Here is a 72,089-nt window from a genome sequence, read left to right as displayed (position 1 = left end):
CACTCACACTCACACTCGAACAAAATAGAGCCTTGAAGCACAATTATGAGTGGTGTCCATATACTTTTGGCCATTAGTAGCTGCCCCCATATGCATTTAAATTGCACATTACAGATGCATTTATCCAGAGCAGCTTACAATTGTGACTGATACAGTGTCTCAGGGGCCCAACATTGGCAGATTAGTCGTGGTGGGGCTTGAACCAGCAACCTGCTGATCACTAGTCCTGTAGATAGGCAACCACTGCCTGAGTGTATTACACAAGCAGAAGAACCAGTGTAGACTAACATGGATGAGTAGATGAAACACCGATACACCGATCAGCCATAACATTAAAACCACCGCCTTGTTTCTGTCCATTTTATCTGCTCTATCAGTTCTACAATTACTGACTGTAGTCCATCTGTTTCCCTACATGCTTTGTTACCCCCCTTTCACCCTGTTCTTCAATGGTCAGGACCCCCACAGGACCCCCACAGAGCAGGTATTATTTAGGTGGTGGATGATTCTCAGCACTGCAGTGACACTGACATGGTGCTGGTGTGTTAGTGTGTGTTGCGCTGGTATGAGTGGATCAGACACAGCAGCGCTGCTGGAGTTTTTAAACACCGTGTCCACTCACTGTCCACTCTATTAGACGCTCCTACCTAGTCGGTCCACCTTGTAGATGTAAAGTCAGAGACGATCGCTCATCTATTGCTGCTGTTTGAGTCGCTCATCTTCTAGACCTTCATCAGTGGTCACAGGACGCTGCCCACGGGGCGCTGTCGGCTGGATATTTTTGGTTGGTGGACTATTCTCAGTCCAGCAGTGACAGTGAGGTGTTTAAAAACTCCAGCAGCGCTGCTGTGTCTGATCCACTCATACCAGCACAACACACACTAACACACCACCACCATGTCAGTGTCACTGCAGTGCTGAGAATCATCCACCACCTAAATAATAGCTGCTCTGTGGGGGTCCTGTGGGGGTCCTGACCATTGAAGAACAGCATGAAAGGGGGTAACAAAGCATGTAGAGAAACAGATGGACTACAGTCAGTAATTGTAGAACTGATAGAGCTGATAAAATGGACAGTGAGTGGAGAAACAAGGAGGTGGTTTTAATGTTATGGCTGATCGGTGCATGCTAAAGGGATAAATGGATGAACGGACAGATTGATTCATCCCGGTCAGGGTCGCAGTGTGAGTGGTCCCAACCGTAAACACTGGGCAAGACGGGAACACTCGGTTTCCATAGCAACCTCCCCTAGAGATAAACAATCACTGTGTTTGTGCAGCACTGAAATATAACACACGATATAAATAAACTAATGTATACAATGACTGAATGTTCCGGTACGTTAGAGGGCGTGTGTTTGCGTCCCTGACTTATTTGGAAAGGATCCCCCCCCATCCCCCCCCCCCCCAGGTGAGGCGTGTTCACATGTGACCCGTCAGACCCAAAAAAGGTGAAGCGAGCGGACTTCCCCAATCCGTTTATGGACAGGGTGGAGGCAGTCGGAGGAATTAAAGACGTGCAGGAGAGGTGAAGAAGCCGAGCTGAACGCTGGAGCTCGACCCAGAGAACCATGCTGGTCCTGAACGCAGTGCTGCTGGCCCCCCTGCTGCTGTTGGACGCCCTGCCGCTCGCCTCTTCCTCGCACAGTAAGTTCCTCTACTGACCGCCTCTCGGCTCTGTGGCGTCTCGCTCCGGGTCCTTCACCTCTGTAAGGAGCTGCTCTGTCCTTTGTTTTGCGTTCTGAAGGTAGTCCTCGTCCTCCTTTACCTCCTGAGGGCCTGGCGCCGGTCCAGGTGGAATTCCACTCGCTCAACTTCAGGAACGTTCTGCACTGGAAAGCTCGTCCCAGCGGCCCGGACCACCTGCGCTACTCTGTACAGTATAAAGTGTGAGTAAACGTTCATTCATTCATTCATGGTCTGGTTTACGTGGTCAGGGTCGCAGTGGGTCCAATTCATGGGGCGACAGGCGGGAAACACCTCAAGCAGTCGCCATTTGATCAACCTAACACACTTAGGTTAAATTCTTGTAGCTCTAGTCGGCCTGACTGCATGTATTTGGATTTTATTTATTTATTCATTCATTCATTCAGTCAGTCATCCATTCATTGTCTGTTTTACCTGGTCAGGGTTGCAGTGGGTCCAGTTCACTGGGTGAAAGATAGGAAACACCTCAAACAGTCGCCAGTCCATCACAAGAACATTGAGGTGAAACTCCTGTAGCTCCATTCGGCCTGACTGCACGTATTTAGACTTAATTAATGAATTAATTAATTAATTCATTCATTTACTGTCTGGTTTACCTGGTCAGGGTTGCAGGGGGTGCAGTTCACTGGACTGTTCGCCATTCAATCACACACACTTAAATTCTTGTAGCTCTAGTCAGCCTGACTGCATGTATTTGGATCTTATTTATTTATTCATTCATTCATTGACTGGTTTACCTGGTCATGGTCGCGGTGGGTCCAGTTCACTGGACAACAGGCAGAACACATCTCAAACAGTCGCCAGTTCATCTCTCACACACACACACACACACACACACACACACACACACACACACACACACACACACACACACACACACACACACACACACACACACACACACACACACACACACACACACACACACACACACACACACACACACACACACACACACACACACACACACACACACACACACACACACACACACACACACACACACACACACACACACACACACACACACACACACACACACACACACACTTGGGTTAAATTCTAGTAGCACCACTTGGCCTGACTGCATGTGTTCATTTATTAATTCATTTATTTAATCATGTATATATTCACTGTATGTTTTACCTGGTCAGGGTCACAGTGTGTCCGATTCACTGGACAGGTCGCCATTCCATCACACACACACACAAATTATTTCTGCAATTTCCTTCGGGATCAATAAAGTGTTATCTTATCTTATCTTAAATTCTAGTAGCTCTAGTCGGCTTGACTGCATGTATTTAGACTTAATTCATTCATTCATTCATTGTCTGTTTTACCTGGTCAGGGTCGCAGTGGGTCCAATTCACTGGGCGAAAGATAGGAAACACCCCGGACAGTCGCCAGTTCATCAACCTAACACACTTAGGTTCAATTCCAGTAGCTCCAGTTGGCCTGACTGCACGTATTTAGACTTAATTCATTCATTGTCTGGTTTACCTGGTCAGGGTTGTGGTGGGTCCAGTTCACTGGACAGGTCGCCATTCCATCACACACACACACTTAGGGTAAATTCTAGTAGCTCACCACTGCATGTATTCATTGTTTCATTCATTCATTCATTTATTCATTGTCTAGTTTACATGATCAGGGTCACAGTGGGTCCAGTTCACTAGGCGAAAGATAGGAAACACCCCGGACAGTAGCTTCTTTATTACACACACACTTAGGTTACATTCTGGTAGATCTAGTTGACCTGACTGCATGTATTTAGACATTAATTAATCCATTCATTGTCTGGTTTACCTGGTCAGGGTCACAGTGGGTCCAGTTCACAGGGTGAAAGATAGGAAACACCTCGAACAGTCCATCACACACACACACACACATACACACACACACACACACACTTAGGTTAAATTCTAGTAGCTCCATTCGGCCTGTCTGCATGAATTTGGATTTAATTAATTCATTCATTCATTTATGTATTGTCTGGTTTACCTGGTCAGGGTCACAGTGGGTCCAATTCAGTCGCCAGACCATTACAGAAAAACACTTAGGTGAAACTCCTGTAGCTCCAGTTGGCCTGACTGCATGTATTTGGATTTCATTCATTCATTCATTTATTTATAGTCTGTTTTACCATCACTTAATCCTGGTCAGGGTTGCTGTGGTCCCTGGACAGGTCGCCAGTCCCTCACAGGACAAGCACACACACTCAATTAGTATCTCCAATTATTCCTGACTGCACGTCTTTGTACTGTGGGAGGAAACCCACACAGACATGGGGAGAACATGCAAAACTCCACACAGAAAGGACCTAGGACCGCTCCACCTGGGAATCGAACCCAGGACCTTCTTGCTATGAAGTGACAAAAACAAATCACGGTGCTCTATACAGGTCAAATGTGCTGCTTAGGGAATGCTGTGGGAATTTGTGCCCGTTTAGTAAAATGAGTATTTGTAAGGTCAGGCTTTGGATATAACCACCTCCCCATAGATTAACCCATTAGTGTCTGTGTGGACGCACGGCCGGCCGATAGCATCACTGAGATTCGAACCCGGATCTTGACTATAGTGGGCTCCTGAGCGCCCGGTTAATGATAATTATTGGTGCCCTGTTCAGGACGTCTTCCTGCCCTGCGCCCGGTATTTTCAGGTGGCGCCAAATTCACTGCAACCTTGACCAGGATGACGCTCGTATGCTGGTTTCAGGTACGGAGAGGCGCAGTGGAGCACGTGTAAGCACTGCCAGGACATCCAGAAACTAGAGTGCGACCTGAGCCAGGAGACGTCCGACCCGCGGCAGTGGTACTACGCCAGGGTCCACGCTCAGTCCACCACAGGACCGTCGGCGTGGGCGGTCAGCTCCAGGTTTTATCCTCAGTGGGACAGTAAGTACCAAAATCAGAGCTTCATCCTCACCTACACACCTGATCCACTGATGATTAATGATTAAACATTAATGGCCAAAAGTATCTGGACGCCTGAGCGTGAGCTTGTCGGACGTCCGGTTTGATCTTCTCAGCCAGAACAACAGCCGCTCTTCTGAGAAGTTCCTACAAGGCTTTGATGCACGAAGAGTGTCTGTGTGTGGGAATTTGTGCCCGTTAGTCGGTGTTCCGGTTCATCCCAGAGCTGTTGAGTAAGGCTGAGGTCAGGACTCTGTGCAGGACACTGAAGTTTCTTGGTAGCTCAGGGTTAAGATACTGGACTAATGAGCAGAAGGTTGCAGGTTCAAGCCCCACATCTGCTCGCTCTGTGCACAGGTGTGCAAGATTATGTTCAAATGCAGTCACAACAGTTTGGGGAAGGACCCCTTCTTATTCAAGGTCCATAAAGACGTGGTTTGATGTGGAGACACTTCAAACACGGCACAGAGACTTGACCTCAACCCCTACTGAATACACATTTGGGATGAATCGGAATCACGGTTCCGATCCAGGCGTTTACGCCCAACGTTCCTACAGACACAGTGCTCAGGTGTCCAGATACTTTTGGCCATATAGCGTCACCCCCAGCGTGGACTGAATCCGATCTTCTGTGTCGCAGCCGTCTTCAGTCCACCGCAGATCAGACTGAACGTGACGGAGCGAGGCATCGTGGTGCAGATCCGCCCCCCACGGACCCCCTTACAGGGGAAGAGGAGCGGCAGGGTCTCCGTCACCAAACTACAGCGGCTGAAATTCAGGATCTACCTCACGACCGGAGAGGAGGAGGTACGGTGCACGTCATCCCTCATAACTCTGCTGGTGATCGATGGTACTGCACATAGTGAGACATGGTGACTCTCCGTGCGCGATACGGATCTCCGTATGAACCCCGGTGCAGGGGAAAAGAAGCGGTCCGTGCTGCACACGTGTCGGAGGGGGCGTGTGCTAGTCAGGACTGGAGGTGTGCAGCGGTAGAGAGGAAGCGAAACGCCATCAGGGAATCGGATATGACAAAATTGTGAGAGTGGCAGCTCAGGGGTCAAGGTACTTGACCAGTTCTAGCCCCAGCACTGCCAGGATGCCATTGATGGGCCCCTGAGCAAGGCCCTTAACCCTTAATTGCTTGGACAGTATAATGTTACAGTACTGTAAGTCACTTTGGATAAAAGTTGAATAAAAGGGGCAGATGTAGCCTGGCGGTTAAGGTACCGGACTAGTAATCGAAAGGTCACAGGTTCATGTCCCAGCACTGCCAGGTCACCAATGTTGGGCCCCTGAGCAAGGCCCTTAACCCCTATTATTGTAATACAAATTGTATTCTGTCACTTTGGATAAAAGAGGCAGGTGTAGTCTAGAGGTTAAGGTACTGGACTAGTAATCATAAAGGTCGCTGGTTCAAGCCCCAGCACTGCCAGGTCACCAATGTTGGGCCCTTGAGCAAGGCCCTTAACCCTTAATTGCTTAGACTGTGTACTGTTACAGTACTGTAAGTCACTCTGGATAAAAGTTGGATAAAAGAGGCAGGTGTATCCCAGCAGTTAAGGTGCTGGACTAGTAATCGAATGGTTGCAGGTTTAAGTCCCAGCATGAATTGTATTCAGTCACTTTGGATAATAGTTGGATAAAAGGGGCAGGTTTAGTCTAGCGGTTAAGGTACTGGAGTAGTAATCAAAAGGTTGCAGGCTCAAGCCGTAGCACTGCCAGGTCGCCAACGTTGGGCCCCTGAGCAAGGCCCTTAACCCTCAATTGCTTAGACAGCATACTGTTAAAGTACTTTTTGGATAAAAGCGTCTGATAAATGCTGCAAATGTAAACGTAAATCGTACCGGGCAGTGATAGCTCAGTGGTTAAGGTACTGGACTAGTAAACAGAAGGTTGCCGGTTCAAGCCCTCGCCACCACCAAGTAGCCACTGTTGGGCCCCTGAGCGAGGCCCTTAACCCTGTGTAGTGATAAAGCATCGCTCACGACTCTCTACAGTCTGAAGTTCCCTTCATACTCAACGACTTCACTCCCTACAGGACAGGGAACTCCTGGGGCGACTGGAACGCACCCTTGGTCTCTGTGGAACTCTCCACCCACGGAGACCCACCCGTGCTGGCGTCTGTGTTCTGATTGGTTCTTTTTCAAGTGCAGTTTTTGTCATTTAATCCCCCGTCCGATTTTGCAGACGATCCACGAGGCCGCGGGCTGCAGCAAGAAGCTGGTGATCGAGCCTTTAGAGTCCGGAACCACCTACTGCGCCCAGGCCGCCACCGTGGTCCCTCTGTCGGGCGTGGCCAGCTCGAGGAGTCCCAGATCCTGCATCAGCACGTCGTAGATCCTCACACAAGGTACTCATCACATATCAAACCACAGACACAATTTGTTCAGCTCATATTGGTTTGAAGGTTGTATGAGGCAGAGATGTTCACAAGTCACAAAATACGAGTCACGGTTCAATATAATCTACACAAAACATATATTATAAATGTAGAGTAGAAATAAAGAAATAATCTGTAAGTTCAGATAAAAACAACAACAGATTAGCGAGTGTATTTAGCCATTTTACTTCGTGTCTTTACTTTCCTCCTCATCGTGTAAATGAATGTAATTTCTGTAACAAGAAGGTTCCAGTTAAAAGCTTCAACTGATACGTTTTGTTTTCATTACAGAACAAAAGCGCTCGATAAATCACGGCACGGCGGCCAAAATTCCAAACACAGCAAAAACAATCATAACCGCTGCTTACCTTAGCTTCTGTTCTTCCAGATGCTATTACATTTATAAGCGTGCGTCCCATTAGGAACAGAATCCGTTATTTTGTAAATGTGCTTATAATTAAAAACCTCCAAACCCGGTGGTGAAGTAAAACAGGAAGTCGTTAGAAAGCCGATCGAGCGTTTCATTACCACGTCATCTGTGTGACGCAAACTGAATAAATGCAAATAACAGCATTTCTTACTAACAATTACAATCAGAAGCTCTGATTGGTTCAGAAAGCGTCTTTCAACCATCAGCACCGATTCTGTGGGAGCGTTCCATTCACCCCGGTTGTTCCTGTGAAGTGCACTACGTAGGGTATTCCACCATTTTAAGTGAGATTCTGATCCAAAGGTAACGAGAATGTTCAAATGAAGTGAACTTCAGACTGTGTAGGGAGTAGGGAGCGACGCTTCATCACTACACCGGAAGCTGCTGGAACATTTACACATTGTGTGTGTTGTGGGTTATTATTATTAGAGAGCAGAATATTTATAATAATAATAATTTAATTATATACAGTATATATATATATACAGTGTATCACAAAAGTGAGTACACCCCTCACATTTCTGCAAATATTTAAGTATATCTTTTCATGGGACAACACTGACAAAATGACACTTTGACACAATGAAAAGTAGTCTGTGTGCAGCTTATATAACAGTGTAAATTTATTCTTCCCTCAAAATAACTCAATATACAGCCATTAATGTCTAAACCACCGGCAACAAAAGTGAGTACACCCCTTAGTGAAAGTTCCTGAAGTGTCAATATTTTGTGTGGCCACCATTATTTCCCAGAACTTCCTTAACTCTCCTGGGCATGGAGTTTACCAGAGCTTCACAGGTTGCCACTGGAATGCTTTTCCACTCCTCCATGACGACATCACGGAGCTGGCGGATATTCGAGACTTTGCGCTCCTCCACCTTCCGCTTGAGGATGCCCCAAAGATGTTCTATTGGGTTTAGGTCTGGAGACATGCTTGGCCAGTCCATCACCTTTACCCTCAGCCTCTTCAATAAAGCAGTGGTCGTGTTAGAGGTGTGTTTGGGGTCATTATCATGCTGGAACACTGCCCTGTGACCCAGTTTCCAGAGGGAGGGGATCATGCTCTGCTTCAGTATTTCACAGTGCATATTAAAGTTCATGTGTCCCTCAATGAAATGTAACTCCCCAACACCTGCTGCACTCATGCAGCCCCAGACCATGGCATTCCCACCACCATGCTTGACTGTAGGCATGACACACTTATCTTTGTACTCCTCACCTGATTGCCGCCACACATGCTTGAGACCATCTGAACCAAACAAATGAATCTTGGTCTCATCAGACCATAGGACATGGTTCCAGTAATCCATGTCCTTTGTTGACATGTCTTCAGCAAACTGTTTGCAGGCTTTCTTGTGTAGAGACTTCAGAAGAGGCTTCCTTCTGGGGTGACAGCCATGCAGACCAATTTGATGTAGTGTGCGGCGTATGGTCTGAGCACTGACAGGCTGACCCCCTACCTTTTCAATCTCTGCAGCAATGCTGACAGCACTCCTGTGCCTATCTTTCAAAGACAGCAGTTGGATGTGACGCTGAGCACGTGCACTCAGCTTCTTTGGACGACCAATGCGAGGTCTGTTCTGAGTGGACCCTGCTCTTTTAAAATGCTGGATGATCTTGGCCACTGTGCTGCAGCTCAGTTTCAGGGTGTTGGCAATCTTCTTGTAGCCTTGGCCATCTTCATGTAGCGCAACAATTCGTCTTTTAAGATCCTTAGAGAGTTCTTTGCCATGAGGTGCCATGTTGGAACTTTCAGTGACCAGTATGAGAGAGTGTGAGAGCTGTACTACTAAATTGAACACACCTGCTCCCTATGCACACCTGAGACCTAGTAACACTAACAAATCACATGACATTTTGGAGGGAAAATGACAAGCAGTGCTCAATTTGGACATTTAGGGGTGTAGTCTCTTAGGGGTGTACTCACTTTTGTTGCCGGTGGTTTAGACATTAATGGCTGTATATTGAGTTATTTTGAGGGAAAAATAAATTTACACTGTTATATAAGCTGCACACAGAGTACTTTTCATTGTGTCAAAGTGTCATTTTGTCAGTGTTGTCCCATGAAAAGATATACTTAAATATCTGCAGAAATGTGAGGGGTGTACTCACTTTTGTGATACACTGTATAATTATCACACGTAACTAATGTTAACACGTGCTGACACTAGAGACTCTTGTTGTGCACGAGTCATTTTTTGCGAGTCACGAGTCGAGTCAGAGTCATTTGAAACGAGTCCGAGTCGAGTCTGAAGTGGCTGTGTGTGCGGACTCGAGTCCTCATCTCTGGTATGAGGTTGTGTGAGACCTGAGATCTGCGGGATGTAAAATTCTTAAATGATGTTGATGAAATAAAACACAGAAATAGAAGATGTACAGAAGTATTCACACCCTGAGCTAAATACCTGGTTGATGCACCTTTGGCAGCAGTTACAGCTTCAAGGCGTCTTGGGACAGAAGCTCTGAGCTTGGCACGCTTGTTTCTTGACATTTGTGCCCGTTCCTCTTGGCATATCCTTTCAGCTCCGTCAGGTTGGATGAGGAGTGTCAGTACGCAGCCATTTTCAGCTCCTTCCTCAGATGTTAGATTGGATTCAGGTCTGAGCTCTGGCTCACGCCTTTGTTCTCTTGGCTGTGTGTTGGAAGATGAACCTTCACCCCAGTCTGAGGTCCAGAGCGCTCTGGAGCAGGTTATCATCAAGGATCTGGGTGTTCTGAGCTGTATTCATCTTTCCCTCTATCAGGACTAGTCGCTACGGTCCAGCTGCTGATGAACATCCCGACATCATGATGCTACCACCACCATGCTTCACTGTAGGGATGGTATTAGCCAGGTGATGAGCTGTGCCTGGTTTCCTCCACACGTGACTCTTGTTCCTCATGGTCTGAGAGTCCTTCAGACGGGCAGTCATGTGCCTTTTACTGAGGAGTAGCTTCCGCCTGGTCACTCTACCATACAGGTGTGATTGGTGGAGTGCTGCCTGGATGGTTGATCTTCTGATAGGTTCTCCCATCTCCACTAGGATATGCCAGAGCTCTGTCAGAGTGACCTTCAGGTTCCTGCTCACCTCCTCGGCCAAGGCTCGTCTTCCCCGATTGCTCAGGTCTAGGAAGAGTCCTGGTGGTTCCAAACTTCTTCCATGTACGGATGATGGTGGCCACTGTGCTCTTTGGGACGTGTAAAGCTGCAGCGGTTGTTCTGAACCCTTCTCCAGATCTGTGCCTCGACACAATCCTGTTTCTGAGCTCTGCAGATGATTCCTTGAACTTCATGGCTTGGTTTGTGCTCCGACATGCACCGTCTACTATGGAATCTTATAGAAACAGGCGTGTGCCTTTCCAAATCATGTCCAATCAACTGAATTGACCACAGGTGGATCCAATCAAGCTGTAGAAACATCTGAAGGATGATCAGTGGAAACAGGAGGCTGTGAAGACTTCTGTACATGTTCTATTGTTGTGTTAAGAACTTATGAGAGTTTGGTGTTCCCGAGTCGTTGTTTTACTACAATAAGTCACGTTACGTTTTGTTCATACGGCCAGAGTCGCTTTTACAGACTCATATCAAACAGTTCGTCTCATTGGAGGAGCTTTGAAAGGGTCAGCAAACTGGGTCAAAGTGCAATCAGGTAAAGTTTAAGCAACACAGTCAGCGCAAAAGCCGTTAGGGCGTAACTCTGATAATCCACCTTAACTGCTAGCCGCTTATATCTCTCATTTAATCAGTATAACGATAAACTGACACCAATTAACCCTAAAGCTTCTTTATTAAAATTGTGTTTTACACATTTTTACATCTTGCAGGGTGAAGCTGCTTCTGGATTGTTTGTAAATAGAACCACACCTTCCATCACCGGAGCGCCGAGGTACCAGACCACCGTGGAGATCCTGCATCGACCAGAGAGGAACCGTCAGGGCACTCCAGGACCTCAGAGAGGGCCTCAAATGTTCTAAAAATAATATAATATAATATAATATACAGTATATAATAATATAATCTAATAGGTGTTCAGTTCTCATTTTATTTTATCTGCTCATACTTTGACAATCAATGTTTAAATAAACACAAATCTGAGCGAATAAATCCTGCATACCCGCCTGTTTAATTTGTGCTGGAATGTGAAGGGTTAAATTAAAGCCGCGTCTCTGTCGCCCCCTGCTGTCCAGCAATGAGCAACAGGAATTACAAACGACCGTAAACTTGTGTTGCTCCAATCGTGTCGCCCCTATAAACGGACGGGATTTTTTATCTTTGGGTTTATGACAAGTTCTGCCCGCCGTGCCAGCCACGAGTCGCTACTGGCATCAACGTCGTCTATAGAGTGAACCGGAACCTCCTGTAAATAATAATAATATAAACACAGAGTTTCATCTTTATTTTCATCTATATCTATATCATTAATAATCATCCATTCCTGCATTTCAGACCTGCAACACATTCCAAAACTAGTTGGGACAGTAAAGCATTTACCACTTTGTAATGTTGTCGTTCCTTTTCACCACTTAAAAGAGGTTTTGGCACCGAGGAGAGCGAGTGATTTAGTGTTTCAGCTTTTATTTTGTCTCGTTCTTCCTGCAAACACGTCTAAAGATGTGCAGCAGTACGGGGGGTCGTCGTCGTTTCAGAATCCTCCTCACGTTCTCTATCGAGTCCAGTCCGGTACCCGTACCCAGTTCTTCCTCAGCCACCTTTTTCAAAAAAAAGACCCGGAATGCTGATTCATCTGAGCACAAAACACGTTTCCACTGTGTGATGGTCCATCCTAGATGCCTCCGAGCCCAGAGAAGTGGACGCCGCTTCTGGACATGGTTAACATAAGGCTTCTTTATTACACAGTAAAATGTTAAGTATGATTAGTGCAGTAACTCTGTATTGTAGAGCTTGATAAAGGTTTGATAAACTAATCCCTCACCCATGTGGTTATATCAGCTAGTGTTGAGTGGAGGTTCTTGATGCGGCGCCGTCTGAGGGATGAAAGATCACGAGCGTTCAGATTAACACCTTTACACACTGAAATTCCTCCTGATTCCTTGAATGGTTTAATGATATTCTGCACTGTAGAGGGAGAACATGCAAATCCCTTCCAATCTGTCTGTGAGGTTCATTGTTTTTAAACATTTCAATCATTTTCTCACACATTTGTGGACAAACTGGATCCTCTGATCATCTTTACTCATCAGAGACTCTCAGCCTTTCCTGGATGCTGCTTTTGTACCAAACCATGATCACAATCACCTGTTTACATCACCTGTTTAACATCACGTCATTATTTAGTGTTTTCACTAGAGATGGGACGATCGGGGTTTTTGGCACCGATTCCGATCTCCTTTCAGGGACATCTGCCGATAGCCGATTGCGATCGGGGGTGTGGGGGTGTGGGGGGGGGGGTTTAGCAGTAAATAAAATAAATAAACTTAAAAAGAGCCTCACAGTGAAGATAAACCGGAGCAGCGCGCGCGTGTGTGTGTGTGTGTGTGTGTGTGTGTGCGCACCTTTAGAAGAGACGCTTTGTTCACTGTATCGCTTAAAGTGATTCACGAGTCGATTCATTTTTCGCGAAGCGTAAGTTTCTCTTCTCGGTTATCTCTCCGTGTTTACTGTTATTAATTAAATGTGGTGGTTTTAAATAAACACCAGCTACTACAGAACATTCTGTGTGACTCTCTTACATTAAAATGTTTCATTAAACTGCTATTAGCACAGATCTGTAACAGAGTCAGACTCGTTCCGTCTAAGCAGCTAAACGAATTCGGTAATGAATAAACTTTTGCCTCTGATTGGCTCTGTAACGTTTTCTGTTCTCATCTACATCACAAGTAAGAACCGCTCACGATTTACCAAAGTGAACCAGGAGTTTATATAACGTGCTGATAGAATCCACTCAGATGTGACCGGGTCGAATTATCTTTTAAAAGTAAATATTACAATCAGCAAAATTACATCGTATGTATGATGCACAAAGTTAATGATGTTATTTTAGGTCATGAAGAGCTTTCACGATGGTTTCTGTACGATGGTTGATGAATGGTGATGTGATGGTCGGTGCTTCGTAGCTCAAAGTCTGGATCGATCCACTGAGCTGTTAAGCTTAACGTGATCTTTATATATCACACCATCGGATCGGCTACTTTTAGGAAATATCGCCGATCGCCGATAGCATATTTTGATTAAAAATCGGCCGATACCGATTCATAGCCGATCGATCGTTCCATCTCTAGTTTTCACCTCATTACTAGCCCTAAATTGCCCCTGTCCCAACCTTATTTGGAATGTGTTGCAGGTCTGAAATGCAGGAATGGATGTTTATTAATAAATGAAATGAAGTTGAGCAGATAAAAGATGAAATATCTCAGCTTCATCCTGTCTGACATCTAATAAAAGGTTTTTTTAAATATAAAAAAAGAAAAGAGCATCAGGTGCAGCAGTGTTGTTGGGGTTTTTATACAGTTTATATATCATTTAAAACAAGCATTAAAGATGAATGAAACACTAGACATGGACAGTCAGATCGTTTGAAGGATAAAGGATTTATTGGTACCGTTATAAAACATCGCCGGACACGATATTTAACCGGTTTGATCGTACAGCATCGTACAGCATGGTACAGTACAACACAGGCAGCACCCGACACGCGCCGCTTTTTAAAAATACTATCACAAACACACAGGAAGGACGACTCCGCTGGAGAACTTCCAACAACCGAAGTCTACGAACCCGAGCGCAAGTTCATTCACCATCTTCATCCTGTCAGTCTATAAATCTAAACATCATATACATCACTGCGTCCGTGTAAACTCCCACTCTACTGTACTGGTACTTCATCACAGTCCAAAATAATCACAACATTAATAATAATAAGCACCGACGCATCAGTATTTACAGAGTTGTTCGCTTCTCGTAGAGTCCTGTGGGTGCTTTACACCTCAAATCGTAGCACTGATTACCTACAAAAATACAGCAGAACGTGCTGGACAGTATCACTGAAACATAAATCACATCAACACACGGGAAGACGATGGCACCGACCTCACACCCTTCCGATCATGAACACTGGAATGTTTTATATTAGTGATATAAGGAATCTACAGCTCGAGTCTTTCTGGAGGTGACCAGCACTGTGACCAGCACGGAACGGACCGGAATATTTACACTATTCTTGGGACGTTTGGACGAATCTACTTCCCCTAATGCCAAGTTCACTCTACACGACTGATGGGTGATGGGGGGTCACACACTACACCATCTATCACCAACTGGAATCACAGGCGAGCTTCTCTCGTCTCCCAAATATCGTTCCGTCACGAAAACACACGTGAGAAGTGACGAGGGGTTTAATGACACCACGTCCAAACATGCAAAGTAGCGAGAGATCAAAGTGTGTGTGCTGATGTGCAGCGTAAAAGCAAGGAGGAAAAATAAATGAATCTGAGTGGATTTGGCAACGTGAGCAGCAGGGATTGTTCTGTAGTGAGTTGGAGGTTAATAAATATTGTTTGCAATGCAGCGTGGGTGTTTCGTAGAGAACGATCAGGTCAGAAATACTGTAAAACTCGTGTGTGTGTGTGCTGATGTATTCTGATATAAACTATATTAAGCCCCTGTACCACCTGTTTACACTCCTCTCCTGCGTTTCCCCTCACACCGTATCCTGCGTTCTCATTGGCTGTTCGACACCGCACTCGCTGCCAGTCAGGCGACTCAGATCAGATATCTGACAAGCTAGATATCTTTATCTCTTCAGCCCGAGTTTCGATCGCCGAGCCGGCAAATCTAGTGCCGACCAGTCGCCGAGCGAAAATCAGGGCAGATATCGTGTCGTGTGAACCAGGCAGGAGCAAACCCAGTTGTTTCATGCGACCCGACACACATTAAAGAGGTAAATTCTACACAGTTAACGCACAGACGACGGTTGTTCGTTTATCTGTGTCATTTTACGGCGTGATCGGGATCATATCAGCGGTAGCTCAGTGGTTAAGGTACTGGACTAGTAATCAGAAGGTTGTTGGTTCACTGTTGGTCCCCTGAGCAGGGCCTTTAACCCTCAATTGCTCAGAAATCGTGTTCAGTCATAACAGTAAGTCGCTTTGGATAAAAGTGTCTGCTAGAAGCCGAAAACGTAAACGTCTGAATCTGCTTACTGCATCTTGTCTTTTATATTCTCATTTTTATTGTTAAGGCAGTGACGGAGGGTAAATCTGTTCTTGTGTCGTCTTGTGTTTGTTTTTGTTTATTTTTATAACACATTGGTTACATTCATTACAGGAAAACTGAAGTTTTTTATTTATTTATTTATTTATTTTTCCAAGTCACAGTCTTTCTTGTTTAATCTTTTTAATTTATTTATCTTCGTATGCGAGTCCTCAGTTTTATATTCCTGAATAACTGGTTGACCGAGGGGTCGACTTGCGTAAGAACGTCTGGGTGAGACGAGCTGTAACATCAGTCCTGAGAGAGTCGGCGATCCTAACCGAGCGAGCCGAGTTCATGAAAGCACCTGGTGCTCATCTTAACCTTTGTACTAGTAAGCCGCGTCCGAAATCGTACACGTCCATACTGAGCGGTACGCGAGAGCGGTTGGTATGTCAGAGTACGTAGTGTACATTGAACAGTACGCGGTCATTTGAGTATGCAAACGATGCACACTTGCGGTCCGCTAATGTATCCCATAATTCAACTGGAGCTGATCACGAGCGTAAGTGAGACGAACACTAAACGATACGATTGCGTACGACCCGGAGTAACGTCACGAGCAGCTTCGCGGAGGACGACGGAATTCGTTCTGTCTGCGGCGACGTGACGTGACGTGGGTGAGACGGATTTTGGGAATCCTGTAAACATTAAGTCCATGATTTGTACTGTAACCCAGGCAACACAAACACTACATCGAAGCAAAACGATTTCATTAATAAAAAAAGGTGGTAATCTGGTCCCACTGTGGTTCACAAGACGTAACGTAAAGCCTCCACAAGGGGGCGCTCGTGTACAAGTTCATTTCATGCTTATGCACCTTATTATTATTATTGTTTTGGCTTTAAAACACCCTGCTATGGAATGCTAATCGAAGTCTGACGCTGCGTTTCAACCTCCTGATTAAGCAAACGAAAAACAACTCGCGGTCAAAAGCTAGTAGTAGCTTTTACCGCCTCATATCAAACAGTTCGTCTCATTGGAGGAGCTTTGAAGGTAAGCAAACTGGGTCAAAGTTCAAGAGGATTAAAAAATGATAATACTGGCGGCATTACGATGTACTACGATATTATTACTACGAATTACAGCAGGTTTGACATGACCGACATGATCGTTTCTATAACATAATTATCACTGAAAACAATGCCAGCAATTGAGGGTTAGGGGCCGCTCTCGGGGCCCAACGGTGGCAACTTTTTTATGCATTTTTAGCAGGTCCAATTTTTACCCTGTACTGTTGCTGACCCCCGCGCGGGCCCATGATCGAGGAGAGCGACCCGACACACACTCCGATACGTGCGTAGTAGCCGACTGCATCGTTTCACCTGCACGAGGCGAGTTCATACGCGGATCGGCTTTGTGTACGGAGAGCCGCACCCTGATCGGCACCATTCCTCGACTCGACTCGGAGGGCGTAATTGCATATCCGGCTCCCACCCTGGATGAACAACAGCCAAACGTCGTTCATGCAGCCGCCCAGTCCAGCCGGATGGCAGAGCCGAGATTCGATACGACGTGTTCGAGATCCCAGCTCTGGTGTGCTAGCGTATTTTACCGCTGCGCCCCCTGGTCTAAACTGGTCTTAAGCTTCCAGCTCTGGTGCACCGAGTAATCTAGGGGTGTCCGAATATTTTTTCCACTAAGGGCCAACATACTAAGGGCTGGGGGCCCCTCACTAGCCCTCACATCTAGCGTATTAACGTTAGCAAAATCAATCCAATGTAGATAAACGATGCTTGATCATTGAATTATGTGGAGAAACGCCACGTTCTAAACAGCTCCACCTAGTGTTAACACTAAGAAGTACAATTCAGTCAAGCGCGGGTCAGGTTCTGTTATATCTTTAGAGTTCGCTGCGGGCCGGCGGGATGTAGTTTGGACCCTCCTGGAATAAGCAGAACGGGACCACACAGAAAGGACCTGGACCGCTCCACCTGGGGGGATTTGAACCCAGGACCTTCTTGCTATGAGGCGACAGAGCTACCCTCCCCCCCCCCCCCCCGAGTTTCAGGTACGACCACGATACGAACCGAACACAAGACGTGACACGAAACACGCCGTGAGAGAGCAGAGGAGGAATTTCCGGTTCCATTTTACGACCCCGATACGTGAATCAAACCGGGCGTGGTGCAGCGTCCTGACCACCGGCTCGCAAAATATACATCATACGTGCGTCTTTTATACTTACTGTGGTTCAAATGTACATTCCCGAAAGTGAAATCTAACGACGGATCACTTTCTTCTTTGATTTGGACCAAGGGAAGCGAATTACAGGTATAAACACGACCTTGAAGACGTGCAGCTATCGGAAAATCACTAAAGCAAAGCAAAAAAACAACCAGGGGAAGTGGTTACGTCACAGTGCCGTCACATGATCTGTGTGACTTCCTCAGGGAACTTCCCGTTTATTATATTGACCAACGGCAAGGGAGGGTTTAAGGGCGCGGCCCTGATCCAGCAGTAAATCAGCACTAATGTGACAGAGTTCTATTATTTTTAGAAACGACTTCTAGTGAATATAAATAAAAACGTACGTCATCAACGTTCCAGCAGCATCGGGTTTAGATTAGGTACAACACACGGTCGCGTGTACCTGCCCCCCCTCCCCCCAAACCCCCCCCCCAAACAAACATAAAAGAAACTGGATTTCAAGTCGGGCGTGGCTCTCTGTAAGAAGAGGCCGAGTTCAGGAGTTCAGGGGTTCAGGAGTAGAACTCCTTCTCCAGCTCGAACACCGTGGGCCGCCCCGGCGCGCTCTGGATTCGGCAGAGGGGCACGGTGCAGTCCCGTTTCTGCCCCTCCGTGTCCACGTCCAGCAGCGGCCGGTCCGCCCCGAGCTCGGAGGACAGCGCCATGGCCAGGGTCTGGGCGCGCTTCTGCCCGGAGCTGTGACCCAGCGAGTAACTCTTGTTCCTGCCTCTCAGGAGCCCCCAGCAGTGAGGGCGGGACCTGAGGGAGAGCGGGCGGGGTCCGGGGGCCGATCCGGGCGGGGCCCGCTCGTCCGGGACGCCCTCTCGGTCGGGCTTCTTCCTCCGGGAGGACGGGGCGGTCGGGCCCTCGGGGGCCGCGCCGGGCGCAGAGACGCTCGTGCCGACTGTAGAGAGACAAACAGGATGGTCAGAACACGGGAGGGTCACGTGACTCCTGATTTCACTGTAATGACATTCAAATATTTATATTTAAGACGTTTTTCTCCTCCACAAACTGAAGGTTTTATGTAGCGGGTTTACTTTCAGATAAAAGACGTGTTTTATTCGTTTTTTACTATAAGGAGAACATGCAAAATTTCCTGCGGTGTGACGGTAATAAAAATCAAGTATAAAACATAAAGCTGTATAAAATAAATCAGTGAGAGCTGCACGTGTTTCTAAATGATTCTAACTTCATTATTTTCTACAGATTTATTTTATTTAGAGACTCTAACAGTAATAATCTCAGTAAATTCAGCACCGTGATGAAAACCTCGTCCTACAGTGTGAGGTCACGTCATGCGGTGTGACATCATGTTCTGTGGTGTGACGTCATGTACTGTGCTGTGACGTCACGTTCTGTGGTGTGATGTCATGTCCTGGGGTGTGATGTCATGGCCTGCTGTGTGACGTCACATCCTGTGGTGTTGTGCCGTTATGTCCTGTGGTGTGATGTCATGTCTTCTGGTATGATGTCACGTCCTGTGGTGTGATGTCACGTCCTGTGGTGTGACGTCATGTCATGTGGTGCGACGTCGCGTCCTGCGGTGTGATGTCATGTTCTCTGCTGACGTCACAGCCCGTGGTGTTGTGTCGTTATGTCACGTTCTCTGGTGTGACGTCACGTCCTGTGGAGTTCTGCCGTTATGGCATGTAATGTGGTGTGATGTCATGTCCTGCGGTGCGACATCACGTCATGTGGTGTGACATCATGTTCTCTGGTGTGACGTCACGTCCTGTGGTGCTGTGACGTCACGTCATGTGGTGTGACGTCATGTACTGTGGTGGTGTGACCTCATGTCCTGTGGTGTGATGTCATGTCCTGCGGTGCGACATCACGTCACAGTTCTGTCGTTATGGCACGTGCGGTGTGATGTCATGTACTGTGGAGTTCTGTCGTTATGGCACGTTCTGTGGTGTGACGTCATGTCCTGCAATGCGGTGTGACGTCCTGCAGTGCAACGTCATGCACTGTGGTGTGACGTCATGTCATGTGGTGCGCCGTCACGTCCTGGGGTGTGGTGTCATGGCCCGCTGTGTGACGTCACATCCTGTGGTGTTGTGCCATTATGTCCTGTGGTGTGATGTCATGTCTTCTGGTATGATATCACGTCATGTGGTGTGACGTCATGTCATGTGGTGCGACGTCGCGTCCTGCGGTGTGACGTCATGTTCTCTGGTGTGGCGTTTTGTCCTGTGGTGCTGTGACCTCATGTCCTGCGGTGCGACGTCACGTTCTCTGGTGTGACGTCACGTCCTGTGGAGTTCTGCCGTTATGTCACGTAATGTGGTGTGATGTCATGTACTGCAGTGCGACATCACGTCATGTGGTGTGACGTCACGTTCTCTGGTGTGACGTCACGTCCTGTGGTGCTGTGACGTCACGTCATGTGGCGTGGTGGTGTGACCTCATGTCCTGTGGTGTGACGTCACGTCCTGCGGTGTGACGTCGTGCGTTATGGTGTGATGTCATTTGCTGCGGTGTGACGTCAAGTCCTGATCATCACTTGGAATAAAGGCGCCTCAGTAGGAGCATTTTAAGTGATTCTGTGAACGTCCTAAGGCTAACTGTGTTAGCTTAGTAAGCTAATATGGTGGTGGGCGGGGACAGATGATGACATCATCAGTATGTAACTAGAGCGTCTGAATAACCTGACTGTAAACTTTGATGTCAGTTAGGAATGTAATTGATGTTTTCTCACCGTTCTGACCGACAGCAGGACCGGACTTCTTCTTCCCGAGCCGGGTGCCAGGGCCGGTGCCAAGCTCGGCGGGCAAGGAGGGGGCGCACGAAGAGTCCGTCCTGCCTACGCCCTGCCCGTTTGAGTTCATCTGCTGGAATCCGTTGGCGGTGCCGCGCCCCGGGCCCTCGGGGTCCGCCTGCAGGAGACACTTGGTGGAGTTACACTCGGTGATGGACGACATGGCCAGCAGGTTGTCGTCCCGGCGCGGCGGGCTGGTGCTGCGCCGGAAACGCGTGGCGCGCTGAAACAGGCCTTCGCGCTTCTTCCTGTCCTCGCGGGGCTCGCCCTCGTCCGCGGGCGCGGCCCCCCTGCAGGCGTCCCGCAGGTCCACGCCCAGCGCCACGGCGGCCAGGAGCGAGGCGCAGCCGTACAGCACGCCGTCCGTCCGGCGCCGCCCGGCCGCACGCTTCAGGCTGTTGGTGGGCGTGTGCTGCGGCGTGGTGCCGGTCGAGCCGGCGGACGTAGCCGCTTCCTCCTGGCTCTCCAAGCCGCCACCCGAGCCCGACCCGGGTCCCTCGCCCTGGTCGTCCTTCCACAGAGGTAGACTGATGTAGATCTGATTGGGAAACTTGAGTTGCTTTGGTTTGTTGTCTAAACCATCGGAGGAGCTCGTCTCCTCTTTAGCGCCCCCTAGGTACAAACAGGACAGAGGGATTTAAGCCACACCGCTGTGTTTTTACCCCCCAGGAAAAGTGCTAACAAAGCCAATAAGAGCAACCGGGTTGGGCATGGTGCCCGTCCTCACTCACCCTGCTCTGCGAACAGCGCCGCCAGTGGTACGGATCTCTGAGACTTCAGCAGACTGGTGGACCAGGGATTGTTTCCATCGGAAAGCGGACGAACCCTGGAGGTCAACCGACAACGTCAAGAATACGATATATCACAGACAGACAGATATGTACAGGTAGAGCGACAGGCAGTTAGTCAGTCAGACAGACAGACAGACAGAGAGAAAGACAAATAGATATATAGACAGACTGACAGGTAATTAGTCAGACAGACAGACAGACAGACAGACAGACAGACAGACAGACAGACAGACAGAAAGAGAGGAATATAGATAGATAGATAGATGATAGATGGATAGAGATAGACAGATATATAGATAGACAGACAGATATATAGATAGACAGATGGACAGATAGATAGACAGACAGATATATAGATAGACAGACAGATATACAGATAGACAGATATACAGATACAGATATATAGATAGACAGATGGACAGACAGATAGACAGATATATAGATATATAGATATATAGATATATAGATAGACAGACAGATATATAGACAGACAGATATAATGGATTATAATTGAATAATAGCAATAAATATAAGATTTTAATGATTTTAACATTATTATTATTATAATTATTATGATGTGCTATAATATAATACAAATAATAATATATATTTTAAAATAAATATAGAAAATAGTAATAAAATATTAATTGGAGTAGTAATATTAACATTACTATTATTATAAATATTATTACACACTATAATAATAATAACAATAAAAATATTCTTATAAATATTTATTATTAGTAATATAGTAATATTATTATTATTCATATTATTAATATTATTAAACCATAATAATAATAAACATTTTTAAGTAACACAAACTAAACGCTTCTTTTCTAACAAATGATTAATTATTATAAAACTATAAAGGTGCTCGGGTGGCACAGCGGTCCATTACGCTCGTCCACCATCGCTGCTATCAGCCAGTCGAGTGTCTACACAGACGTGTTTGGTTGAAGCCCTGTGATGCATTGGTGCTCTGTCCAGAGTATTCCTGCATTGTGCTCAGTGTTTCCTGATAAAACAGAACCCTCCTGTATTTCAGATCTTTGTATTCTAGGCTAAATGATCAGATTAGAACCTGACAGGGATGATAAATATTAGACTGAACCACAGTACGTCGTTATTATAAGCAGTCTGTTACTGACTGATAGTGACTCCACAGTCATCATTAAACACTGGTTTTTAATAGCATGATAATGTAATCAAACCTTTCAGCACAGGTCCCTCTCTCCTTGGTCTGAACGGAGCTCGGTCCCCAGGTACGAACTTTCTTCTTAATGCCCCTCTTGGCGTCCTCGAACTCCTCGGGTTTGTTTATGGTGCTTTTACCCCACGTCCTGTTGCTCTCGTCCAGAGTCACTGCAGTACAGAGAAGAGTCTCATCACCACTGCTCATGACCTTTACTCACAAACGTAAACATCGGTGAGGTGTGTAGGTCTGTGGTCAGCCCGCGTACCTTCGGTCATTTCATTTACATATAAAAATCATTATAAAATCACAGAAAAGGGGCCGGTTCTTATGTTTGGTTCTGTTATTGTCGGTGTATAAAAGGAAACACTGATGTGTACGCTGACTGCTCTACAGACCAAGATGGTCCAATCGTACCCAGAGCCATTAAGTTCTACAGCTGCACCAAGTGGGAAGGGGGGTATATATATATGGGTATATATATATATATATATGGGTATATATAATATGGCTTTATTAAACCAACTTACTGTGCATTACTCAAACTTTACAATTTATAATTCATTTGTACTTCATTTTTTACTTTGAGTGTCTCAGTTTCCTTCAGGATCAATTAATTGTCTGTCTGAATCTGTCTGTCTATCTATATCCATCAGTCTGTCTATATCTGTTTGCTTGTCTGCCTGTTTGTCTCTACCGATCTGTCTGTCTACATCTATCCATCTATCTGTCTCTCTGTCTGCCTGCATCTCTCAGTCTGTCTGTCTGTCTATCTCTATATGTCTGTCTGTCTGCATCTATGTATCTGTCTGCATCTATCTGTCTATCTATCTATGTCTACCAGTCTGTCCCTATCTTTTCGCTTGTCTGCCTGTCTCAGTCTGTCTATCTCTATCTACTTCTATCTGTCAGTCTGTCCATCTGTCTGTCTATCTGTATCCCTCTGTCAGTCTGTCCGTCTCTATCCATCAGTCTGTCTGCATCTGTCTGTTTATTTCTCTGTCTGTCTGACTAATTATATCTATCCGTCTGTGTGTGAGTCTATCTGAATCCATCTGTCTTTCTTTCTGCCTATGTCTGTCTGTCTGTCTGTCTATCTATCTCCATCTATCAGTCTGTCTGTCTATCACCATTTCTGTCTGTCTCTCCAGCTGTCTCCATCTCTGTGAGTGTCTCCATCTCTGTATGTCTTCAGTCTGTCTGTCTCTATCCATCTATCTGTCTGTCTCTCTCTGTCTAATTCTATCTATCTGTCTGTGAGTCTATCTATCTGTATATATCTGTCTATCTTTCTGCCTATCTGTCTATCTTCATTTACCCCATCTATGTCTGTCTGTCTGTCTCTATCACTATCTGTCTGTCTGTCTGCATCTCTCTATCTACCCGTTTGTCTGTCTGTCTCTGTCTATCGGGAGGTTGGTTTACATTTTGTAGAGATGTTTGTAGATTTGCTCTGCCTGCAAAAAAAGAAACAATATGGGGAAGGGCTTCCTGTCCCTGGGTTTACAGCGCAGTGATGATCAGCTCCAGTCCTGCACAGTTTCGGCTCCTCTCAGTCCAGGACACCTGATCGGGTTCCTCATTTGATGGATCAGGTGTGCTGGGCAGGGAAACCCAGGACCCCAGGACTTGTGGGCAGCTACCCTTCCAAAAAGTGCCACCACCGTGTACAATAACAGTCTGACCATAACAGAACCAAAAATGAGGAAGGGCACATGTTTCTGTCACAAAAATCAAGACGGTGTTTAATAATCACCGCCCCACACCGCTTATTACACCCACACAGCTGGTGAAATGCCAGGAGAAACAGAACAAGCCCGGAAATGAAAGCTGGGCACACAGCGAGGAAAGAGCCACGCCCTGCGACGGGGAAAACAACAAAAGGAGCCACAGCACGACATGGTCCTTGCCTTTCCTCTCTTTAGGAGGTTTACACTCGTTTGTGATATCCACGTCCTGGTGATACACATACATACTGTCCCTGTGTGAGGGGTCACCGACACGGCTCACTGAGGAGAACAACAACGTCAAAAAACAACGTTAAACAAACGACTTTAACCTATTAAAAATAATAACTGTATGCATGGGACACCTTTTGGTCTCAACATCAGTGGTGGATAAAGTACCTGAAGGCCAGACTTAAATAAAAGTACAAGTATCGTACCGGAAATGTACTTTGATAGAAGTAAAAGTCACCTTCTAGAATAGTACTTGAGTAAAAGTATCTGATATTAAATGTACTTAAGTATTAAAAGTAGAAGTAAAAGTAAATGCTGTTAGTATAAACTGAAGCGGTCAGAATTGTTTAAGATTGTTCTTTTAAACCTGTAAACCACCTTAACAATGAACCTATTTTCTTTCTCCCATCTGATCTTTGTGCCACATCATGATTATAATCAGCTGTTTGAAATCACGTCATTATTTAGTTGTTTTTTACCTCATTACTAGCCCTAAATCGCCCTGTTCCAACTTGTTTAGAATGTGTTGTAGCTTAACATGCATGTTTATGCATGTGTGTGCATGTTAACAGTTGAAATGAAGTCGACCAGATTAAACGTGAAATATTTTGGGTTAATTTAAGATGAAATAAGAGTCGATGTAAATGTAAGAGACACTGCGTCTATTTTATTTGCATTTTATTTAATTCTATAAATTATTTTATTCTATACTGTATATATCTCAACAACCTGTAACTACTGAATTTTGGCAGAATTAATTTGAAGCAAAACTCAAAATAGTTTAACAAAACGTGTGGAGGTTTTAACCCTTTAATGATCTGCTCAACCATTAGTTTTGGGTAAAATAATCTGTATTTAAATAATCTAGTTTGGGACAGATCTACTCCCTGATTGATGTGTGTTAAACTCACAAAATATTAGTATTCTTACTTTAAAAAAAACACAATTTCTAACTTATATGTCGACTTGAAGCAGCAGCTGAAAAATCATCCATGACGAGTTGGAAAAGTCGGTAATAAGTCGAAATATTTGAGTGCAGGTGAGTTTCTGTAAATGATGGACACGTCTTCGTGAGCTTTACACTGAATTAATTCATATACATTAGTGCTGGACAATAATTCGATATCGATATATATCGCGATAGAAAATGTTTCAATAACGGTGATATGATTTTTAAACAAATTCGATCGATATGCATGACGTCAGTGCGCTTTCCCCGTGTTACTTTTTTGCGGAAGCATTTCTGCTCGCAGGTTCCCACAGGGACGCAATTCAACAGCGCACCTCAAGCGAGTAGTTCTCCATCAAAACAGTGCAGCAACACACTCAACATAAACGTCAACCACCAACACAATTACAGAAGAAGTAGTACTGAGTACTAATACCAGTTATTAATATTACTTCTTATTAGTTGTGGCGAATAAAGGCACCAACGGGATATTCGCGTTCCACTGTTGCCAGATTGGGCTGTTTTCCTCCTAATTGGGTGGTTTTTTTTTTCAAAAACAATTTAATAGCATTTAAATAAGACTTCTATTGAAAAGAGAATATTCAGTTTTGAGAAGCCCCAGCATTGTAGAAGGCTGTTAAAAGTAAAGTCAATTTTCAATGCTGATTTGGCTTAACAGTGTCGGTCAGTCTGTATCATATTCTTATATTCACACTGGCATGTTCTGGGGTTCAGACGAATCTCATCAGTACACACAAGTTTGCAATCAAATGATCAAGTATTGCAAAGGAATATCTTTGAAATTCTGTTAAGGTTATAGGCTATATTTTAGTTTTTCACAGGAAAAATGAGAAAAAATAAAAAGGTTATTATTAGGGCTGTCAAACGATTAAAATTTTTAATCGCGATTAATCTCAGAATTTCATATAGTTAATCGCGATTAATCTCAGAATTTCATATAGTTAATCGCGATTAATCGCATTTTTTTTTTTAAAAAGAAGAAAACAAGGATTTTTAAGTGAAATGTTACAATTAAAATGGTGAACACATTTTATGCTAAATGTACTGATGTTAAAAAGTGCTGGGACAAGAGAAAACTGTAAGGGAGTTTTATTCACTCACATACTAGGCAGTAATACTATCCAGCACAGACCCTCGACTTCGTATAAATGTCAGATTGTAGGTTAGAATTTCTCCATCAGCAAACATTGTAGATCAGCTAATTCTTTTAATCGCGTTACATCGAGATCGCGTTAATGCGTTATTATCGCGTTAACTTCGACAGCCCTAATTATTATGCTGGGCTTGATGTAATTGTACATGACACTCACTGCCTGTATAGGTAAACGAGTGAGTGACCAAAACACTACTGGATCAACAGCTACTAGCCACATACAAAAAAAGGTATCAGACAGTTTCTGTGCCGCCCCTGTGTGAGCAATGGTCTCAGTCTGGCCACCTCTATGAAAACTGTCTGGTTCTGCCACTGTCCACAGTAGAGAAAGAAGCAGATGAAATAGCTGATAAGATGAAGGACTGATTCAGTCGTGTATTCAGCTTGTATTTCTTGCCAGAAACCAGAAAAGAGGTTTGCAGGTACCGCCATCCAATTCTGGTGGCAGTTTTTCTGACATTTGTATTATTCATATCGATATCGGAATTATATTAGGAGTTATATCGTGATATAAATTTTAGCCATATCGTCCAGCCCTAATATACATATGGACAATTGTAGCCTAGCGGGTTAAGGTACTGGACCAGTAATTGAAAGGTCGCTGGTTTAAGCCCCAACTCTGCCAGGTTGCCACTGTTGGGCCCTCGAACAAGGCCCTTAACCCTCCAATGATTAGACACTATTAGAGATGTACCGATCGGGGTTTTTGGCACCGATTCCGATCTCCTTTCAGGGATATCGGCCGATAGCCGATTCCGATGGGGGGGGGGGGGCATGTTTCATTAGTCTAACTGACCACACACACACGCAGGTTTAATGTTATCCAGTTCAGTCTGAAAATACCTTAAAAAGAGCCTCACAGTGAAGATAAACCGGAGCAACGTGTGTGTGTGTGTGTGTGTGTGTGTTTGTGCCTTTAAGAGAAATGATCTGTTCACTGTATCGCTTAAAGTGATTCACGAGTCGATTCACTTTTCGCGAAGCGTAAGTTTCTCTTCTCAGTTATCTCTCCGTGTTTACTGTTATTAATTAAATGTGGTGGTTTTAAATAAACTCCAGCTACTACAGAACATTCTGTGTGACTCTCTTACATTAAAATGTTTCATTAAACTGCTATTAGCACAGATCTGTAACCGAGTCAGACTCGTTCCGTCTAAGCAGCTAAACGAATTTGGTAATGAATAAACTTTTGCCTCTGATTGGCTCTGTAACGTTTTCTGTTCTCATCTACATCACAAGTAAGAACCGCTCACGATTTACCAAAGTGAACCAGGAGTTTATATAACGTGCTGATAGAATCCACTCAGATGTGACCGGGTCGAATTATCTTTTTAAAGTAAATATTACAATCAGCAAGATTACATCGTAAGAGCTTTCACGATGGTTTCTGTACGATGGTTGATGAATGGTGATGTGATGGTTGGTGCTTCGTAGCTCAAAGTCTGGATCGATCCACTGAGCCGTTAACTTAACGAGATCTTTATAGATCACACGATCGGATCGGCTACTTTTAGGAGATATCGCCGATCGCCGATAGCATATTTTGATTAAAAATCGGCCGATACCGATTCGTAGCCGATCGATCGTCCCATCTCTAGACACTATACTGTTACAGTCCTGCATAAAAGCGTCTGCTAAATGGCGAAAACGTAAACGTAAACATACACTGAATGGCCCGGAGACGCGGGACGAGGGTGGGGCTGCTCGGGGGACTAGAAGCGGTACTGTTCAGGCTCCGCCTCTTCTCCACCGAGGGTGAAGCCTGAACCGTGATCTTGTGCTGGAAATCTGAGAGAAACACACACACACGTTTAATATAAATAAATATAAATAACACAACTTAAATAACACTGAATGTAAACAACACTAAAGGCCACCGGCACGGTCGAAGCGGCTGACCTGATGGCAGGCTGATGCGGTTCCCGTCCTTCAGCTTCAGCCGGCTGCGTTTGAACTTGCCCTTCCTCTTCTTGACGTTGGGTTTGTCCTTGTTGAGCTGGAAGATGAGGATGTTGAGCTCTCGCTCCAGAACGTTGATCTCTCTCTCGGCGAGCTGCTGCTCCCTCCGCTTCAGGAGCTCCTCCTGAGACTTCTGCTGAAGCGTCGCCCGCATCAGCTCCTCCTCGCGCGAACGCAGCTCCTGAGAGGATAGAAAGGAGTCGGAACACACAGAGCAGCACAGTTTGTTGTGTATGGAGCCCATGCTGACCCCTGTCCACCACCGAAAGCACCAACGATGGGCACGTGAGCATCGGGAACTGGACCACGGAGCACACTGGGGAACACACGGCACCAGGATGCATTATGGGAAGAAGGCGAGCGGGCGGAGGCGGTGTGATGCTCTGGGCGACGTTCTGCTGGGAGACCTCGGGTCCTGCCATCCATGTGGACGTCACTCCGACACGTAGCTCCTACCTGAGCATCGTTACAGACCATGTTCACCCTCTCATGGAGGCGCTTCCCTGATGGCAGGATGAAGCTCCCTGCCACAAAGCTAAAATGCTTCAGGGACGGTCTGAGGAGCACAACGACCGGTTTCCAACCGATCCATGGAGGCTCCACCTCACGACTTACAGGAGTTGAAGGATCTGCTGCTGACATCTCGGTGCCAGATACCACAGCACACCTTCGGGGTGTCTAGTGGAGTCCATGCCTCGACGGGTCAGGACTGTTCTGGCAGCAAAAGGGCGGGGAGGGGGTGTCGAACCAAAATAATAAGAAGTACCTTCTCTTTTGTCCGTAGCTCATCAAACATCTCCTGGATCTCCACCCTCCAGTCCTCCTGCATGGAGTGGAACGAGTCCTGTGGCATGGTGGCCATCACCGCCTCCTCGATGGCGGTCAGCTGCTCCAGGATGGCAGCGAACATGGGCCGGACGTGGGGATCCTGCTCCCAGCATTCTGGAGCAAAGAGGTCACACGGTTACACAAGTCCCAAATTCATTCCCACATTTTAACAGACTGAGAGTTTTAACTGGATCACAAACTTTACGTTATGAATAAAAAGAACCACTGTGTGCTGCCACTAACGACTATTTTTCTATCGATTAATCTATAGACTATTTTACCGATTAGTCGATTAATCTAAACGATTAATTTTCCTCCGAAAAATTTCATTCAGAATCTGATTGAATCTTCTTTTATTCTAACACTAAACTGTAGGTGATAATAATCTAACCCAGAACTAAATGTAAACAGGGTTTATGTTCATATGATCACATTCTCAGGTGCTCCATATTAAACAGAGTGCAGCTCGTGTTCATGCTGTTCTGTACACACAGCAACGTGCTTCACCTTACAGCAGAGATAAAATAGTTAGATGTAGCCGCGTCTCATTAAGTCCGGCGTACGGTAACGACAGAATGATCCCCGATTCTAACCTCCACATTCACTCAACACTTACTGCACATTCTAAACCATGTAAACACGGTGCTGAGTGTTACGCTGTTACCGGCGCATTCACACGAGAAGCTTTTTGTGCTTCGAGCCCGACGCGGTAAAGTGCGCGGCGGTCTGACTGAACCCGCTAAGAAATGCGCTATTCCAAGATCTCCAGGATTAAGAAGCGTAATGAAACGATATAGACGTGCAGCACGGCGCCGGTGCTGCTGTGGTACCATCAAAGCTTTACACAGTGAACAAACCAGCTTTTAGTTCTGTACCAGGTTTAAGTAGCACCAAACTTTGGATGATTTGGGTCGTGGAGAACTTTGATCTTTTATTTGAAAGCTCTACAATCGTCCTCTGACGGCTGCAGACGGTGTTTTTAAAGACGGAGCTTAATGCCGGTGACCGGTGACCGGAGCAGATACGACTGAGGTCCTGCACACGGCGAGTAGTGCTGAGGGAATCATACGAACGCTTATATGAACGGAGACGATGTAGAAATTTAACAGGATCGTTTATAAACATCGTTTTAAACACCATGCATCCACTTCAAATATTGACTGCGTCGACGTCATCAACTGGGTCGACCAATCGCGGCAGCCCTAAAATAATCAGCTTTTTAAAGATTTGATTTAAAACGTGTGCAGCACGCGTGTGGCGTCTCATTTTACAGAACAGAAGCTAGGAGCTAGAAGAAGGTAAACACGATTGATCACACCACACGCTTGTTTACTTCTGTTCTTCAAACATACTCAGGAATACAGCACTGTGATTTGATTCCAAGAAAAGATTTGTTTAAACAGAGTCGTTCATGTCGAGAATGATTCATTTGAAGAGTCATTTAAGTCATAAACAGATTTATGTCGAGAATGATTCATTTCAAACTGAATCATTAATGACAAAACTGATTCGTTTAAACAGAATCATTCATGTCAAGAATGATTTGTTTAAAAAGAGAACGATTCGCTTAGAGAGTAATTTAACTCGTTTGAACAGTCATTCATGTGAAGAATGTTCAAACGAATCATTCTTGACATGAATAACTCTGGTTCGTTTGAGGAGAGTCATTAATGTTGAGTTTGATTTGTTTAAACAGAGTCATTTAGGTCAAGAATGATTCATTTGAACAGAGAATAACTCAATTAGAATGAATGATTCAGGTAGAAAATGATTCATTAGAACAGTCATTCATGCTGAGAATGATTCGTTTCAACAGAGTCATTCATGTTGAGAATGATTCGTTTCAACAGAGTCATTCATGTTGAGAATGATTCGTTTAAACAGAGTCATTCATGTTGAGAATGATTCGTTTCAACAGAGTCATTCATGTTGAGAATGATTCGTTTAAACAGAGTCATTCATGTTGAGAATGATTCGTTTCAACAGAGTCATTCATGTTGAGAATGATTCGTTTCAACAGAGTCATTCATGCTGAGAATGATTCGTTTCAACAGTCATTCATGCTGAGAATGATTCGTTTCAACAGAGTCATTCATGCTGAGAATGATTCGTTTCAACAGAGTCATTCATGCTGAGAATGATTCGTTTCAACAGAGTCATTCATGCTGAGAATGATTCGTTTCAACAGAGTCATTCATGCTGAGAATGATTCGTTTCAACAGAGTCATTCATGTTGAGAATGATTCGTTTCAACAGAGTCATTCATGCTGAGAATGATTCGTTTCAACAGTCATTCATGCTGAGAATGATTCGTTTCAACAGAGTCATTCATGCTGAGAATGATTCGTTTCAACAGAGTCATTCATGCTGAGAATGATTCGTTTCAACAGAGTCATTCATGCTGAGAATGATTCGTTTCAACAGAGTCATTCATGCTGAGAATGATTCGTTTCAACAGAGTCATTCATGCTGAGAATGATTCGTTTCAACAGAGTCATTCATGCTGAGAATGATTCGTTTCAACAGAGTCATTCATGCTGAGAATGATTCGTTTCAACAGAGTCATTCATGTTGAGAATGATTCGTTTCAACAGAGTCATTCATGTTGAGAATGATTCGTTTAAACAGAGTCATTCATGTTGAGAATGATTCGTTTCAACAGAGTCATTCATGTTGAGAATGATTCGTTTAAACAGAGTCATTCATGTTGAGAATGATTCGTTTAAACAAGAGTCAATTATCCCAAGTTCACGCTACACGACTTTCTGATCTGCCGGGTCGCTGTACAGTTCTCACTACACGACTGATGGGTGATGGGGGGGGGGGGGGGGTCACACACTACACCATCCATCACCAACTGGAATCACTTCTGTCAAGGTTTAATGACACCACGTCCAAAAATACACGTCAACGAGTAGCGAGCGATCAACGTGTGTGTGTGTGCTGATGTGCAGCGTAAAATCAAGAGGAAAAATAAATGAATCTGAGTGGATCTGGCAACACGAGCAGCAGGGATTGTTCTGTAGTGAGTTGGAGGATAATAAATATTGTTTGCAATGCAGCGTGGGTGTTCTGTAGAGAACGATGAGGTCAGAAATACTGTAAAGCTCGTGTGTGTGTGCTGATGTATCCTGATATAAACTATATTATCCCCCTGTACCACCTGTTTACACTCCTCTCCTGCGTTTCCCCTCACACCGTATCCTGCGTTCTCATTGGCCGTTCGACATAGCACTCACTGCCAGTCGGGCGACTCGGATCCAGATATCTGACGTGCTAGATATCTTTATCTCTTCAGCCGCTCGGATCGATTAGAAAGGTTAGGTTAGAAGAAAGCACAGACTACGAACACTTACCTTCCATGAGCTTGGCGAAGGGTTCGGGGCAGGTGGACGGGATGGGGAGGGTCAGTTTGTTCACGGCGACTCCGTACGCGACGGCCAAACCATCGATACCGCGGTACGGTACCTCTCCGGTCAGCAGCTCCCACAGCAGGACCCCATAACTTACAGAGGGAACAACAGGGGTATTGATATAAGTACATCACATTTATTTTCCCTTCTTCATCTTCCAATCTAGTCATATCCAGTTCCCGATTGTGAATCTTGCACAACCCCTGGTCTGATCCGGTAGAGCCGGATCACCACTCGCCCCCCCAAAACTGCATATGACTGCACATCTGGCCAGTTGTGTTCGTGAGAAGTTCCAGAACTCAGGATGCCACCCAAGTGCCTGAACCATAAGCTCCAGTAGTTACTAGTCCAGAATTACACACCCATGATGTTCTGCAGGAGCCTAAAACAGATCGACTCCTTCATACTGAACTTATTTATAGGATTATTGAATGCGCTCTCGCCTCATGACTGTTACCTAGTCTGCCTTTGTTTATTTTAAATTGAGCTAAATAAAACATAACAGCCAGGGAGGAAATGACAGAATAAGACGAGGTTGAAGAGGAGTAATTACACGATTACAGGTAAATCCCCCATAATACCTCAAATACAGGTTATCCATGAGACTGCAGGGTCTCACAAAGGGAGTTCTGTGTGTGTGTGTGTGTGTGTGTGTGTGTGTGTGTGTGTGTGTGTGTGTGTGTGTGTGTGTGTGTGTGTGTGTGTGTGTGTGTGTGGGGTTTAATCCCCCGTCATTACTCACACCCAGGCTTCCCAAAACAGCAGGACTGGTTTATAATACTGGGGCGTCAGTGACACGCTGATTTACAGTTTATTTATTTATTTATTTATTTATTTATTTATTTTTAAGCGAGCATTCTGGTCTTTTTATTCTTCTGTCCTGTAAAGCACTTTAAACTGCTGCTGTATAGATGTTATATACAGAAATATTATTATTATTATTAGTAGTTTTATTTTTTTTATTATTACTGTTATTATTATTGTTATTATTACATGTATTACATTATTTTTAATAATGTATTATATTATTATTATTACTATTACTTTTATTATTAAATTATTACATTATTAATATCATTATAAAGATATACTATTAGCAGTAGCTATATTATTATTTTTGTTTATTATTATTGTTGTTATTATATTACATGTATTATATCTTTTACTTTTATTATTAAATAAATTAAATTAAATAAAATTACATTACTATCATTATAGTTTTATTGGTATTATTATATTACATGTATTATATTATTTTATTAATTTATTATATTATTATTACTATTACTTTAATTATTAAATAAATAAAATAATTACATTACTATCATAATAAGTTTTTATAAAACATTATCTTTATTATTAGTAGTAGTATTATTACATGTATTACATTATTGTTATTAATGTATTATTATTACTATTACTTTTATTATTAAATGAATAAAATTATTACATTATTACTATCATTATGAAGATGTAAATTTATTATATTATTTTTATTAATGTATTATTATATTATTATTACTATTACTTTTATTGTTAAATAAATACAATAAATAAATTATTACTATAATTAAGTTTTATTATTATGATTATAATTATTAATATATTACATGTACTATATAATTTTATTAATTTATTATATTATATCACTATTATATTTTTATTATATTAATAAAATTATTACATTATTACTATTATTATTTTTATTACAATTTACACAATTTTACATTTATTATATTATTCTTATTAATTTATTATTACATTATTATTACTACTACGTTTATTACTACACAGGTAAAATGACTACATTTTTATTATTACTATTATTATTATTGTTATATTACACAAGATAATTATTAAGATGGGTGATTGTGTGTGCGTGCACATGTACAGGTCGGATTAAAGAAACAGTCGCTGATCTCGGACTGTAGATTTTTAGCTACAGCTGATCTATCGTCCATCACCAACAGCTAATATATAAAAAAAATTTAATCGTAGTCGAATTAATAAACAAATCCTGCTGTTCCGAAGCTTTAATTAGAACAAATCATGAGATGAGCTTAAATAAATGAAAATATAATTTAAATATGCAACATGGTGACAGTAGTCGGGTCCTACCTCCATATATCACTGCCTTTGGAGAACAGGGAGGACTTGATGACCTCAGGAGCCATCCACGAGTAGGTACCGGCGGCGCTCATTTTGGTCGTCTTGTGCCACTCTCGGGCCAAGCCGAAGTCCGTGATCTTCAGAGTCTTTCTACCGATGTCGTTGTTTTCAATCTTTTCAAGTAATAAAACTGCAGGATGGAAAGAGGGAGGAGAAGAAGGTGAAGATACTCGGCTTAACACCGAATAAAAGCACCTCATATTTATCATTAAATCAAACACATGGAGGCAAATACATCTTAGCCATGTGTCCTGACTGTGGAACCACTCACTGCTTATTGTTCACCGCATAACTGTTGCTCCTGCTGCTTTTAGGTCATCCAGCAACTCTTTAAGTGACAGTTACACTGATCAGCCATAACATTAAAACCACCTCCTGGTTTCTACACTCACTGTTCAGTTTATCAGCTCCACTTACCATATAGAAGCACTTTGTAGTTCTACAATAACTGACTGTAGTCCGTCCGTTTCTCTACATGCTTTGTTACCCCCTTTCATGCTGTCATGCAGCGACACTGACATGGTGGTGGTGTGTTAGTGTGTGTTGTGCTGGTATGAGTGGATCAGACACCGTGTCCACTCACTGTCCACTCTATTAGACGCTCCTATCTAGTCGGTCCACCTTGTAGATGTAAAGTCAGAGACGATCGCTCATCTATTGCTGCTGTTTGAGTCGCTCATCTTCTAGACCTTCATCAGTGGTCACAGGACGCTGCCCACGGGGCGCTGTTGGCTGGAAGTTTTTGGTTGGTGGACTATTCTCAGTCCAGCAGTGACAGTGAGGTGTTTAAAAACTCCAGCAGCGCTGCTGTGTCTGATCCACTCATACCAGCACAACACACACTAACACACCACCACCATGTCAGTGTCACTGCAGTGCTGAGAATCATCCACCACCTAAATAATACCTGCTCTGTGGGGGTCCTGACCATTGAAGAACAGCATGTAGAGAAACAGATGGACTACAGTCAGTAATTGTTGAACTACAAAGTGCTTCTATGTGGTAAGTGGAGCTGATAAAATGGACAGTGTAGAAACGAGGAGGTGGTTTTAATGCGACTTCAGACAGGTTTGGGTTTCGGTTTACATCAGTTTCAGCTGCAGAGGCGCAAACACTGGGATCAACGTCAGGGGTTCTTAACGTTCTCTCACATCACTACACTCGCACACTCGCGCACTCGCACAAACCAACCAAAGCAATAATTAGAGTTATTATCCACCCAGTTCTGAATCTACAGGATCCTCAAACTGGCAACTCGGCTCAGCACAACAACAAAACACTGATTATGATTTATTTAAATATCAGCACATAATTTATATTTACGTTTATAGCATTTAGCGGATATTTTTATCCAACGACTGAATGTTTTGCTTTTAGTGCTCTGTTACAGCATCTCCGTAATAAAGAAAAAGATCAATCAGAGCCCCAGCGAGTGGTCCGGCTTGTTAAAAGCGGTGATTTGAGGAGAACTACTAATCATATTATCAATAATCTTATTATTTTTATTATTATAATTATTATTTTTATTATTATTTTCATGATTGTTATTATTATTATTTTCATTACTTTTATTTTTATTATTATTTGTATTATTATTCTTTATTATTTTTATTATTATTATTATTATAATCCTTTTTATTAATATTATTATAATTGTTTATTATTTTTATTATAATTATTATATTTAGTATTATTTTCATGATTTTTATTATTATTATTTAAATTTTTTATCATGACTCATGATTTTTATTATTATTTTCATTATTTGTATTAATATTATTATTTTTATTAATATTATCTTGATTATCATTATTTTTATTATTATTATCATTATTTTCATGATTTTTATTATTATTATTTTCATTTCTTTTATTCTTATTATTTTTTAATTATCATGACTCATGATTTTTATTATTATTATTTTTTTATTATTATTGGTATTAATATTATTTTTTATTAATATTATTATCATGATTTTCATTATATTTATTATTATAATTATTATTTTTATTATTATTTTCATTATTTTTATTATTATTATTTTCATTTCTTTTATTCTTATTTTTTTTATTTTATTATTATCATGACTCATGATTATTATTATTATAATTTTTATTATTATTTTAATTATTTTGAGTAATATTATTCTTTTTATTAATATTATCATGATTTTCATTATTTTTATTATTATTATTTTTTTTATTAATATTATTATTATTTATATTTATATTATTATTATATATTTATATATCTCACACACACCCACACCCACACACACCCACACACACCCACACACACCCACCCACCCACACACACACACCCACACACACACACACACACCCACACACACCCACACACACCCACCCACACACACACACCCACACACACACACCCACACCCACACACACACCCACACACCCACCCACACCCAAAGGACCAAAGCAATAATTAGAGTTATTATCCACCCAGTTCTGAATCTACAGGATCCTCAAACTGGCAACTCGGCTCAGCACAACAACAACAAAAACTCATTTACATTTTATGTTTACGGCATTTAGCGAATGTTCTTATCCAACGAGTGAATGTTTTGCCTTTAGTTCTCTGTTCCGGCATCTCCAGCGAGTGGTCCGGCTTGTTGAGAGCGGTGATTTGATGAGAACTACTAATCCTGGAGCTATGAAAGGCCAGATAAACCTCGATGGAGTGCTTTGCATTGAAGTGCCTCCTAAAGGAACCCCGGGGGGGTTCAGATGTGTGCACTAGTTATTAAAATGTTTACGTCGCGTTTAAGCATCGACGGGAGTTTATCATCGACTCAACGGAACCTGGAAAGATCTGGAACGTCGAATCGCATCATAAAGAACTTTTATGGGAATTACGGGGCTGTGTTGGGGTTTAAGAAGCGGGGCGATGCTCCCCGGAGTTCTACCCCCTTCTGTTTTGTGTAGCATCAGCTGCTAACGTTAAACACACTATTGTTTGTTCGTCCCTCCGCGGGGTCGTGACGAAAGCTTGCGGACCTTAATTGAGAAGCGGGGTGTGTTTGGACAGGTCTGCGCTCGTGGCACCACCCCCGGTAAGGAGGAACACTCGAGCGTTCGCCAGGGTAAAGGTGAAACGTCCATCCCCGGGCTCTCTCGCAACCCTGGACCTTCCTCTCCCGATACGTGGCCTTAAGAAAACGCGATTCTTATTCCCGCAGAGGGAGCAAGTCACGTAGAAAGTGTTTGTGTGCGCTAATCTCTTAATACCTCACTTGAAGGAATGTCTCTAATGAGGGCGCAAAAGCTTAACACAAGCCCCTACAATGGAGCGGTCAAGCACCGGTTGCTAGGTGACCGCCCGCCCGAGAATGCCCCGACTCCTCGTCCCGAATGGCTGGTTTTCTGGTTTTCCATTATATTTAATCTCCCCCCCCCCCCCCCCCCCCGGGACCCACGTAATGGGAAACGGGAACAGTAGCCAAAAAGTCCCAGTGAAACCTGGCCCGGTGCCAGGGCGCCAAATTAAGATCCGGTTTCACCCGAGCGACACGAAAAAGTTGGAGGAATTTCAGGAATGCCCCGAGAGAGAGAGAGAGAGAGAGAGAGAGAGAGAGAGAGAGAGAGAGAGAGAGAGAGAGAGAGAGAGAGAGAGGCCATGCCACGTCTGCCGAGGCCTTACACAGATAGATCGCTGCCCAGTGTTTCTCAGTGGAACCGGACCCCACGTGACCCTGACCAGGATAAAGTGGTTGATGAAAGTGAAATCAAAACAAACAGTGTTAGTTTATCGTGGTTAGTGCTGCTCATGCTCATTTGAATTCTGTAAAACTACGACCATAACCACAGTCAATAACGAGGACATAGTGGATAACAGTATTATTAATATTATTATTACTGTTATTATTACTATTATTCTTATTATTTATATTATTATTACTGTTATTATTACTATTATTCTTATTATTTATATTATTATTACTGTTATTATTACTATTATTCTTATTATTTATATTATTATCAGTTATTATTACTATTATTCTTATTATTTATATTATTATCACTGTTATTATTACTATTATTCTTATTATTTATATTATTATTACTGTTATTATTACTATTATTCTTATTATTTATATTATTATTACTGTTATTATTACTATTATTCTTATTATTTATATTATTATTACTGTTATTATTACTATTATTCTTATTATTTATATTATAATCACTGTTATTATTACTATTATTCTTATTATTTATATTATTATCACTGTTATTATTACTATTATTCTTATTATTTATATTATTATTACTGTTATTATTACTATTATTCTTATTATCTATATTATTATTACTGTTATTATTACTATTATTCTTATTATTTATATTATTATCACTGTTATTATTACTATTATTCTTATTATTTATATTATTATTACTGTTATTATTACTATTATTCTTATTATTTATATTATTATCACTGTTATTATTACTATTATTCTTATTATTTATATTATTATCACTGTTATTATTACTATTATTCTTATTATTTATATTATTATTACTGTTATTATTACTATTATTCTTATTATTTATATTATTATCACTGTTATTATTACTATTATTCTTATTATTTATATTATTATTACTGTTATTATTACTATTATTCTTATTATTTATATTATTATTACTGTTATTATTACTATTATTCTTATTATTTATATTATTATCACTGTTATTATTACTATTATTCTTATTATTTATATTATTATTACTGTTATTATTACTATTATTCTTATTATTTATATTATTATCACTGTTATTATTACTATTATTCTTATTATTTATATTATTATTACTGTTATTATTACTATTATTCTTATTATTTATATTATTATCACTGTTATTATTACTATTATTCTTATTATTTATATTATTATTACTGTTATTATTACTATTATTCTTATTATTTATATTATTATTACTGTTATTATTACTATTATTCTTATTATTTATATTATTATCACTGTTATTATTACTATTATTCTTATTATTTATATTATTATTACTGTTATTATTACTATTATTCTTATTATTTATATTATTATCACTGTTATTATTACTATTATTCTTATTATTTATATTATTATTACTGTTAGTATTACTATTATTCTTATTATTTATATTATTATTACTGTTATTATTACTATTATTCTTATTATTTATATTATTATTACTGTTATTATTACTATTATTCTTATTATTTATATTATTATCACTGTTATTATTACTATTATTCTTATTATTTATATTATTATTACTGTTATTATTACTATTATTCTTATTAATTATATTATTATTACTGTTATTATTACTATTATTCTTATTATTTATATTATTATTACTGTTATTATTACTATTATTCTTATTATTTATATTATTATCACTGTTATTATTACTATTATTCTTATTATTTATATTATTATTACTGTTATTATTACTATTATTCTTATTATTTATATTATTATCACTGTTATTATTACTATTATTCTTATTATTTATATTATTATTACTGTTATTATTACTATTATTCTTATTATTTATATTATTATCACTGTTATTATTACTATTATTCTTATTATTTATATTATTATTACTGTTATTCTTATTATTTATATTATTATCACTGTTATTATTACTATTATTCTTATTATTTATATTATTATTACTGTTATTATTACTATTATTCTTATTATTTATATTATTATTACTGTTATTATTACTATTATTCTTATTATTTATATTATTATTACTGTTATTATTACTATTATTCTTATTATTTATATTATTATTAATAGGGATGTCCCGATCACGTTTTTTTGTTCCCGATACCGATCCCGATTATTAATTTTGATCCCGATCCGATACCGAGTCTTAAACCGATACTTGTATTTTCTAGATATTGTCTAGATAAGAACTGGATAATACTGTTCACACAGTGCTCACTTCAACTACATTACAGTTATTCACATTAATCCAGTGTACATGTTTAACACCTGAATAGCTCTGCAGTGCTGTAGGGGAAAATGCTGCATCCAAACTATTGCTTAATGTTCTTTTATTTTTACAAAATCAATCAAAATGATTGAGATAATTACAGTTTTACTTTAAACTTTACATTAGAAGAAAAAAATTTTTAATGCAGTGATGCACTAAACATGAACAGAAATCTGTGTAGCAGCTTCACTTGAATATAAGAAAAAAAGTTACTTCAAAGCATTACAGTAAAACCTGAATACCAAAATAAAATGGACAGGCTCCCACCGCCTCGTGAAGCGCTCACACTGCAGACGTTACACTTCACTGCTGGACTTGTTTTACTTTTCAATTTAAAGTATTTCCACACAGCGGACATGCTGACGTAAAACAAAAGATCGGGATTAAGATCGGGTTTAGTAAAGCCGATTCCGATCAATTAAAAAATGCCTTGACATCCCTAATTATTAATATCATGATTTTCATTATTATTATCATCATTATTTATTTTTATTATTAATATTTATATAATAATAATAATAATTATTATTATTATTATTATTATTTGTATAATTATTAATATTATTATTATTACTATTATTATTATCATGATTTTCATTATTTTAATTTGTATTATTATTAATATCATTATTATTATTTAATATTTTTATTAATATTAATGTTTTTATTAATATTATTATCATGACTCATTTTTATTTTTATTATCATTAATATAATTATTATTTTTTATATTTTTATTATTATTATTTTTATTATTATTATCATGATTTTCATTATTTTAATTTGTATTATTATTATTATTATAATAATTGTTATTATTTAATATTTTTATTAATATTAATGTTATTATTATTATTATTTTTTTTTTCATTAATATAATTATTATTTTTAATGTTTTTATTATTATTATTTTTATTAATATTATCATGATTTTCATTATTTTCTTTTTTATTATTATAATACAATTATTATTTTTTTTACTAATATTAACATAATTATTATTATTATTAATAATATTATTACCTTGCTTTTAATTATAATTGTTATTGATGTTTTTTGGAGTATTATTACTGTGTATATATATATATATGTTTATATAATAATAATTAGTAGTAGTAGTAGTATATTATTATTATGATTATTACTATGTTCATTATTAATATAATTATTGGGCAGTGGTAGCTCAGTGGTAAAGGTACTGGACTAAAATCTGATAATCTGATGTGGAACAGGACCCTAAGGCATTCTGAATTAATTAGGGTGGTAAAATTATCATTCTTGAAATGAGCCGTGTAAGATGAAATTTAAACTTTAATGTTTGTGTTAAGTGATTTAACGTTTTCATTCGTGCAGCGTTCAAGTGCCTCACGGTTACTGGTTAATCTGCACTACGAGGCGTCCTAGCGATCCTACGGCAATTCAGTTAGCGATCGCTCAGTCCGAATGTCCAAGATGTGGAAGCAAAGCAGCTAAAAACTCGGGTAACTGAGTCTGGAAAACTAACAACCCATTCTGTGGGTACCGCACAGCTCCTACATCCCGAAGGTCCTGGATTGACTGACTAAATCCTGTGATGCTTTCCATTGGCGTGTTTCCTCATGGTGGAAACCAGACGTCCTGTAAACACGCCAGTTTGTAGACTGGCTGTAACTTAAACCCCATAACTAGGGTCCTACTACAGTACATTCACGGGGAAATGTGCTTCATTTCACAGAATTCAGGGATTTATAAAGAAAGGAGCCGACTCAAATACCAAAATCCTCCTCCGTGTTTTGGCCCGCTTCACCCGCGCACACCAGTGACCCACACTGACCAGTTCACCTAATTAAATCACTCTAGGCAAGCTTGGTATTAAGAAGACCGACACGCCCACAAATGTCACAGTTCTCGGTTCCAGCTGAGAACCAACGTTTCCTGGGCTCTGCACGTTCCAGTGTTGCCAGATTGGGCGGTTATCCGCAAAATTGTGTGGATTTTGTTGGAAAACAATTTAATATCAGTTAAATATCGCTTATAGCTAAAAGAAAATATTCAGTTTTAAGAAGCCCCAGCATTGTAGAAGGCTGTTAAAAGTAAAGTCAATTTTCATTGCTGATTTGGCTTAAGTGTTGGTCAGTCTGTATCATATTTTTAAAAGAAAAATAAAATTAGTTTTCCATGCATTCACACTGGCATGTTCAGGGGTTCAATTGTTACACACAAGTTGGCAGCCAAATGATAAAGTATTGCAAAGGAATATCTTTCTTCTTTATTGTGTTATGGTTGCTGTATTTTGGTTTTTCACTTGTCAGGGAAAATAAAGAGCAAAAAAAGCTTATTATTATTATTATTATTATTATTATGCGGGTCTTTGTGATGTAATTCTACATGGCACTCACTGCCTGTATAGGTAAATGAGTGTGTGACCACATAAAAAAGGTATCAGTTTGTGTGCCCCTATTAAAATTGTCTGACTCCACCATTACATTATGTTACATTATTTTTATTGGAAAGGCAAAATACAGAAAAGTGTGTGTAATTCCTACATACCTCTTACATATTTGTAATGAAACTGATGAAGTGTTTGAAACTTAAATTAATTCTACATAAAACCTAAACATTATTTTTTTGCAATAGTGTTTTTTAATAAATAAAATATTTTTTAGTGTTTTGTTATATCGCCAAAAATATCGTTATCGCAAAAATACCCTAAAATATCGTGATATTATTTTAGGGCCATATCGCCCACCCCTACACAGGAGACCCTCGCAATCTGACAGATCAAGCAAAGATCGCAAGATCTGCAAATAATTAAGTGTTAATTTAAGGGTGTGAATATTTCTGCAACCACGTTATTCTAAGTTTTTTATTCTTACTCCCCTCTAAAACATCTCGGTTTGTTTTTCAGTTGAATTGTACAGATTCTAGGAAACATTAAAGCTGAAAGAAGTTCCGAATCGATTCGTCTCGGTGTGACTTTACGACCTCACAATAAGCTGCCGTTATAACGGGGGGGTGTAAACTTTATAAATCCGCCGTGCACAGTAACCATCGGCTCTGCGGGTCCGTTAGCGTCGTCCCCGAGCGCTCCAGCTGTTCAAACCTTCACCGCATTTCACATCCTCCTACGACTGCGCCTGACCAACCAAACCTCCGTCCAGGACCTCACACTGAGGACGGCGGGAGGTCGACACACGCCCTACAGCACACACACGCGCACCTCTCGGGTTCATTAACGACGGATTTATTTATTCGGTATCTTATCCAGATTACATTGTAAGCGAACGCTTTGTGTGTCGAGCCCTGCTGCGCTCGTTTCCCTCTCAGGTCGGTGTTTATACTGGTCAGCTTTGGTCAGACTGTGTCTGTCCGTTTCTAAACGAATTCTGGTGTGATTATTTCAGGTATGAACACGACACGAACCCCAACATGATATGAGGTCACACAATACAACACAACATGAGAGGACAGTGAATTGAAAACTATTATTATTAGTGTTTTTATTATTATCATCATCATTATTACATCCATAAGAATATCCATTATTATTATTATTATTATTATAATTATTATTACATTTTCAGCACTTAGCGGACGCTAAATTCAAGGGCCTCGTTTAAGAGCCCAACAGCAGTAACCTGCAGTGGTGGGGTTTGAACCAGCGACCTTCTGATTACTAGTCCAGTACCTTAACCGCTAGGCTACAACTGCCCTATCATTATTATTATTATTACTATTATTTTCATCATTTTATTATTATTATTATTATGTTTATTATTATATTACTACTACTATTATTTTTTTATTAATATTTTCATTATTATAATTATTATTGTCATTATTATTATTATTACTATTATCATTATAATTATTATTATTATTATTGTCATTATTATTATTATTACTATTATCATTATAATTATTATTATTATTACTATTATTATTATGATTACTATTTTTTTTTTATTATTATTTTATTATTTTTATTATTATTATTATCATTATAATTATTATTATTATTATTATTATTATCATTATTGTTATTATTACTATTATTATTACTATCATTATAATTATTATTATTATTATTATTATTATCATTATTGTTATTATTACTATTATTATTATTATCATTATTATTATTATTATTATCATTATTATTATTATTATTATTATCATTATTGTTATTATTTTTATTATTATTATTATTTTTAATATTATTATTATTATTATTATTAATATTATTATTATCATTATCATTATCGTTATCATTAGATCATCAGTAAAGATTCCAGCAGGTAAACACGACCCTGATAAGCCCAGCGTGAGGCGTCGTTCTGACTGTAACTGAGCGCATGTGTGTTTCACCGAACTCTAATTAAACTAAAATTGTGGCGGTCGGAGGGACAGATGATGATGATGATGATGACGACGACGTCTTTGCGGTCTAACTCGAGCGTCTCAATAATCTGATTCTAAAGTCTGACCCCAGATAGAATCTTCTCTATTTAGGGTTCGAGAGCGGCCCGCAGACTTTACGACCTTGTAAACACCTCATTTCCAAGGTTTACCCAACGTTTGTGTAACATCACTCCCTGAGATCTGCATGAGAACACAACACAGCAACCCAAGAAAGAGGCCAAATAAACTCAGGGTTAATAGAATAGAACGTTCTCTTACTGTTACTAGACTTGAGATCCCGGTGGATGATGGGTACGGCAGCCTCCTCGTGCAGGTACTGCATCCCTCTGGCGATCTGCACAGCCCAGTTGACCAGGATGTGGGGCGGAACGCGCCGGCCGGCGAGCGCCCGGTTCAGCGTGCCACCCTGAGCGTACTCCATGACCAGGCACAGGTTGGGCTCCTCCAGACACACTCCCTCCAGCCGGATGATGTTGGGGTGGTGCAGCATGGAGAAGAGCTTGGCCTCCTGCCTGACGCTCTGCGCGGTGACCGTGATGTCCTCGTCCGGGTCCTGGCGAGCCGCCTTCACGGCCACCACCTGATCGCACCACGTGCCGCGGTACACCTTCCCGAAGCCGCCCACGCCGATAATCTCCTCCAGGAAGAGCTCGCCGAAGGGGATGCGCAGGGGATCCTGGGCCGCCGCCGACGCCACCGCCGGTCTGTACACGGCCGGCCGATAGGTCACGTAGTTGGACGGGAAGATTCCGACCCGGCGGTCGAGCCTGCCCGTCCACCATCCCTCGTCGCCCGAGACGGCCGCGTCTTTGGAGAGGACCTCGACCACGTCCCCGCGCCGCAGGCTCAACTCGTCCTCGGCGGTGGCCTCGTAGTCGTAGGCCGCCGTCCACAGGGAGCGCGAGCGCACCGGCGCCGAATGGGCCGGAGCCGCGCCGTCCGGCCACCCGCCGTCTCCATCCGAACGCCCCTCACCGTTTAGGAAGACGGTCCGGGGAACAGCCATGGCTCGGCGCCCGCCGTGACACCATAGGGTGCACCGAGGTCCAGGCGAAGATCAAGTGAGAACCGCTGGTGTGTTGCTTTTTGAGGCATGCATTAACTAACCAGGAAAAATGCACCCCGCAGGGTGGAATTTGGTCAGTCCGGCAAAAAAAGAGTCCAGAAATGGTCCCGGAACTGTCCAGAAGAAGCAGCCAAGTGCAAAAAATGCCAAAAATTCTTTTCTTATCAAAATTTGGATTATATTTTGAGAGCGCATTGCTGTCGCCCTTTATAACCCAACTAAACCATCATGGGAAAGGACGTGTCCCAAAACAATCAATGCCTTAACATCTCTATTATCATATTATACCCACAGATTGCGATATATCCAATGCCCAATGTATTGAGGGACGTATTTCTATTATTTCGATCTGGTAAGCTGTCTGTCTGTCTAATGAACTATTACTTATTACTATATAATTACTATATTAATTTTTGCTTTTAAATTAAATGCTATACAGTTGTACTTAAGAACACAGTACTTTATTTTTATTATTCATCATCTGTGGACCTATTTGTGGGCCGACGGAGGAACATTTCGTCGAGTTACTCTACCCGCACACCCCCGTCCCCGAATTCTGATGGGCGTAAGTTGCACCTCAACACCAATTCAAACAGCATTTGTTTGGTTTAGAGCCTGGAATTGTTGTTTGGTGAGATGGAATTGAAAAAAACAAACTCCAAACTCCAAATCCAGCTCTAAATAAATAATTTCAGTCTTTTTGGGGGCTTTTTGTGTCAGTAGAAAATAAAAAGTGCATTTCTTTCTATAGAATTATTAGTGTTAATTCAATTTAACAACCTAAAATAATAAAGAAGCACATACTGCAGGATTATATGAGCTCTTGTCTGTGTTGCTAATACTTTTAATTATTTTTATAGGTAAATAAATCAATAATAAATCCTGACATTCAGTCAATCAGCCTAAATTATATCATTATATCATTATAAATCTGTTATCTGTAAACATTAAACACATTTGTATGCTTAATATCAAGCAATATTTGAAAGCAAAAGAGTATTAACAGTAAGTAGTATTACCTAATTGTGGTCAGTTTTAGTATACATTATAAACAGTTTATTTAAATATTTAGTGTTAGTTTATTGAACATTAAGTTGGACCATGTATCTGATTTGTATTGTAATGCAATAATCTCATTTTTTCTTAAAAAGTATTAACAGCCAGTGTTAAAGAAAAACTAAACTCATTCTAAATTGATGCCTAAACCAACTTTTAAACTTTTTTTTAGTTATAAAGTTATAATACAGACTATTCAGCTCGGTTGACTATTAGCCAGCATAGCGAGCGATAGATTCGAGCTAACGTTAGCAACAGGTGCAAAGTGTCTCCTACCTGTTCGCTATATTCCAAATACCTACAAAAATCATCAAAGTAAAAGTTTATTCCACTTTAAAAAGCTGGATAATTTGTTAAAACTTTATCTTTGTTCGTTCGGGCGGATGTGTGTACTCTCAGTACCGCTGTGTGATAAGCTAACACTGACCAACACGTAGCATTTACCTCAGGTTCCAACTTTACCGTCCTAACACCACTTCAGTACTACAGTCCACACAGACCCGTCCCGAACCTCAGAACCACATTAATCCTCTTATCCAACACATCACCGGAGCAAACACGGGTTTACACAGTACAAACACATCCACGTAACGATGAGGAACCGAAACAGATCACCGAAACTCCGGTAACTTGGCTGAAAGAACTCGAGCCATGGCGTCCGACTCTCCGTCTCCGATAAGAGTCAATCCCAGAGGATCCGACTCCCCGAGTCCAGGTTTAAACCAATAGGAGTCGACTCCATAGTTAAAGAGTCGATTTCACACACCGACGTGAAGCTCTGAAGTGACCGGAACGTTCACAGAGAAGGACAAAGTAAATAAATACATATTTAAATAAATAAATAAATGCATTGATTGTTTTAAAAGCGCATATTATAATTAATGTCTACATTTATTATATTTATCATTTTTATATATCATACATTTCTGTATTTCTTTATTTATTTCTGTATTTTATTTAATTAATTTATTTATGTGTTTCTACATTTATTTTTTATTCATTTTTGAAATTTATTTATGTATTCTTATGTTTATTTCTGTATTTTATCAAATTAATTCATCTATGTATTTCTCCGTTTATTTTTTATTTATTTTTTAAATTTATTTATTTATTCATATGTTTATTTCTGTATTTCTTTATTTATTTTTGTATTTTATTTAATTAATTTCCTTCAGAATCAATAAAGTATCTATCTATCTATCTATCTATCTATCTATCTATCTATCTATCTATCTATCTATCTATCTATCTATCTATCAACGTATTTTTTTTCTGCATTTCTGTGTTCCTGCATTCATTTATTTATGTCTATTTTTTATTTTATTTCAGTTTTTCTGTATTTCTACATTTATTTATTTATTTTTTATTTATTTATTTATTTATTACTGTATTTTTTATTTTTTTATTTGTGTATTTCTATATTTTTTCTCTTTTTCTGTATTTTTCCATTAATTTATTCCCATATTTATTTATGTATACATGTATTTATTTCTACATTTAATTCTGTGTTTCTTTGTTTACTTACATATTTCTGTATTTCATTATTTGTTTTTTGTTTTTGTATATAATTTCGTGTGTATATAATTTCTTTTTTTTTTTTTTTTTCTGTATTTAATTTAATTAATTTATTTATGTATTTCTGCATTTATTTATTTCTGTAATTCTACATTTATTTTTACTATTTTTTATTTATTTATATTATTCATTTAATTTTTATGTATTCCTATGTTTATTTTTGTTTTTGTATTAATTAATTAATTTATTGTTACAATTATTTATATTATATATATTGTAATTCCTATGTTTTTTTCTATATTAGTTTCTGTTTCCTTATTTATTTCAGTATTTTATTTCATTCATTTATTTATGTATTTCTCCATTTATTTTTAATTTATTTTTTAATTTATTTATGTATTTCTATGTTTATTTCTGTATTTCTTTATTTATTTCTGTATTTTATTTAAATAATTTATTTATGTATTTCTGCCTTTTTTGTTTATGTATTTCTCCATTTTTTATTTATTTATTTATTCCTATGTTTATTTCTGTGTTTTTATTTCTTCATTCATTTATTTATTTATTTATTTAAATATTTATTTCTGTATTTCAAGTCTATAATGTAACTGTGTGGTTGGTTCTAAGCTCACTCTAAAGCAGGATTGGTTAAAGAGACGGGATGGTTTTGGTTCTATTCCCGCTGCCTTGGCCTCGGTTTCTGCTAAACTGCAGCGTTGCTGTTAGCTATCTACAGTAAACCCTGCCAAAAAGTTGTTGACATGCATTCATTTTCAGAACCACACACCAAATGACTGTGTTCTGTTTCTTCTGGAAAGATAAATGGACGGATTAGTACAGCTCAGTGCTGATATGGATGTGGACCTTGACCTGGCTGTGTTAGACTTCATGAACTTCACATCCTTTCAGAGAGGGAGGTAGTAAACGTCAGACATCCAGCCCCAGAGCTACAGATGTTAGGAACTGGTTGTTTCTATCTGGTTCGCCAGGCTGACCAGTCCTGCTTTAGAGTGAAGTTAGGAGCGTCCACACAGTTAATATATAGAGAAGAAATGTGTATATATAGAAATAAATACATAATTATTCATTTAATTAATATTATTTATTTACTTGTATATTATACTACTTATTTTTGCATTTATTTAAACTTGTCCTTTCTTATCCTTTATAGAAACTATGTGTTTTTTCTTACCTTGCTAATTTATGTCCCTTTTCATATTATGGGACATAACCCAATATACATTTACATTTTCAGCATTTAGCAGACGTTCTTATCCAGAGCGACTTACAGAAGAGCTTCCATAGTAGACATTACCTTCTCTAGTTTAAGTGGACAACAGTCCAAGTATATAAATCTGCTGAAACCTGATAGAACCAAAGGTTTTTTTTAATGCATGAAATAAATAAGAGCGTTAGTAAGTACAAGTCAGCTTAAGTTCTCAGTAAAGAGGTGATAAAGGTTTTTAATCGTCTGTTGAAGACGTTGGGAGATGTTCGGACAGACAGAGGAAGTTCATTCCACCACTTGGGTGCCAGTACAGAGAAGAACCTTGATGCTGGTCTTCCTTAAGTCCTGGGTGGAGGATCAAGTCGGGCGAGACTGGTGGCTCGGAGGTTGTGCGGTACAGAGAGGGGTTTGATTAGATCTCGAAGGTAGCTTGGGGCTGCTTCATTTTTGGCATAGTAGGCGAGCATCAGTGTTTTAAGTGATGTGATGTGGCAGCAGTGGAGTGATGATAAGGCAGCAGTGGGGTTATGATGTGGCAGCAGTGGGGTGATGATGTGGCAGCAGTGGAGTAATGATAAGGCAGCAGTGGGGTGATGATGTGGCAGCAGTGGAGTGATGATAAGGCAGCAGTGGGGTTATGATGTGGCAGCAGTGGGGTGATGATGTGGCAGCAGTGGGGTGATGATGTGGCAGCAGTGGAGTAATGATAAGGCAGCAGTGGGGTGATGGTGTGGCAGCAGTGGGGTGATGAACTAGCAAAATAATAATGTGAGTTCTTCATTATTCAGTCCAGTCTGTGATAAAGTTTGTTGTAAGTTCTGGACATTTTTGGTGCAAACCAGGTCCCCGTCACATCTAGTAGGAGCAGCATTGTTGGCACATCAGTCTCGACTTGCAGTCTTTAACCTCAAGAGGATAAACATCAGAACCACCTCGGAGTAAAACAACAGTAGATGGAGTTACAATGTAAAATAATTAAGAGTAAAATATCAGTTTTACAGAGAGCAGCTTTAGACTCCGCCCACTAATTATTACAGCAGAACTAAAAGGGAGAGCGAGCAGGTAACAAGGTCATGAAGCTTCCACAGGGCATCAGTGCCCACCTCACCCACCGTCATCAAACCTGAGTGATCGTACAAGAGAGGCAGAACGACACCAACCCAACATCCCTGATCACCACAAGTTTATATGACCAACAACCACCAAGCTCTGCACCTCTGTCTGTATTCGGGGTGGACAGCTCCGGTCCTAGAGTCCACAAGCTGGACGCAACCAGAAGCCAACACGCAGCGCCAGCAAATCTGACAAAACATGCGAGCACCAGACCGCCCAGACCCCAGATCTCCAGGACCGGAGCCACACACCCCTAGTCTGGAAAAAACTAATCAAAAGCCTGAGAAAATAAATATGTATTCAGTCTAGACTTAAACATTGAGACTGTGTCCGAATCCCGAACAGAGGGAGGAAGATTATTCCAAAGTTGTGGAGCTTTGTAAGAAAACGCTCTTCCACCAGCTGTGGTCTTTTTAATTCTAGGAACTATAAGTAACCCTGCATCTTGTGAACGAAGTGGACGTGCTGGGTTGTAGTAATTAATAAGCTCACTCAGATACTGTGGAGCCAGACCATGTAGCGCTTTATAGGTTAGTAAAAGTATTTTGTAATCAATGCGGAATTTAACTGGCAGCCAGTGTAGAGATGATAGAACAGGAGTAATATGATCAAATTTTTTAGTTCTAGTTAGCACTCGAGCTGCTGCATTCTGAACTAACTGGAGTTTGTTTATGGATCAACTAGAGCATCCAGTTAGAAGAGCATTACAATCATCTAAACAAGAAGTTATAAACACATGGATCAGTTTTTCAGCATCATTAACATATATTATATCTACAGTCTTGTTTTATTGTGTTCCTATGCACTTATAAGACGGGAAAATATTAGATACACCTTATTAATATTGATATGACTATTACTAAAGCCTAATGACTCGTTTTCAAGAATAGAACGAGCTGATCAAAGAGTTAAATATGTAAAAAAAATTATAATATAACACAATATACACAAATTAAAGCACATCCTATTTTATCTGTCGCTTATATGCTTTAATAGTATATTATATTAATCTTATTTGAGCTTTTATGGCTTTGAAACATGTATACGCAGAATCGACACTTTAATTCGAATCCCACATTCTACATACAGAATGGGAGTCGACTCCTACATTTCAGGAATCGATACCGGAATTTGATCCGATCCGCCACACAGCCGGCGCATCGCTGCTCAGCATGGCGCAGTCCTGTCAATCATTAGCAGGATTAACCAATCAGATTACAGGTTTACCAATATATTCCCCGCCCACCGCCGGAATTTCCTTTTTTGGCAATGCAACCTGAATGGCTGCTTTAACTCACGTGACCTACCGTTCTCTGTATGGGAATTAATCATTATTATATAATAGGTAATATTTATATAATATAATATTTATTGTGCAATCAATAGTATATCAACATATAATATACAATAGATACTTATATAAAACACAATTAATCCTCGGAGCGGTACAACGCACCAAAAGCAATAAAAACACTCGCTCGCTCACTCACTTTCTAAACCGCTTGTCCTAATCAGGGTCGCAGGGGGTGCTGGAGTCTATCCCAGCTCTCAATGAATGCAAGGTACACAGACATACCCTGGACCGGGTGCCAGTCCATCGCAGGGTACACACACATTCACACCTTAACACCCACCTAAGGGCAATAAGTATCTCCAATTACCCTGAGTACGTCTTTGTACTGTGGGAGGAAACCCACACAGACACATGGGGAGAACATGCAAACTCCGCACAGAAGGGACCCAGAAAACCCCGCCTGGGTATCAAACTCAGGACCTTCTTGCTGTGGGATGACAGTGCTACCCTGACTTACAGTACTGTGACAGTATATTATCTAAGTAATTAAGGGTTAAGGGCCTTGCTCAGGGGTCCAACAGTGGCAACCTGGCAACTAGTCCGGTACCTTAACCACCAGATATGTACAGTAACACATCTGTGATGAATGTTTTTCTTTTGTTGTTGTTGTTGTAGTTTAATCTGTTGTAGTTTAATGACAGCATTATGTACAAGCGGGCATGGCGCTACTACCGGGTCCTTTCTGTGTGGAGTTTGCATGTTCTCCCGTGTGGGTTTCCTCTGGGTGCTCGGTTTTCCTTTCACAGTCCAAAGACATGCAGATTTTTTTTTTACTGTTTTGTATCCACAACAGTTTGTAATGAATTGGCGACCTATCCAGGGTTTTCCAGCGTTTCACCCAGTGTATCCCAGCGACCCTGACCAGGATAAGACATCGCAAAGCTGATGTGCACAGTAACACGTCTGTGATGAATGTTTTTCTTTTGTTGTTGTTGTTGTGGTTTAATCTTTACTTAATGACAGAATTATGTACAAGTTGGTCCTTTCTGTGTGGAGTTTGCATGTTCTCCCTGTGGTGTGGGTTTCCTCTGGGTGCTCCGGTTTTCCTTTCACAGTCATGACAAAGACATGCAGGTCAATTGAAGATACTTTAGTTTTTTTATGTATTGTATCCACGACAGTTTGTAATGGATTGGCTACCTGTCCAGGGTTTTCCAGCGTTTCACCCAGTGTATCTCAGCGACCCTGACCAGGATAAGACACCGCAAAGCTGATGTGTATAGTAACACGTCTGTGATAAATGTTTATGTTGTTGTTGTTGTTGTGGTTCAATCTTTACTTAATGACTTAGTGAACACTTAAAATTATGTGCAAGTGGGCATGGCGCTACTACTACTACTACTTCTGTGTGGAGTTTGCATGTTCTCCCCGAGTCCATGTGGGTTTCCTCTGGGTGATCAGTCCAAAGACAAGACATGCTGGTTAACTGTGGATATTAAAAAGCCTTTCCATGTATGAATATGAGTATGAATGTGTGTGTGTTTGCCCTGTGATGGACTGGCGACCTGTCCAGGGTGTTATCCAGGGCAGTGGTAGCTCAAGTGGTTAAGGTACTGGACTAGTAAGCAGAAGGTTGCCGGTTCAAGCCCCACCACTGTCAAGTTGCACCTCTGAGCAAGGCCCTTCACGCTCGAATGAATTGGGTTCAGTCATAATTGTAAGTCGCTTTGGATAAAAACGTCCAAAAATGTAAATGTAATATACATGTTATCGTACCCACCGCGACCCTGATTAGAATTCAGCCATGGCAAACAGACAGTGAATGAATAAATGAATGAATGAATAAATGAAAGAATAAATGAATGAATGAATGAATAAATGAATGAATAAATGAATAAATGAATGAATAAATGGATGAACAAATGAATGAATAAATGAATAAATGAATAAATGAATTATAAATGAATAAATGAATGAATAAATGAATAAATGAATGAATAAATGAATGAATAAATGAATGAATAAATGAATAAATGAATAAATGAATAAATGAATAAATGAATAAATACATAAATAAATGAATAAATGAATAAATGAATGAATAAATGAATAAATGAATGAATAAATGAATGAATAAATGAATGAATAAATGAATAAATGAATAAATGAATTAATAAATGAATAAATGAATAAATGAATGAATAAATGAATGAATAAATGAATGAATACTATGCTGCATAATACAGTCGTCACCAGTGTGGCATGAAAGAAACCGTAATGCGCACAATAGATGCGCAGTCGGATTCTGTGGAACAGGATGCGCAGTGCATTAGAACAGCGCACAGATTGACGGGTGCAGGAGAAGGAGGGCATCAACACTCCATCACTACTGCCTGTAAACACCACACCTCTCACATCAGCACACAGAGTCGGGAGGATGATTTAGGATGTTCTGCGACGCGCTCGGATGTTGTGCGCAAAGGGAAATGCGGTAAAGATGCGGTAGGATGTTGCGCGCACACCGCAGAACGCCAAACCTTTAATGATGGCACAACGGAACGACGACATGTCGGTCCAGGACTCGTAACTGTGCCCAACATGTAGCTGGATGGACAGGAGACAGGAGAGAGGGCGGCGGGAGCTTCTATTATCCAACACGATGCGTTTTCAGCCTGGCATGTGAACATGGGCTCTCATGTGGTACAGACGCTCAGGCAGGGGGTGTGGGCATCCCTGACCGGTGGATGGTACCACGACCCCGAGCAGAACAAATTCAACAACTCGTGCCACCTTTACCTATGGCTCTTCTTACTCATGTTACCTCTGGCTCTACATCTGGTGAGTGGAATGTGCCTGGCACAGGGCAATAACATGTATTTAATAAAGGAGGGATATGAGTCAGCTGTTTAGCAGTCGAGTAGCACTGTCTCCTCACAGCAAGGTTCTGGGTTTGATCCCCTTTCTGTGTGGAGTTTGCATGTTCTCCTCGTGTCTGTGTGGGTTTCCTCCGGGAGCTCCGGTTTCCTCCCACAGTCCAAAAACATGCAGTCAGGTTAATTGGAGACACTGAATTGCCATATAGGTGAATGTGTGTGTGTGTGTGTGTGTGTGCCCTGTGATGGACTGGCGCCCCGTCCAGGGTGTTACTGTGTGCCTTGCGCCCATTGAAAACCTGGGATAGGCTCCAGCACCAAACCTCACCCGCAACCCTGATTGGATATGCGGTGGAGAAAGTGAGTTTATCTGGTGCATTTATTTATTATTTTTAATCTACAATTACTACTCTTGGTGTTCAACTAGCCAGGGTGTGTGTTCCTTATAAGGAGCAGGTACATTTGAACAGTATTTAACAATCCCAACAACACTGCTGCACATGCTACACTCATACCAGAATGACACACACTATCACCACGTTGTCACGACGTTAGTCTCGCTGCAGTGCTGAGCAGTGATCCACCACCCTGTAATATCTGGTCAGTGGGGGGTTGCATAGGGGAGCTGCCAACATGTACAGAGCAACAGACTGGTAACAGTCAGTAATTGTATACCCCTAATTCTATCTGTATTGTAGGTGTAGCTTAATGGTCAATTAAAGTAATAAAGTGCTATCTACCTGTCTGTCTGTCTATCTATCTATCTCGTTTGTCTGTCTATCTTTATTTCTATTTATTTATCTATCTGTCTGTATCTCTATTTCTATTTATCTGTCTGTCTGTTTGTTTGTTGTTCTGTCAGCCTGTCTATCTGTTTGTATCTCTATTTCTGTCTGTCTGTCTGTCTGTCTGTCTGTCTGTCTGTCTGTCTGTCTGTCTGTCTATCTAAATCTGTCTGTCTGTCTGTCTGTGTATCTAAATCTATCTATCTGTCTGTCTGTCTGTCTGTCTATCTATCTATCTATCTATCTATCTATCTATCTATCTATCTATCTATCTATGTCTGTCTGTCTGTCTGTTTGTATCTCTATTTCTATTTATCTGTCTGTCTATCTGTCTGTCTATCTGTCTGTCTATCTGTCTATCTATCTATCTATCTATCTATCTATCTATCTATCTATCTATCTATCTATCTATGTCTGTCTGTCTGTCTGTTTGTATCTCTATTTCTATTTATCTGTCTGTTTATCTGTCTGTCTATCTGTCTGTCTATCTGTCTATCTATCTATCTATCTATCTATCTATCTATCTATCTATCTATCTATCTATCTATCTATCTATCTATGTCTGTCTGTCTGTCTGTTTGTATCTCTATTTCTATTTATCTGTCTGTCTATCTGTCTGTCTATCTGTCTGTCTATCTATCTATCTATCTATCTATCTATCTATCTATCTATCTATCTATCTATCTATCTATGTCTGTCTGTCTGTCTGTTTGTATCTCTATTTCTATTTATCTGTCTGTCTATCTGTCTGTCTATCTGTCTGTCTATCTGTCTATCTATCTATCTATCTATCTATCTATCTATCTATCTATCTATCTATCTATCTATGTCTGTCTGTCTGTCTGTTTGTATCTCTATTTCTATCTATCTCTCTATCTATCTGTCTGTCTTTCTGTCTGTCCGTCTATCTAGTCGAACCCAGATCCTTCTTACTGTAAGGCAACAGCAATGACAGGATTTATCAGTCGGTGTTCCGGTTCGTCTCAGAGCTGTTGAGTGGGGTTGAGCTCAGGGCTCTGCGCAGCTCACAGGAGCGTCTCTTCATGTCTTTATAGAGCTCGCTGGGCCTTCCTTAAACTGTTTCTGCAAAGTTAGAACCTGTTACACCTGTTAGCATTTGTCATGGCTGAAACACATGAATTCAGTAATTAAAGTGGCGTCCCAATACTTTTGCCTCTCTCTGTGTCCCTCAGGCTCTTCCACCCACCACGTTGGCCCTCTGTATCTACTGCGCCTCGGTCACCGTCCTCTTCATCCTCATCAAGATGGTGAATTACCGTCTCCATCTGATGTTCGATGAAGGTGAAATCGTACCGCGGAACAGCGTCTCTGACATCAGCAAGGGTGCAGACCGGAAAAGTAATGACTCGGACGCCTGTCTTCCATCCAACCTGAGGTACTGAAGATTCGTTATGTCACTGTTATTAATGAGCATATTAAGGGGGCCTACGCTGGGTATTTGGGTCAATGAATGGCGACTACGTATGATTCCGATTCAGTTATTCAGTGCAGATTACAACACTGTGCAGATTTCAACAAGGATTTTGCTGTCCTTGTTGAAAGTGCTAAAATAAGATGATATAATCCACGTCGGGGGGTCTCAGAACACTTTTTTGAACACAGGGGGGTCTAAGAACAATAAAGATTGAGAACCGCTGTTGGTGCCACCCTGCAACATGGATCCTGGGGGCCTACAGTTGTGGTCCAAATTTTACATATACATGTTAGCTATATAATAATAATAATAATAATAATAATAATAATGCTTAGGTGGCGCAGCTGTAAAGTACGCTAGCGCACCGGAGTCGGGGTTTCGAATACATCGTATTGAATCTCAGCTCTGCCTTTCCGACTGGGTTGGGGGCAGCATGAACAACGATTGGCTGTTGTTCAGGGTTAGGGGTGTGGCCCTCCGTACACAGTGGCCGTCGGTGTATGAACTCGACTCGTGCAGGTGAAAAATGCAGTCTGTACTGACTGTACGTGCCGGAGAGGGCGTGTGTCAGTTGAGAGGCGTCCTCAGTCAGCGGTGAAGGGTCGAATCAATATAGAGGACGTAATCAGGGTAACTGGACACGGCTAGATTAGGGGAGAAAACTGGGGGGGTGAAGTGGGAAAAATTTATCATATTTAATAATAATAACAATGATAATAAGTTCAACTTATATAGCGCCTTTCACCAAGCTCAAGGTCGCTGTACAATAATAGAACAAACAAAACAAAAGTGTGTGAAGATAGATTAGACATAGAAGTTCAAGAAGAAGAATGAAAGTGTTGTGAAAAGAGACAGGTCCTCAAGGAAGCCTCAAATTCAGAAAGAGAAGAGATCGAGTGAAGAATTGAGGACAGAGAGTTCCAGAGCGCTGGGGCGGCAACGCTGAAAGATCTGCCACCCATAGTGGACAACATAAATCTGGGAACGGAAAGCAGATTAGAGTCCGAGGACCTTATTGTAAGCCCTGATGGCTGCTGGAATGAAGGACCTGCGGTAGCGCTCCTTCTTACACAGGGGGTGGAGGAGTCTGGTGCTGAAGGAGCTTGTTAGGTCCCCTACAGACTCATGTAGTGGATGTGTGGTGATGTCCAGGATGTCCTTTCTCCCACCTCCTCTACAGGTTCGAGAGGACAGTTCAAGACAGAGCTCGCTTTCTTGTTCAGCTTGTTCAGTCTTTTTCTGTCCCGCTCCGACTGCATAGAAGATGGCTGATGCTACCACAGTGTCATAGAAGGATCTTAGCAGTGGTCGGCACACTCCAAAGGACCTCAGTCTCCTCAGTAGGTGGAGGTGACCTTGGCCCTTTCTATATAGGGAATTACAATAGTCTAATCTGGTGGTAACAAAAGTGTGTATCAGTGTTTCTGCAACCTCAAGAGAAAGGAAAGGACGGAGACGAGTACTATTGAGAAGGTGATTTAGTAAGTGATTTCACACGAGGTTCGAATGTGAGCAGAGGGTCAAACAGAACACCGAAATTTCGAACCCAATTAGACGACATACGAGGGAAGCACTGGTGAAGGAGGACAGTGAAGTTTTTGTGCTTACATAAATAAGCTCAGCAGTATGGGGACTGAGCAGCAGGAAGTTAGAATGCAACCAAGAACGTAGATCCTGGATACATGAGGTGAGTGAGGAAGGAGGAAAAAAGATGGTTAGTTTGAAGGCAAGGTAGAGTTGGGTGAAAATGCGTATGATAGAACCAAGTGGGAGGATGTAGATAGTGAAAAGATGAGGCCCCAATACAGAGCCTTGCGGTACCCCATGTTTCACCAAAGCAGTGCCGGAAACACGATTACCCAGACGAATGAAGACTTGAAACTTTGATTTCAAAAGTGCAAAAATCAACGATCGGCGACTACAAATGATTATGATTCAGTGTCTGCCGAAGCAGATCCAGGTGAGGAAGCTCCTACCATCCGTTCAACAGATATAAACTCACACCATCCACTAAAATCAGAAAATACCCAGATTTACACCTTCATCATGGATTCACTGAAGGGGAGGAGAACAGGTAGAGAACCGCTGACTTTAGCTCAGATAGTAAATCCTTGTTTTTGTTTTTTGCTTGTTTAAAAAAAACTAAATACTTATAAACCCTGAGATCTTTATTAAATGACACTTCTTAAATAATGTGGTGTTTTTTTTCCCCAGAAAAAGCAGCACGGTGCCGGACAGCGTCGCGATGACAGTACTGACCAAAAACAGAGCGAGTCCTGTCATTCAGGTCACGGTGAAACAGACCGAAACAGATCCGGGACTGATTGGGGTGAGTGATCTATTGATTAAAGAGATCCAGTGTAGGTTTGGTATCCAATTCCCCGATGCAGACGTCCACTCCTGACCGAGGAGGGTCCTGACTAACACACGCCCCCTCCGACACCACTTCTTTTCACCTGCACCGGGTTCATTCGGAGATCCGTATCACGCACGGAGAGTCACGCACCGGTCCCCATTATCCCTCGATCAGCCAGCAGAGGGAGTGGCTGCAGCACTTATGAGGAGCGTAGTTTGCTCTTCTGACCACAGCACACGTACCGAGATGAGCTCGGAGCCCAGAAAACTAGGTTGAATTTCGTGACGCATTGGCGGACTGTGTTGAGTGACAACACTTTTATAAAGTACTCCCGGGCTTGTTTGCAATGCTTGAATAATTGAATCATTTTTATTGATTATATGAAAATAAATAAATTTTGTTTATATTTATTAAATGCAATCATGTTGGTCAGCTAAAATATTGAAAGTCATTTCTTCTGGGTGCTCTGGTGGCGAGGTCGAATCTCAGTTGTGTTACGACTTCTGCTGGCTGATCGATGGCGCTGCACAGAGACGGTGAAAAGAAGCGGTTGGTACTGCACGTGTCATGGGGCTGTGTTGGCTCCAGGAGTTTAGGTCTGCAGCAGTAGAGGTGAAATGCTATCAGGGAATTGGATACGACTAGAAAAGTCATGTTTTCTTACTATTGCACTTTAAATGTCACTCACCCATCCAAATGATTGAATTCAGGTGTTCCAATCACTTCCATGGCCACAGGTGTATAAAACCGAGCACCTCGGCATGCAGACTGCTTCTACACACATTAGTGAAAGAACGGGTCGCTCTCAGGAGCTCAGTGAATTCCAGCGTGGTACCGTGATGCCACCTGTGCAACAAGTCCAGTGGTGAAATTTCCTCACTACTAAATATTCCACAGTCGACTGTCAGTGCTATTATAACAAAGTGGAAGCGATTGGGAACGACAGCAACTCAGCACCATGTGGTACCACGTAAAATGACAGGGCGGGTCGGCGGATGCTGAGGAACATAGTACGCAGAGGTCACCAACTTTCTGCAGAGTCCATCACTACAGACCTCCAAACTTCATGTGGGCTTCAGATGAGCTGAAGAACAGTGTGTAGAGCTTCATGGAACGGGTTTCCATGGCCGAGCAGCTGCATCCAAGCACATGGTGTAAAGCACATGACACTGGACTCTAGAGCAGTGGAGACGTGTTCTCTGGAGTGACGAATCACGCTTCTCCGTCTGGCGATCAGATGGACGAGTCTGGGTTTGGCGGTTGCCAGGGGAACGGTACCTGTCTGACTGTATTGTGCCGAGTGTAAAGTGTGGTGGAGGGGGGATTATGGTGTGGGGGTGTTTTTCAGGAGTCGGGCTCGGCCCCTTAGTTCCAGTGAAAGGAACTCTTAATGCTTCAGCACACCAAGAGATTTTGGACAATTTCATGCTCCCGACTTTGTGGGAACAGTTTGGGGATGGCCCCTTCCTGTTCCAACATGACTGCGCACCAGTGCACAAAGCACAAGCTCCATAAAGACGTGGATGAGCCAGTTTGGTGTGGAAGAACTTGACTGGCCTGTCAAGTTCCTGACCTCAACCTGATAGATAGAACACCTTTGGGATGAATTAGAGCGGAGACTGTGAGCCAGGCCTCCTCGTCCAACATCAGTGTCTGACCTCACAAATGCGCTTCTGGAAGAACGGTGAAAAATTCCCATAAACACACTCCTAAACCTTGTGGAAAGCATTCCCAGAAGAGTTGAAGCTGTTATAGCTGCAAAGGGTGGCGACATCATATTAAACCCTGTGGATTAAGAATGGGAGTCACTCAAGTTCATATGAGTGTGAAGGCAGACGAGCGAATACTTTTGGTAATATAGTGTATTATATATAGTAAAGTAATAATATAGTGTATAATATAGTGTATTATATATAGTAAAGTAGTAATATAGTGTATAATATAGTGTATTATATATAGTAAGGTAGTAATATAGTGTATAATACAGTGTATTATATATAGTAAAGTAGTAATATAGTGTATAATATAGTGTATAATATATAGTAAAGTAGTAATATAGTGTATAATATAGTGTATTATATATAGTAAAGTAGTAATATAGTGTATAATATAGTGTATAATATATAGTAAAGTAGTAATATAGTGTATAATATAGTGTATTATATATAGTAAAGTAGTAATATAGTGTATAATATAGTGTATTATATATAGTAAAGTAGTAATATAGTGTATAATATAGTGTATTATATATAGTAAGGTAGTAATATAGTGTATAATACAGTGTATTATATATAGTAAAGTAGTAATATAGTGTATAATATAGTGTATTATATATAGTAAAGTAGTAATATAGTGTATAATATAGTGTATTATATATAGTAAAGTAGTAATATAGTGTATAATATAGTGTATAATATATAGTAAAGTAGTAATATAGTGTATAATATAGTGTATTATATATAGTAAAGTAGTAATATAGTGTATAATATAGTGTATTATATATAGTAAAGTGGTAATATAGTGTATAATATAGTGTATAATATGTAGTAAAGTAGTAATATAGTGTATAATATAGTGTATTATATATAGTAAAGTAGTAATATAGTGTATAATATAGTGTATTATATATAGTAAAGTAGTAATATATATAATATAGTGTATTATATATAGTAAAGTAGTAATATAGTGTATAATATAGTGTATTATATATAGTAAAGTAGTAATATAGTGTATAATATAGTGTATAATATATAGTAAAGTAGTAATATAGTGTATAATATAGTGTATAATATATAGTAAAGTAGTAATATAGTGTATAATATAGTGTATTATATATAGTAAAGTAGTAATATAGTGTATAATATAGTGTATTATATATAGTAAAGTAGTAATATATATAATATAGTGTATTATATATAGTAAAGTAGTAATATAGTGTATAATATAGTGTATTATATATAGTAAAGTAGTAATATAGTGTATAATATAGTGTATTATATATAGTAAAGTAGTAATATAGTGTATAATATAGTGTATTATTTATAGTAAAGTAGTAATATAGTGTATAATATAGTGTATTATATATAGTAAAGTAGTAATATAGTGTATAATATAGTGTATTATATATAGTAAAGTAGTAATATAGTGTATAATATAGTGTTTTATATATAGTAAAGTAGTAATATAGTGTATAATATAGTGTATTATATATAGTAAAGTAGTAATATAGTGTATAATATAGTGTATTATATATAGTAAAGTAGTAATATAGTGTATAATATAGTGTATTATATATAGTAAAGTAGTAATATAGTGTATAATATAGTGTATTATATATAGTAAAGTAATAATATAGTGTATAATATAGTGTATTATATATAGTAAAGTAATAATATAGTATATATATATATATAGTGTATTATATATAGTAAAGTAGTAATATAGTGTATAATATAGTGTATTATATATAGTAAAGTAATAATATAGTATATATATATATAGTGTATTATATATAGTAAGGTAGTAATATAGTGTATAATATAGTGTATTATATATAGTAAAGTAATAATATAGTATATATATATATAGTGTATTATATATAGTAAAGTAGTAATATAGTGTATAATATAGTGTATTATATATAGTAAAGTAATAATATAGTATATATATATATAGTGTATTATATATAGTAAAGTAGTAATATAGTGTATAATATAGTGTATTATATATAGTAAAGTAATAATATAGTGTATATATATATATAGTGTATTATATATAGTAAAGTAATAATATAGTATATATATATATAGTGTATAATATAGTGTATTACACAGTAATAAGGAACCAGTTTCTTTTATGTTGATCTACAGTGAACAGCAGCTACACTGGATCCCTTTAACATAAGCAGGAGTTTTGTTTAGTCTGTCTAGTGATGCTTGAAAATAATTGATCTTTTTAATTCTGTTTAGGCGTGCGCAACAGAGGACCTGAAGAACCCAGAGGGTAGGTAGTAATTATTTTATAATAGAGCAATACAAACAAATAATGGACAAAACTGAGCAATCTGGGCTGAGCATCATGGGTCCTGGGTACCTGGCTTCAATCCTGCTTTCTGTTTAGTATCTTTAAGAAGATTTAGATGTTTAGATGTTCTCCCCTCTCCTAAAACCATCAGTCGGTTCTGGGAGTGACGTCCATTTTCTCCCATAAGGATGTTTGGGGAACCTGTTAATGCGTCCATGGTCCCGTGGAGCTGCAGATATTTTAGTCTCATGTAAAATAATGAGGTTGTTTTTGACACTTAAACACTGAAAATAACACAAATATAATATAAACACACTGAAATACAATTACTAACAGTTACACATCAATAAAAATACAATAAAAGCTGCACTTTAGTTTTACTTCTTTATTGTTTCCTGACGCTTCTTAATGCTGGAGATGCTCGATGTTGGAATACCGTATTCCCTTCAGCACCGGCGCATTCACACGAGAAGCGACAAAACCGCTTTTGCTTTTTTCGCTGTGCCGTTATTTCCTATGAAGTGTGAAGGCGGTGCACAAAGCTTACCGTGATTTACTGTAGTAAAACAGCGAGTGAGGAATGTGATTAGTGGAGGAACTTATGAGCAGTAATAATGAAGAGAAGTTTAGTGCTCCTGTCTCCTTCTTTTACTACATTAAACCACGTTAAGCTTTATTTTCAACCAGAAGCGTTTTAGACTCTGGGAGAAGCTGATTCTGATTCTCACCATTTCTCAGAAGCTGGAGCTGTAACACAAGTTTAAAAGTGAAACAGGGAGGAGAATCCAGATAAACACAGATACATGTGGAGCTGTAACACTGGTAGTACTTACATTGAGTATCTGAGGTAAACATCAGTATGTATTATGAGGGTTTAAACCATCTCTTGTGTGGCTTTTGCAGGTCAAGAGGACACGCCCTCCCAAAAAAAGTCCAAAGCGAGCACAGAACCTGTGGAGAAGCTGACCCCCGAAGATGCATTTAGTCCAAATACGGATCAATCAGCACCGTTACTACAGGCAGAAGAGAGACAGGCGACCTGTACGAACACGGCTGATGAAGTTCTGACCCCTGGTACTTGCAGCGTTGAGGAGGAACCAGAGAAAGAATCTCCGGACAGTCCATCTCCAGAGGACAAACATCCAGAGGACGAGGAGAAGCCTGAGGAGACCTACTGCTCGGATGAGATCTCAGTGGTGCTGATCGACAACTCGAATTCCTCGGGCCGCCTGGATGAGAGCGATACGGTGAAGATCGTCATAACTTTGAGCTGTGACCCTCAGACGGCGGCCGAGCTCGAGGAATCGGTCAAGCTCAGCCTTCTGGAGTCGGCTCAGTCTCGACTAGCCCAGCAGGACCAGGCGGGAGCGGACTGTCCCGTCAAGATACCCGTCATCACCTTCGATACAGCTCGAGAGGCGGAGGAAACCTGCGTGGAAGATGATGAGAGGATCACTTCCATCACTTCTGGTGAGCCATCTGCCCAAAAACAGCCCACGGCTCGTGAAGGTCTCGTTCCCAAGGAGCAAAATGACGCCGATCCTGGTCACGACGACCCGGAAGCATGGTCAAACGAGCGTCCGCTGGAGAACAGTGAAGCCGGCGAGCCGGAAACGGACCCCGATGGATTTTTGCAGATCCCGTCCGGGTTCGGGAGGTCCGGAGGAGGGAGGACTCACACCAGGGGGCTCAGCATGGACAGCGGGAGGGACGCCGTCCTCAGTGGACGCCGAGCCAAAGCCAGGCTGTGCACCATGACCACGTCCAAGTCCGACCTGGAGGATAAAGACGGTCAGCTGCCCGACGAGTCCAACTTTGTGGAGTTTGTTTCCATGTTGGAGTCCATCAGCGTTACCAGAGGAGGGAAGCAGACCGAGGATGAAGAAAATGAGGAGCAGAGAGCTGAAATAGACGGTCAGTGTTTGTTCCTTTCTGAGCTTTGGGGACATTATGATCGGCACGGAGACGTAGGTGTTAAAAAGGGACAGAAATCCAGCAGTCACATTACAAACTCTATATTAAATTTCTAACTAAATTTATCCGAAGATTGGACACCTTTTTGTGTGTTTGATAAAGCTGTGCAACTTTTTTGTGCGTTTTCCCCCAATTTTGTCCCAATCTAGTCGTATCCGATTCCCCTTTTACTGCTGCAGACCACTCCTGCCCGAGGAGCGTTGTAACTAACACACGCCCCCTCCGACACGTGTGCAGCACCGACCGCTTCTTTCACCTGCACCAGGCGGGTTTATTTAAAGATCTGCATCACATCTATACCCTGTCCCTGTGCAGCACCATCGATCAGCCAGCAGAGGTCATAATCGCAGCATTTATAAAGAATCCTCTACAGCAGGGTTTTTCAAACTCTGGGGCGCGACCCTTGGATGGGTCGTGAGCCAAAAAATAAATAAATAATTAAAATAAAAATATTTTTAAGGATTTTTAACAGGCACATCACGGACGCCCCCTAGTGCGGGCTTTATTACAGTGCTGCAGCTCAGATCTGTTGAGCCTAGTTGCTGCTGTTCAAACCTTTTATTCAGAATAATATATATATATATATATATCGGAGCTGAAAAATGAATAGGCCAACTGCCGGTAGCATTGAAAGGTTCTTTTCAAGCAAACGACAGACTGAGACAGTGGCTCCAGAAACAACTGAAAAGGTGTGCAATCTTCAAGAGCAAACGGGAGAAGGCAGTGAGCTACAAGCTAATCGCGTTGCTACTGAGCTAGACAAGAAAAAACAAAAAACGAGTGCTGGGGTCTATAAAGATGAATTTTTAAAGTTTGGATTTGAAAACTGTTCCAGTTCAATAAAGATGCTAAGCCAAAGTGCCTCTCTTCTTGTGAACCACAATAGGACCAGATCATACATAGCAAACAGGCTTATTCCAAACATTTATAGAAATATATATATATTTATGTTGCCTGGGTCATGTGAAAACATCATGGACAAAATGTGGGTCACCAGACAAAGAAAGTTTGAAAAACCCTGCTCTATAGCAGTCATCTCTGGTGGGCTAGCGTGCTTTACCTCTCGTGCTACCCAATTTCCTGACCCTGTATTTTTAAAACAACACTGTTCCTGTTGTGGAAACGTATCTAGAATACAACAATTCACCGTCACAAGTTTATTAACAGATGTGTAATTACTTGTACGGAAAAAACAACCATGACATGAAGTGATCTCATGTAAAACTGGTCCTCGTCGCCTTAGAGAGGTGTGAGGTTTCTAGCTGCTTCTTTACACCAGCCAGCAGTGGATTCTTACACAGACTGATCCTCTTTGCCACGATTGAAGTGAAACTGGTAGCAACATTAACATTAACATTAACATTTACACCGTCCTTCACCAGCTTCATCGGCTTCCAATAGCCGCCCGTATCGAATACAAAATAATTCTGCTCTTTTACATCCTCTGGCTTCGGCCTCCCTGGCCTTCCGGTTCCCCTTTTTAGACTTGTGTCTGTGGGCGGCAGGTCTTTTAGTTCCTCAGCCCCCAAACTCTGGAACTCCCTTCCACAATCGCTTTGTGTCTGATCCTCCGTCTCTTCCCTTAAAGGTCGACTAAAATCTTTTCTCTGAACATTACTGAACATTATTCTTCTTTCTCTTTTTTCTCTTTTTGCTGTGTTATTTTCTCTAATATTTACTTAGTTAAGTGTCCTTGGGTACGTGAAAGGTTCTACAGTATATACATTGAACGTATTATTATTATTATGTACATAACATTTACTTTTACAGCTTTTGGCTGGTGTTTTTTTTTGTTTGTTTTATTTTCATGCAACAATATTATAGTAAGTCTATTTTTTATTTTCCCTATAAAAGATTTCAGTTGAATTGTACATATTATAAGAAACACTGATTTATTGTAACGAGGTGTGTAAACTTTTTACACCCACCGTATACACTGTACAACCTTGCAAACGTATCTGGCACGTGTCTGTAAATGCTTCTTGTTGTTTTTTAGAGGAATCTACAGCGGCAGTGAGGTCAGAAAGCACGGACACGGCAGCGAAAAAATTACCTCCAAACCCTCCAAACAGCCTGGCTACTGACGCCATGTGGAACCTTCCGGATAAACTTATTCCCATAGTGTCTCCCGACAGGTACCGATCACGTTCTATCATTTTATTCATATGAAAAATACTGTTGTGTTTGTCCCTTTTATATGGATTCACTTTTAATCCTTCACAAACACAATAAATTATGATAAACACGGACAAGGAGATAGCATTGCTGCTGCTGTTCTTTTACTGAATCACTTTCACATGTGAACATTCAATCTACAGGTATGGCAATTACTTCCAAAGTAAAAGTCTCAATATTCAAATTAACATAAATATACAAATACACAACAAATACAACATCTTTTATCCCTATATACACCGATCAACCACCTCCTTGTTTCTACACTCACTGTCCATTTTATCAGCTCCACTTCACTGACTGTAGTGCATTTGTTTCTCTACATGCTTTGTTACCCCCTTTCATGCTGTTCTTCAATGGTCAGGACCCCCACAGGACCCCCACAGAGCAGGTATTATTTAGTGTTAGTGTGTGTTGTGCTGGTATGAGTGGATCAGACACAGCAGCGCTGCTGGAGTTTTTAAACACCTCACTGTCGCTGCTGGACTAGAATAGTCCACCAACCAAAAACATCCAGCCGACAGCGCCCCGTGGGCAGCGTCCTGTGACCACTGATGAAGGTCTAGAAGATGAGCGACTCAAACAGCAGCAATAGATGAGCGATCGTCTCTGACTTTACATCTACAAGGTGGACCGACTAGGTAGGAGTGTCTAATAGAGTGGACAGTGAGTGGACACGGTGTTTAAAAACTCCAGCAGCACTGCTGTGTCTGATCCACTCATACCAGCACAACACACACTAACACACCAGCACCATGTCAGTGTCACTGCAGTGCTGAGAATCATCCACCACCTAAATAATACCTGCTCTGTGGTGGTCCTGTGGGGGTCCTGACCATTGAAGAACAGGGTGAGTATGTAGTATGTAAAGTATGTAGAGAAACAGATGGACTACAGTCAGTGATTGTAGAACTACAAAGTGCTTCTATATGGTAAGTGGAGCTGATAAAATGGACAGTGAGTGTAGAAACAAGGAGGTGGTTTTAATGTTATGGCTGATCAGTGTATGTAACTGTACAAACCCCCTTTCCAGAAAAGATGGGTCATGGCTCACCACTTTCTCACAGAGAACATTCTCAATGGTCTTTCACCATCTACTGTACATGATATATTGTGAGATGTTGGGAGACTGAAGAACATTCAGTTCGGGTAGGGTCCGTCTCTGTGCAGTACCATCGATCAGCCAGCAGAGGTCGTAACTGCAGCAGTAATAAGGAATCCTTTCCAGCATTCCCACCCTTGGACGATCCAAATATTGAAACTGCACAGTTCTAACAAAGATTCTATAGTCCTCCGAAAAGAGGTGTGGTGGTGGGTGCATTCCTTTTTCTCTTAATTTAGTCATATCCAGTTCCTCTTCCTCTGCTAGAGACCCTGATGGCGTACGAGGAGGGTATGTTCTCCTAAAACGCCCTCCCTCAGACACCTGTACTTCAGTGGGTCGACACGTGAGGTCGGTCTCGTGCATGTAGAGTCACGCGCTGATCTCCACGTTCCTCCACTTCTGTACAGGCACCTTGAGCTACTAACCAGCGTCCTTACACAGTGCCGAAGAACCGCCCACTTTTAAGTCCTGTTTTTTCCCACCCAGCAGACCACTGATTGTGCCCGCTAGGTCAATTTTTAAACGCCAAGGTCATTTTCAGCTTCGCCGATTCCTCTTTTTCAGCCCCCAGACGGATAAGGAGAGGGACCCGGACTACGACTCTCTCCCCTCTCAAACCTCCCAATCGGAGAGCTCGATGCTGCAGGTCATCTGTAGACCGGAGGCAACGTCCAGGGAGGAGGCGTATACCTTCCACACCGTTCACAGTAGGTGCAGGATGCTAATAAAAATACCAGTGTGGCGCCGTTAACACGGCAGTCCTGAACCGATCAGTGATGGCTTGTTTTTCAGGAGAAAGACCTCGGAAGCTGTACAACGAGAGAGCGCTGAACTTACCTCTGGGAGCCGAACTCATCACGGGTAACATATGGTACGGAGAACAGTCTAGACAGTGCTATAATCTCAGTGCTAATGTATAGAACAGTCATATAGTAACGTCTAGCGTTCTTTTGTGTCCGGTTAGCGATCTTCTCTCCACGTCTTCGAACTCGGAGTGCCAGGATGGGTTAGTCGGGGGGCACCCGGACTGTCCATTCCAGCGCCGCATCATTCCAGCTCACCGGCTTCGCCCCCGGAGAACACACCCCGAGATCTTTCAGGTAAGACGTCTCTTAGTTGACTAATAAAAAAATGTAAACTCTCGGATATATTAGACAGCAGGTGACATTTTATCCTCAAAGTCGATGTTAGAAGCAGGAAAAATTGGTGAGCGTGAGGATGTGAGGGCCAAACTGTGATGGCTAGGCGACGCTCTTGTGGGGTGTGTCCCGGTCTCTGCAGTGCTCCAAGGAAGGAACAGTGGTAAGCCGGTGACAGGGTCATGGGGAGTGAAGGCTGGGCCGTATGGTCCGATCCAACAGACGAGCTCCTGTAGCTCAAACTGCTGAAGAAGTTCATGCTGGTTCTGATAGAAAGAAGTCAGAATACACAGAGCAGCTCAGTTTGTTGTGTACGGAGCTGCAGAGCTGCAGACCAGTCAGGGTGCCCATGCTGACCCCTGTCCACCACCGAAAGCACCAACGATGGGCACGTGAGCATCGGAACTGGACCACGGAGCACACTGGGGAACACACGGCACCAGGATGCACTATGGGAAGAAGGCGAGCGGGCGGGGGCGGTGTGATGCTTTGGGTGACGTTCTGCTGGGAAACCTCGGGTCCTGCCATCCACGTGGACGTTACTCTGACACGTAGCTCCTACCTGAGCATCATTACAGACCATGTTCATCCTCTCATGGAGACGCTTCCCTGATGGCAGGATGAAGCTCCCTGCCACAAAGCTAAAATGCTTCAGGAACGGTTTGAGGAGCACAACGACCAGTTTGAGGTGTCGACTCGGCCTCCAGATTCCCCAGATCTCAATCCAATCCAGCATCTGTGGGACGTGCTGGACAAACGAGTCCGATCCATGGAGGCCCCACCTCACATCTTACAGGAGTTAAAGGATCTGCTGCTGACATCTTGGTGACAGATACCACAGCACACCTTCAGGGGTCTAGTGGAGTCCATGCCTCGACGGGTCAGGGCTGTTTTGGCAGCAAAACAGATTTGTCTAATATATATTATGTTTTTCTGTAGGAGGAAGACTCTCTTGATGACTCCTCAGACACAACTACTCAGGAGAAACCGTCACGGAAGCTCTACTACAAGCTTAAAGTTTTCCCTGGAAAATTTATCAACATCCTGTATGACCGGCTAACCTTGATGGCACTTCTAGACAGGTACGGGACTGTAATAAAGTAATAAACAAGCTCTTGGATTGGTGTCTACATAATTATACACTATATTGCCAAAAGTATTCACTCACCCATCTAAATCATTGAATTCAGGTGTTCCAATCACTTCCATGGCCACAGGTGTATAAAACCGAGCACCTCAGCATGCAGACTGCTTCTACACACATTAGTGAAAGAACGGGTCGCTCTCAGGAGCTCGGTGAATTCCAGCGTGGTACCGTGATGCCACCTGTGCAACAAGTCCAGTGGTGAAATTTCCTCACTACTAAATATTCCACAGTCGACTGTCGGTGCTATTATAACAAAGTGGAAGCGATTGGGAACGACAGCGACTCAGCCACCAAGTGGTACCACGTAAAATGACAGAGCGGGTCGGCGGATGCTGAGGAACATAGTGCACAGAGGTC

The 72,089-nt window shown here is 41.1% G+C and overlaps 3 protein-coding genes across 3 annotated transcripts in view; 2 read left to right on the top strand and 1 right to left on the bottom strand.

Moving 5' to 3' along the window:
• Positions 1-1,570: 1,570 nt before the first annotated feature.
• Positions 1,571-11,297, top strand: il22ra2 (interleukin 22 receptor, alpha 2). Its single transcript, XM_062996418.1, has 6 exons — positions 1,571-1,646; positions 1,747-1,888; positions 4,422-4,600; positions 5,259-5,425; positions 6,809-6,971; positions 11,236-11,297. Exons 1-5 carry the CDS (start codon positions 1,571-1,573, stop codon positions 6,956-6,958), a joined length of 714 nt encoding a protein of 237 aa, XP_062852488.1. The 3' UTR covers positions 6,959-6,971; positions 11,236-11,297.
• A 6,968-nt stretch (positions 11,298-18,265) lies between these two features.
• map3k21 (mitogen-activated protein kinase kinase kinase 21) lies at positions 18,266-46,608 on the bottom strand. The gene is made up of 10 exons (XM_062995366.1): positions 45,707-46,608; positions 34,956-35,136; positions 32,781-32,929; positions 29,363-29,538; positions 28,537-28,777; positions 28,303-28,425; positions 22,576-22,726; positions 21,302-21,396; positions 20,511-21,182; positions 18,266-18,713 (listed from the first exon to the last, which is right to left on the bottom strand). The coding sequence occupies exons 1-10, from the start codon at positions 46,452-46,454 to the stop codon at positions 18,322-18,324; spliced, it is 2,928 nt and encodes a 975-aa protein (XP_062851436.1). The 5' UTR covers positions 46,455-46,608; the 3' UTR covers positions 18,266-18,321.
• Positions 46,609-55,134: 8,526 nt separating this feature from the next.
• The window catches only part of pcnx2 (pecanex 2), a 44,273-nt gene continuing 27,318 nt past the window's right edge, over positions 55,135-72,089 (top strand). The window contains exons 1-10 of the mRNA XM_062996325.1: positions 55,135-55,558; positions 57,572-57,774; positions 60,028-60,142; positions 64,138-64,171; positions 65,096-66,106; positions 68,163-68,301; positions 70,011-70,153; positions 70,239-70,317; positions 70,411-70,546; positions 71,525-71,667. Of these exons, the coding sequence (XP_062852395.1) occupies positions 55,406-55,558; positions 57,572-57,774; positions 60,028-60,142; positions 64,138-64,171; positions 65,096-66,106; positions 68,163-68,301; positions 70,011-70,153; positions 70,239-70,317; positions 70,411-70,546; positions 71,525-71,667 (2,156 nt within the window). The 5' untranslated portion in view covers positions 55,135-55,405. The remainder of the gene's footprint in view (positions 55,559-57,571; positions 57,775-60,027; positions 60,143-64,137; positions 64,172-65,095; positions 66,107-68,162; positions 68,302-70,010; positions 70,154-70,238; positions 70,318-70,410; positions 70,547-71,524; positions 71,668-72,089) is intronic.

The sequence above is a fragment of the Trichomycterus rosablanca genome, chromosome 5 (genome assembly GCF_030014385.1).
Source record: "Trichomycterus rosablanca isolate fTriRos1 chromosome 5, fTriRos1.hap1, whole genome shotgun sequence".
Lineage (NCBI taxonomy): Eukaryota > Metazoa > Chordata > Actinopteri > Siluriformes > Trichomycteridae > Trichomycterus > Trichomycterus rosablanca.
The sequence above is the reverse complement of the archived record's forward strand: the minus strand, read 5'-3'. Positions and strand labels throughout refer to the sequence as shown.

Bases quoted from the DNA above. Each gene is read 5' to 3' on its own strand.
- il22ra2 (XM_062996418.1), top strand. From the start codon at position 1,571: ATGCTGGTCCTGAACGCAGTGCTGCTGGCCCCCCTGCTGCTGTTGGAC. The intron at 1,647-1,746 runs GTAAGTTCCTCT...TGCGTTCTGAAG, and splicing joins GCTCGCCTCTTCCTCGCACA to GTAGTCCTCGTCCTCCTTTA. The intron at 4,601-5,258 runs GTAAGTACCAAA...TCTGTGTCGCAG, and splicing joins GTTTTATCCTCAGTGGGACA to CCGTCTTCAGTCCACCGCAG.
- map3k21 (XM_062995366.1), bottom strand. From the start codon at position 46,454: ATGGCTGTTCCCCGGACCGTCTTCCTAAACGGTGAGGGGCGTTCGGAT. The intron at 29,539-32,780 runs GTAAGTGTTCGT...TCTTTGCTCCAG, and splicing joins CTTCGCCAAGCTCATGGAAG to AATGCTGGGAGCAGGATCCC. The intron at 28,426-28,536 runs GTCAGCCGCTTC...TGTTTCTCTCAG, and splicing joins CCGCATCAGCCTGCCATCAG to ATTTCCAGCACAAGATCACG.